The sequence below is a fragment of the Abramis brama genome (genome assembly GCF_963993115.1).
Source record: "Abramis brama genome assembly, chromosome: 4".
Classification (NCBI taxonomy): domain Eukaryota; kingdom Metazoa; phylum Chordata; class Actinopteri; order Cypriniformes; family Leuciscidae; genus Abramis; species Abramis brama.
The window spans coordinates 28,501,155-28,573,243 of NC_139966.1; the positions used below are offsets into that span (position 1 = coordinate 28,501,155).

The window sequence follows — 72,089 nt, forward strand, 5'->3', positions numbered from 1 at the left end:
CACAGTGTGACAGATCGTCCCCCAGGTAGTGACTGCCATCTGGGACTGCCTTGTAGAGGACTACCTGGCTGTGCCCACCACAGATGACTGGAGGTCCATTGCAGAGGAATTCCAGGAGCGGTGGAACTTCCCTCTGGGCGTTGGAGCGGTGGATGGGAAGCATGTGGTGATCAAAGCACCCCCCAACTCAGGATCCCAGTTCCACAATTACAAGGGAACCTTCTCCATCATTCTCCTTGCAGTTGTGGATGTGAAGTATAGCTTCCGGGTGATCGATGTTGGGGGGTACGGCAAGACCAGCGACAGTGGGATTCTGTCGAACTCCGCCTTTGGACAGGCTCTCCGGACTGGCACACTTCATCTGCCTCCTGACCACCCTCTACCTGGTGCTGAAGACAGAGGACCCCAGCCCCATGTCTTCGTGGCTGATGAGGAAACAACTAAGTAACACAATTAGTTACTTTTTAAGGGAGTAACATAATATTGTAAAGCATTACTTTTCAAAGTAACTTTCCCCAACACTGGTTTTATCACATGTGAAAGGTTTAAAAGCATTTAACGTTATTTTAGTCAAAAGATGATGTGAAAAAACAGATACTGTGTTAAATATTTTTAGTGCATTAAACTGAAAAAATATATATTTTATGGCTTTAGACAGCACTAATACATAATCACTAATCCTTAAGATAAGGGACAAAACGTGGTTTAGAATTTAGTTATTTAATATTACATATACTTATTATTATAAGCTGATATATTTGTTGACAAAGGTCTCAACTAATTAACCATGTAACAGGTTTTTCTGAAAATGTTTTCTTTTAAAGATTTACATTTATTAACTCTATAACTTTGTCAACTTCGTCAGACGCATTAAAAAGCATGCTATTATAATTTGATTTATCCAACAACAGCTTAAAGTCTACTATTATAATAAATGTATTACTGGTGTTTAGTAAAGGAGCTAAGTGAAAAAATACACTCTCTATATGTTTTTTTCCTGAGTTAGGGTTATGAAGAACAATCCAGTTCCTAAATTCCTTAAAGGTGCAATAGGTGATCTGGGAAATGCTAACTTTAGCCTGCAAGCATTAAAGCATACGATCCTACCCTCCCATCAAAACGCCATCCAAAGCCACGTCTCCTCCAAAACACATGAACGCGCACAGACCAGAAGCGAGATGACCAGAGACAACGTTATTGCATCGTCATTCACCGGTGAGAAAACTTTACAGTAGTGAGTAACTGTACTACAATAACGGACACAAACAACTTTTTAAAAACGGAATTAGATTAGTAAGTTAGCAAGTTTTCGGTTCTGTAGCTACCAAAACATGCATTATTTTAGGTCATCTTTAATTGATGTCCTTTTATGTGCAATCTTTCATTCATATTGTGGCATTTCATAGTAAACTAATTTTTTTTTTGAGGTGTCAATATACAGAATGGAGAGACGTAACTATACAATTGAAATTGTTCAATATTTGACTATAGAAAAGAGAAAGAAAATAAAAAGCCTAAAGTCAAATTATAATGAATATAAGAATGCAAATAAAATAAGTATTCAAGGTGGACGATCAGATTTGGTTGCAGTGTGAACATAGATACACAGATTTCACAGATACATATTTTAAAGGTTTTCTTTAATGAAACTCATTCCACACTATTGACATTTAAAACAGTTTCTCTCGAGTGAATCCTCATGTGCATATTAAGGTTTACTTTAATACTGAAACTTTTTCCACACTGACCACATACGAATGGCTTCTCTCCTGTGTGACTTCTCATGTGGGTCATAAGGTTTCCTTGTTGCGAGAAACTCTTCCCACACAGTTTGCAGGTGTAGGGCTTCTCTCCAGTGTGAATTCTTATGTGGGAATTAAGCGTTTCTTTACGTTTGAAACCTTGTCCACACTGAGCACATACAAACGGCTTTTCTCCAGTGTGAATTCTCATGTGATTTTCAAGACTATCTTTTCGTAAGAAGCTCTTCTCGCACAGTTTGCAGGTGTAAGGCTTCTCCCCAGTGTGAGCTTTCATGTGGAAATCAAGGGTTTGTTTATGTGTAAAACACTTTTCACACAGCTTGCAGGTGTAAGGCTTCTCTCTAGTGTGAACTCTCGTGTGGACTTTAAGGCCTCGTTTTTCAGTGAAACTTTTTCCACACTGTTTGCACTTGTAAGGCTTCTCTCTAGCGTGAATTCTCATGTGGACTTTAAGGCTTCCTTTTTGAGTGAAACTTTGTCCACATTGTTGGCAGGAGTAAGGCTTCTCTCCAGTGTGAATTCTCATGTGGATGTCAATGTATCCATGTTTACTAAAACTCTTTCCACACTGAGGGCATTTCACATTACTTTTAGCTCCTGTCTTTTGACCTCTTTTTCGTGAGGAACCCTTTTCGATCCCTGAGCAACTAAAAGATTTTTCTCCATTTATGAAATCCCAATGTTTGTCATACTGATCTTTCTCTTCCATTTCATTCAGTACTCCATTCTCTTCTTTCAGCTGCATCAGGTCTAAGGCAAAAAAAAGAGAAATACAAGTTAACCTGAGTTTCATACAGGGTTTCCCAACCATGTTGCTATTAGAAAAATAGTGTACTCTCAACTGTTCAGTTTTGCAGTGAATTCCCCCCTTGTTGTTGCTTAAGTTTTAGTTTAAGGTTACACAACACAAGGAAGCTTTATTTCAAACTTTGAAATAAACTGATAAACAACTAATACAACTGACACCCCCGGCTCTTAGTGCACTGTGTTTCTGTCTGGAGCATCAGTGAATGTTTGAACCTTTTTTTAATATTTGTGTTTGAGTAAATGATAAATCACGCTTGACATTTGTGCTAGCTACTGTATACTGGCCACCATACAGACTTTATCAAAGAATTTGTTAGAACTGGTAGAATTAGTTTGTTAGAATTAGTTAGAACTGGCTCCAGATAAAATCCTAATTGTTGGTGATTTTATTACAGGGTATATACAGGAATCATGAAGTTAAATTTAATACCTTTTAAGAACTTTTTTAAGACCCCTTCCATTCAAGTTTTAACCGGTACATCGGCGACACCTTACATTTACTATATTGATTGTAAGATAGCACAACTAAACAGTCTTAGTTTGTGATAACTCCTTATCAATGCAACATAATTCAGAAAGGTGGGAATGAAGCACAAGAGAATTAACTGAGCGACTAACCAAATGCAAGGTTTATTTGAAAGAGAAACCAGAAAACAGATTAGACCAAAAAACAAAACAATTGAAAAAAACTTATGGAAGTGGGAAAATAAATCTTGAGCTCACACAGTAGCCTATATTCAAAAGATGTATGTGTAAAATCAACTCTTATAACTGTCTGCAAACCATAGCTCTTTTGTGGAACACTTCTCATGACAAACACCTGAGTGGTCAGACAGTTTACCTGTGATTACAGAGTGCTTGATTTGATGCACCAGAGCAAGTCCTTCAAACACAGAGTGGCAGTACTAGGGGTGTGCACGAATATTCGATCTGTAATTATTATTCGAGAAATAAAATACTATTTGAATTTTACTACGTTGCTTTGCTGGCCGTAAATGTTGTGAATCCATGATAAATCCAAGCACTAGCTAAAAGTTATAATTAAATGCACTAGGTGGCGCTGTGGAGCGTGTTGATTGTATTTGATCACAATGTTGTCGTCTGCCTCGCGAAATTTGGAATTACTTGGATGAAACTGATCTTACTAAATGATATTACAAAATGAAATTGCTTTTAATCAAATTAATTAATGATACTGAGTTATCATAATATCACCACCACAATGAGAAATCACATGAAATCCAAACACCGGTCGAATGTGATGACAGCTGTCCATCACTGCATTCACTACAAGTAAGAGCAGCTGTACCCCGAGTAGCCTAAGCCGGGATGATAACTTATCAGATGACAAAATTATTTTGAGACATACGCTTCCTTTAAGTTTCGTTAAGGGAGACTTTGCTTAGCACACCGTTACCTTTGTGTCTCTGCAACATCTGTCAGCGCAGCGCGTTTTCCTCACCCCTCGAGCATGTGGGTATTATTTTTTTCTTAACATGAACGTGAAACAATATAAACACGATAACCATATGCTGACTTGAGTGTATACGTATGTTCTGTACGATAAGTGGTTTAACAACGATGTTGTTTAACAACTGGCTGTAGAGAGACATATGCGCTATCACGCAGCAGTCAGTCAGTGATAACGTAACAGATGACATAAAATCTAGCGGGATTCTATAAATAAACTACACAGAATCCCCCTATTCGCCAACGCAATGATTAAATTCAGGCAAACTTTAGCATACAACCGCTTTGGACAAATATACATAATGAAAAGATGATACACAATTTAATACCTTGGAAAATGGCATTTAGGATGGCATTTTTAATACTTTTTAAGGGCTTTAATTTTCTGTAAATTGATTTATCAACTTGTATTACTTTTTAAGACCCCGCGGACACCCTGTAATATACATGTAGATAACGAAAAAGATGCATTGGAACTGGCATTTAAAGACATTCTGAACTCTATTGGAGTTAGACAACACGTGTCAGGACCTACTCATTGTCGTAATCATACTTTAGATCTAATATTGTCATATGGAATCAACGTTGTTGCCGTTGAAATTCTGCACCAGAGCGATGACATCTCAGATCATTATTTAATCTTGTGTAAACTTCATTTAGCCAAGGTTGCTAAGCCGACTGTGTTACAAGTATGGTAGGACTATACATTCTAACACTAAAGATTGCTTTATAAATAATCTTCCTGATCAGTTTCATCATCTCAGCATCCCAGATAGCTTAGAAGAACTCTATTGCGATAGAAACTTTTGACTCTCTCTTTTCCAGCACTTTAGACACAGTTGTTCCTTTGCGCTTAAAAAAGATAAAAGAGAATAGTCCAACGCCATGGTACAACGAGCACACTCGGGCCCTTAAAGGGATAGTCCACCGTGTTTTCATATTAAACTATGTTTTTCCCTTAACTAAGATGAGTTGATACATACCTCTCTCGTCTCAGTGCGTGCACTCAATCGCTTTGGCGCGCGGTGACACTTTGAAAGCACTTAGCTTAGCCCAGTTCATTCAATATGGGCCAAGCAGAGAAGCTACCAAACACCTCCACGTTTTCCCTATTTAAATACAGTTACTCGCGTAGTGTAACTCGACCTAGGACGGTAACACAAAACAAAACGTTGCGCTTTTCTAAGCGTGTAAAATGGATAACTATATTGTATGGCGGAATACCATGGCAAGTGCTTGTAAGCACTTCGTCTTGGCGCAGTAATATCTTCACTCGTGAAAAATCCTCTCACCGGCCCCCGCTCCCTCTAGTGAAGATATTACTGCGCCGAAGTCGAAGTGCTTACAAGCACAAGCAATATAGTTATCCATTTTACACGCTTAGAAAAGCGCAACGTTTTGTTTTGTGTTACTGTCCTAGGTCGAGTTACACTACGCGAGTAACTGTATTTAAATAGGGAAAACGTGGAGGTGTTTGGTAGCTTCTCTGCTTGGCCCATATTGAATGAATGGGCTAAGCTAAGTGCTTTCAAAGTGTCACCGCGCGCCAAAGCGATTGAGTGCACGCACTGAGACGAGAGAGGTATGTATCAACTCGTCTTAGTTAAGGGAAAAACATAGTTTAATATGAAAACACGGTGGAGTATCCCTTTAAGAGAGCAGCCAGAAAAATGGAGCGTTGGTGGAAGAAAACAAAACTAGAGGTATTTTGCATTTCGTGGAGAGAATGCACGATTGCGTACAGAGAGGCCTTAAAAAGCTACTAGATCTGCTTATTTCAACCCTTATAACTATGCAACCGTCTATTACAGTATCACATCAGACAGTGCATTGTCTCCCTGAGGAAAAATTCGATTCATTCATTGCTATAGACCTTATGCCCCAGAGAAACAAGCGCACAGACAAGAATAGTGTCTTTGGACTTCCGTTTTTTGCGGAGCTAGACTCTCAGTACAGTGGGGGCGGAGCTTCATCATGGGGCCCTCTGCTACCAAGTCATTTTAAAATTAAAACCGTTAAAAAAAATGTTAAATATCTGATGAATGCATATGTAATAATGTGTCACTTGTTGAGCCAAGTAAGCTTATATGTTAAATAAAACAAAGAAAAGCCACATTTTTTGACAAGTTTGTATTGACGAACAAAGAAAACAGTTTGCCAGTCAAGTAAACATGTTTAAGCACCACGGACAGCGACATCTGATTGACAGCGATGGTGCTGAAGAGGCCGAGTGCGCTCAATCAGTGCCACATTATATAATTGACATGGCACTGTTATATATATATATTGAACACAAAGTTTGTTTACAACTCCATAGGTAGGCTACAGGTGCTACATTAAAACTTAACTGGGATGAAAACTTTGAGAAAAACAACTGATTAATAACATTCTGACTGAGTGACTTATTCATAACTAAAATATAAATTTTTAAAGACGATTTTTTTCTTACCATTTTGTTGTCTGCTTAACGATCCTCCAGAACAAATAAATCTAACAAAACTATATACATATCATGGTCCCTTATTAAATCTTCATCCTCCTCTCCTTCATGGCGGCAAATCAACCAACCACTTTGTCCTTGTCAATATGTATATCCCGCTCCACACACAGCAAGGTGAGATTTGACAGTCTGGCCTCATCCATGCACGAACGCAAGCATGTCTTAATGAGCCGCAGACGGCTGAAACTTCGTTCGGCACTGGCGATGGGAAGGATTTTATAAATCCTGTGGAGAATGGTCAGGTGTGGGTAGGCTCTATCCATGTCGTTGGCAATGAGGAATGGCAGGACGGCGTCTGTGGTGAGATCCATCTTTAACTCAGAATACAATGCACGAAAAGAGTGAAACTCCTCCACTGCGTCTTCTGGCTTGGAGTCTTCTGAGTAGAACCGGGCCAGCTCAAGCATTTTCTCCTCAGCATCAGGGTGCTCAAACCGCTTTGGGCAGAGTACTGCGAACAGTTTGGCCATTTTTATGAAGTCTGAAAATCGACTTTCAAACTGCCCCACAAAAACATTGAGAATGTAAAAATAAATATCCGCTTTGAAGCGGCGTCTGCTGTCCTCGATCTGGTCATCCTCTGCGTCCTCGTCAAACTGCCTTTTTCTTTTGCAAACCCTCTGCTCCGCAAACTCGGTGGCTGCGTCGCTTTCTCTGGCCATATTTCTTGCTGTGTTTTCCATACTGTCAAAGGCCTCCTCTGTGCGTAACTCCCTGATCTGAGCCACAGTACCGTCAACAAGATCCACAGCAGTGTTGACATCCAGTGATTCTTTTTGGAGGTAATTCGACAGGATGTATGTCCTCTTCAACAAATCGTTCCAAAACACCAACATGAAAATTAATTAAAATGTGCTGAGTTTTGACAGCAGGCCGTCAGCTTCAGAGGCCGCCTTGGGTGTGCTGTTGTGGTGGTGTTGGATACAGTTCAGAGCTTTGAGAATAGCTGGGAGGCTTTGTATAACCGCATCTGTGGCCTGCTTCCTGGAGGCCCACCTTGTGTCAGAAAGGCCTTTCAACGCAAGAATGGTTCTTTCCAGTTGCATGTTTTCCTGCTCCTCCTCCAGTATTTTAAATCTCGGAAGGCTAGAAGTTAAAAAGCAGTACAAGGTCTCAAGTAGGGGTGGGACGATACAGGTACCTCACGATTCAATTCTGTGGCGATATGTGGTCCACGATATGATAATATCACGATTCGCGATATCTACGATATTCAATATATTGGAAGAAATTTCATCAACGATATATCACGATATATGTGACTGAAAAGAAAAAGAAGGAATAAGGAAATAAGGAAATTTTATGCATTTATTAATGCCAACATTTCCAACATTGTGCAAAGAAATATGCATTTGCATAATAACTCACTGCCTCCTGGTCTTAAATGTAAACACTGTACATCTAGACAGATAAAAGTGCATGAACATTACAAAACAACATGAACATTATATCACCTGAGAGTAGTTCACCGTGATAGCGAACGAGGTGCATTTGCAGATTCGTAGTGTTGCTGTTATATTTTATCTTTGCAAAGCAGTACTTGCAGATTGCATAGTCTTTATCCAGTGCCTTTCCGTCGACTGTCTCGTAAAACCCGAAGTGTCTCCACACTTTAGAGTGGAAACTAGCGGGTGGGTCTTTGATTCGTTTTTTATTGTTTTCCGCCATTCTTCTCGCTTCTCTTTTTTTCTGCAATTCTCTGTTGTTGTTAGTTAACTTGTGTTCTTCACCGGTCGCTGTTTGCGCCACTTTACCCCTATTTACTCGAACAGCGCCCCCCGCAAACAGAATGGTAGATATTGGGTAGTGACAGTGACACTGACAACGGGTAAATTAATCATTTTGTGTTGTAATAAAATATCGATATTGGGCGTTAGTGTATCGATTATTTATTGCGACAGAGAGCACAACAATATATTGCAAAATCGATTTTTTTTTCCACCCCTAGTCTCAAGTGTACCGAAAAAAACTTTTGCGCTACACAAACAACACGCAGCATCCATAAGAATCAGACTGAGGTTGTGTGTGCAGCAGTGGACATAAAATGCCTTGTCTGAGAAATTTTGCTTGACCCTGGCTTGCAGCCCCGTTAACTGCCCTGACATGGTTCTGGCACCGTCATGTGCTTGTCCCCTCAGATCATTTACATTAAGACCAAGGTCCTTTGTCAGCGAATTATGCAGAAGATCATAAAATGACGGCGGACTGCCATCGGTTAACTCCTCAAATTTAATAAAGCGCTCAATGCTGCTGCCTGTTTTGGTGACATATCTGAGTGAAAGAGAAAACTGATCCATTCTCGTTATGTCTATGGTGGAATCTACGATAACTGAGAAAAACTTCGCTGACTTTATCTCATCGATTATTGTGCTCAGTGTCTCTTTGGAAAGAGCTGCAATGAGCTCGTTTTGGGACTGGTGACTGAGGTATGTCACTCTGCTGACCGGGTTATTCATGTGCTGCTCGAGGATGGTCGTAGTGAGCCAGCAACTTCAGGAGCTCTAAGAAATTCCCCTCGTTAGAGTCAGGGGCTCCCGGCCCAGCATGTTCTCTGTGGCCACGAAAAGCCAGCCCCTGTCTGGCTAAAAAGAGTGTGGTGTCCACCAGCCTGTGTAGGATCCTTCTGTTCTTCTCTACCTGCTCTCTCTCGGCTTTCAGAAGCTCCGCAATGACAGTGCTGTCCTGACTCAAACGAAACTTTGTCATTAGATAAGCCTTCTCTGCCTCCTGGTGAGCGCCGGACCTTTCATGCATCTCAACCCACTCTGTCCCTTTTTTAAATGAAGAAAACCCCATACATGGGTCAGCCCAGGCTTTCCCAGCACTGTCATTGGACTTTTTACCAAAAAGACAGCAACAAAAACAGAACAGTCAGTTTGCCCTGGGTGAGTACACCAACCACTGATGCTCCACTGGGTTACCTGAGCCTCCCATCTGGCGCATATACCAAGCCGGACTGAAGCGTCGCTTATCCTGGTCATGTGGGAACTCTTTGTAGCCGTCCCTCAAACCAGGCTGGCAAGGACCATGTCCAATCACCACACGGATCAATTCAGTGGTGAGAGGCCGGTGACGAAAAAGGTACGGGTCAGTGGGATAATCCTCTTCTTCAGACAGGACATTGGCTAGGCGGTGCGCCTCTGAAGGACCCATGCTGGCGCTGCTGCTGGGGCCAGAGGCATCCGTGACCGACGAGATATCCTCCACTTCAGATTGCCGGTGACAATCGTCCCCCTCCGCCTCCGGTGCGCTTTGCTGGGCTTGACCGCTGTTAGCCTCATCGTTAGCCGGTGTCAGACTAGTAGGGCTAGCACTAGCAGTAACGTTAACTATCGATAACTGAGTAACGTTAACGGTATTATTATCATTTTGGCAGTGTTGAGTTGTGGATGATGATGATCAGTACGATGTGAGAGGAGCACACGATGCTACCACACTCATCTCATTCTTTTCTTTTTAATGCGCCCGATTTATATTTTCTCTCCATTTTCCTAACTATTCTCTACATTATACATTCGCACCTCACGCCACCCACTGTACGCCCTGGATAAATATTGTCTAATTTTTGGAAAAAACGAACGGACTGTCAGGACCACATCTACAACACGGTCCTCCGACATAACTTGGACATCACTGAGCTGTCAGAAACAGTCCCAGAGGTTGGTGGAACATTGCGGGCTGTTAAGAAAGTAGTCCGCTTCGTAAAACAAAGCGGTCTGGCAAGCCAGTTATCCAAGACCGTTCTGCAGATGGGAGAAACACGTTACAGCACTGTATTTCTCACACTCAAGTCTATCAAGGTCGTGTATGCTGAACTACATGAAAAGCTGGAGAGTCATGGAGAGGCCCAAAGAATGGCTGATGTGTCCCCAGATGTTCTGGATTTTTCGGTCGGTTTTCTCCACCCCTTCTACGAAGCCCAGCGGGAGTTGGAAGGTGATCAATATCCAACTTTGAACCTTGTTGTGTTGTGGCACGAGAAGCTGAAGCGTCATTGCCAGCCAGTAAGCACTGACATGCCTTATCAAGCCACCATTCTCGCGCACGCCACTTGGAATGGATTGGTAGGATGGTCCAGATTCAGTCACTCCATAAGCTGGCAATATTTCTGTGGCCAAAATACAACCAGTTGCGGATGTTTTGTGAAACTGAGAGAAATGCCATCCTGCAAGATGCAAAGAGTTGGACCGCATATACCTCAACCTTAACCCCAGCAAGGAATATGACGATCGAGATTTGCTGGGTTGGTGGAGTCAACATGCGAAGACCATTCCTTTGTTGTCAAGACTCGCCCGTCATGTGTTGAGCATACCTGCAAGCAGGAGTAGCAACGAACGCGTTTTCAGCACAGCAGGGAGGACGCTGGAGGAGAGGAGGACATCTCTGAAGCCTTCAACAGTGGATGCTGTTCTTTTTCTTCACAGCACTCGTGAATAAACTGAATGATGACCACCGTACGTGTAGCCTACACACACAGTTCATCGGATTTTTATTTATTTAATTAATATTATTTAATATTAACCAGTTGGCGAAGAGTTATTTTTGGACATTGTTTTGAACATTGTTCTTCAGTTCAGTTACTTAAAAGCAAAGAAAGGTAGGCCGTTTATTTACTTTTTTTTGCGGTTTGATCCAGTAGCTGTCACGTTTTGATGTGTTGAGTTCTGTTCTGTGATCTTGTTTCCCCCTGTCTTTGTGATTTTGGTTTAGTCCTGTTAGTTTTTCCCTGTCTGTTTGATTAGAAATGCCCATCACCTGTGTTCTGTTAATTATCTCATTAGTCCCAGTTCTTTTAAGCCCTGTGTTTTCCCTCAGTGTTGGTTGGTCGTCGTCATTTCATGGTTGTGTGTTTTGAAGTCCTGGAGTTTCTTTTCCCTTGTTCCTGTATGTTCATTGAAGTTAAGTTTGTAAATAAATTACCTAAACCGCAGTTCCTGTGTCTTCGTCCTCGGCTCCCTACACAAACCTGACAGTAGCACTATATTCTCCCTTCGTGCTTATGCTTCTCTGTAATGGACAGTAGGGGTGGGCAGATCGATCCTGAAGTATCGATACTATCGCTGCTCAGCACCGAGCCCTCTCTGAGACCCGGGACTTTCCCCAAGTATTTTTTTTGGGGGGGGCCATAGGCCTCGTATAACATCCAAAGGGGTGGGGGGGTGGGCATCCTGGACTCCAGGACGGTCCAGGCAGAGCAGGCTGGTCAGGGGACCAGGGCGGAACAGGCTGTGGGTGTGGCCACGATGGAGCAGGCTGTGGGTGTGGCCAGTATCGAAAAGGATCGATCCTCACATAAAAATATCGATCCAAATGTGTGTTTTTTTACCAGTAATTTTTTATTAATTTAGCACGCAATTCAGTGCGTAAAATAAGCTTCTAAGTGGAAAAATAAGTGAATGTTAGCGGATAATTGTGTAGGATAGAACTTTTTCTCCTAGTCATCTGGATACAAGACGAAACCAATCAATCACAGAGAGCGTTCGATGCTGGTGCTTCGCTGAGCTCACAGGCCCAGTGCGTTGGGAAACGAAGCCTTGCTTAGATGACAGAGAAACAATCGGGAGTTATTTCGCAATAAACAAAGCAAAAATTTACATAACGGTTCAAAATGTTGACGTCAGTAAGATTTTTTTTAATGAAATTAATATTTTTATTCAACAAGGATCGATGCATTGATCAAAAGTGACAGTCAAGGGTTTTACACTGTTAAAAAAAAATCTACTTCATATAAATGCTGTTCTCTCAACTCTGTTCATCAAATAATTCTGCATAAAATGTATCATGGTTTCCACAAAAATATGAAACTGTTTTCAACATTAATAATAATAAGAAATGTTTCCTGAGCAGCAAATCAGCATTTTAAAATGAATTATCATCATGACTGGAGTAATGATGCCGAAAATTGAGCTTTGATCACATGAATAAATTACAGTTTACTATGACATGGAAAACCTATAATGTTAAATTGTAATATTACAGTTTTTACTGTATTTTTGATCAAATAAGTGCAGAAGAGAATTAAAAATCTTACAGACCCCAAACTTTTGAACAGTAGGCTATAGGGGTGCACGATTCAGAAAATTTCACGATTCGATTCGATACCGATTTTTAGTCTCAAGATTCGATTCAAAATCGATTCTCGATTCAAAAAACGATTCACAGTATGTAAATGTAGTTGACTTTTTCCTGTGTGATTGCAGTAGACATACAATTTAAAAGAAAAGAAATAAATTAAATGAAGTTTGATATTACTTTGTCTTCATAAAAACTTTTGCAACTAAACAGTGCAAAGTGCCAAGCTTTGGCCAGCTTTCAAATACATTTAATTCAAGTTTAAATTAAAATTTAAATACATTTTTTTTTCACATTTAGCTTTAAAGTGCTGTAGTCAGATCAAACAAACAATACTGCTAAATGTAGTTTAAGGAGTAGGCTATTGACGGCAAAATAGGCTACAGAATATTTCGTTCTGTATTGACAGGTGCAATTGTTGAAAATCGATTAAAAAAAATACAATAAGCCTACATTATATCTGCATTTATGTCAAAACCTAGACTTTCAAACATCAAAATGTCATTTATTAATATGAATATTCATGTCAAAATTACATATAAACATTCTATTTTGCCTGGAAACGCTTCCAACACGCTTGCGTGTCGCGAGAAAAATAGGCGTCGGTTCTATTCCTAGCATGCACGCATTTCCCGCACGACTCGGGCCACACCTGAGACGCGCGTGTCACGCAGGCTGTGTGCAAGCTCTAAGGCCGGTGACACACTGGCTGCGTGGCGTTTCTGTTGCGTGTCAGCTGCGTGGCGTTTTCCATGTCTTTGCACACCAGAAGCGTGTCTGACGCGGCGCTGCTGCTGCTAGGTGACATATGATAAGCCTCAATCGCCACCACACAGCCAGCCAGCCTTCCTTCTGCTCCGCTTCTGCTGCAATTCTTCTTTTGGCTATGACAAGAGTGTGCAGGCGTAAGTGTGAATTCGATGCAGCGCCATCTATGGGAATGGCAAGCTAAACTCATTTCAGGACAATACTAAAAAATATATATGTAAAAAAAAAAAAAAAAAAATCGATTTTTGGAATTCTATGAATCGATTTTGAATCGGTAAAGTTTGAATCGCGATTCATATGTGAATCGATTTTTTTGCCCACCCCTAGTAGGCTAGTACTAGTAGGCTAGTATTATAATTAGGGTAGTTTTGTAAAAGTCACTGACAGGCGAGTTGAGAGCACAGATCACAAAATATTTAGTAGTCATGAAAACGTATTCAGATTTAGCATATTAATGATGCATTCACCTCATAAATCATGACACACTGCTCTAGCACAGGAAAGTGCATACAAGTTCAAGTGCATGCTTTTAAAATGAAAAAGTATTGGTATCGGTATCGATATCGGCGATACTGGCCCTGTATTTACTTGGTATCGGATCGATACCGAAATTTGCAGTATCGCCCACCACTAATGGACAGTCTGTCCAATATTTGTGGGTATGATTGGGCATGATGTTTCAGGCCTATAATAAAAGTTTACCTCTTAGTAGTGTGTGTTTGCGTGTAGCAGAGACAGCGCACATCAGTGAGCGCGCGTCAGAAAGAGCTTAAAGTGATATTTATGTTGGTCTCGGGTCGGGTCGGGTCCGGGCCAAAAAAATTGCAGGCGTTGTCGGGCTGGGGTCGGGTAGGGCTTTAACACCACGGGCGAGGGCCGGGTTAGGGCTGGAGTTTTTGGCCCGTGCAGGGCTCTAACATGGATACGGAGAAGCGACTAAAAATTATGCAGGCCATGCGTCTGTGCACATATATATTCAAATGCGCATTCCTATAGACTAAACACATAATATACATGTGTTTTCAAGGATTCACATTTTTGAAGGTTACACAGAGATAATAACGTTTTTCAAAAAAAATTCAGAACTTGCACCTTGGAACCAAAGTTTGCATTCTCGAGCAAATACTGTTGTCGTGCAGATGAACGGCCAGAACGCATTGAAAGTTTTCTGTTTTCAGTTAAAACTGTGTCTGTAAGTGGCCCCTAAGTTAATAACTAATGATCTTTGCAAGGGAAGTAAATCAATCAAAAACTTACTTCAGCTGGACAATAACTTTATTCTAGAGCTTCTGTACCAAAACATCTGTTACTTTCAGATCTCTGTTATTTCCTATTATCACTGTAAAGCTGATTTGAAACAATATTGTTAAAAGCGCTAGGCTATATAAATTAAGGTGATTTAACTCAATCAGTGTCTTTCATTTGAACTGTTTGTGTCACTAACAAATATTTAAACTGTTTTAAGACATCTATTGTTAGTTTGTTACAAAATAACTAGCTGCTATAATTGCTCATTAAAAAAAACAAATGTAAAAAAACACTAAAAAATATAATTCATTGCATTTCTTTCTAAATAAACATTTACAGCTGACTCTCCCATTGCCATCCAAATATTTCCTATCAAGTGTTATTATGTTAATATTAAATATTGATGTTTCCAGGTGTTTTCATTAAAACTGGCTGGAAAAAGTTTTTTTTTGTTTTTTTTTTAAACAAAAAAACACTAGTTTTCCTTGTTTCAGTTCAGAAGTAGATATTGGGTTTAATGTTACACACACTCATTTGACATTCTTCAAAAATATCATTCATTTCTGTTGAGCTGGACACTTTAATGAGGATCAAATGACTGAGTTCAACTTTAAGAATGAAACCAACCTGTTTGTTCTTCAGTTTCTTCTTGTTTCACTCTGAATGTTTCTTCAATCTTCATTTCTTCACTCTCCTCTTTAATAAACGCCATCTTCATAATATAGTAAGTCACTATTTACAATAGTGTCTCAGTTTTTCTGTGTGTTTGGACAATAGAATGAGAATAATTATCAGAAATAACAATAAATCCAAAACTAAATCCCTGTGTGTGTCTCAATCAGATCTAGTTCAGTGCATTCAGTTCGGTTCTCCTTGCATCTGCACTGTTTTGACCAGCGAATCACTGAATCATTTTGCTAAACATTTGATTCGATTGACTCGGGGTTTCAAACGTTCCCTTTCTCCATCGCCAGTGACCGAAATCGTTTTTACTATAAATCGATTGACGATATAGCGAGCGAATTGAGACGCACCTTTTCTGTTACTCATGTGTGGACCAGTATTAATGTAGATAAATCATTAAAATGTTACTTTCAATAACAATTAATAATTTGTACATAGCCTGCTATGAAAAAATATAAATTTGTCTGGGCGGCTTGCATCGATTTGAATACATTAAAACGTATAAAAATTACAAACCTTCCTTCAGCCGAATCACAACAGAGGCAGGAGCGCGGCGCAGTCTTATGACGTCATATCGCTAAACTAAAATAAAAGTCCTGTAGTCCTAAAGCGTGTATGGTGAATTCTTGGTGAAATATCCATTTAAAATGATTGTTGTCCATTATGTGATGGAGAAATTAAAAACTACTAATAAACGAGAATGAGACTACATCTTGGGAGCAGAAAGCATTTATATACCAATATTAAAATGCAAAAACTTATTAAAAATAGTGTAGGAGTTCATAGAGAATGTTATACAAGTGAAAAAATTGAAGTGTAAATAAGAGTTGGTGTGTTTCTAATATAAAAATAGGCATATAAAGTACAGTAGAGTCTAAATTACCTGAAAATAGGTAGTACATTTCAACAACAAAAAAATTATCTTCAAAGAATCAGTAGGAATATAAATGTATGATCAATGTAATTCAATACGAAAAATAAATATATTAATAGAGTTAAAAATTGAGTATTTCACAGATCTTTAATGAGATCGATAGTAACTCAAGTCTCAGATGTCAAGAGTCAAATTAGTTGCTGCCAACCCTGCTGAAAAATCCAGCTAAAACCAGCCTAATAGTAATCAACTATTACGTAGTGAAACTCCTGTTGTGGATGCGCTCCTCCCATGACAACACGCTGAAACACAGCAACTAAACCCAAAGAATTCACAACGTTTTTAATGCAATAGTCTGCTCATTATAATGTTATGTATATATGACAGTCCCAATCATAGTTATTAATGTTCTGCATTGAAGCTAATGATCATCACATATTGTGCCTTTAATTCGAAATCAAAGCTACAGCTAACACTGTCTGTAAAAGACAGACTTACAATCAGTTAAATGTACTGTTATGTTAATGAAATGTATATTTAAAAAAATCAATTTTAGAAAACATGGGTGGTGATGATGTAAAAAGATCCAGCACATTTAGATGGTATAACCTTTTGAACTGACTCCCACACAGCCTCATTTTTGATTCACTTGGAATTAACCCTTTATAGGGCACTCATTGAAATATTTGGAAATTCTAAATTTTAACCTCAGAGAGCTAATGGGGGATGTTACAGGACATTAACATTTTTTTTTTCATCTTTGCATTGCAAATCAAGGTCAATGAAGTTACCATATGAGCACTTGCCTGTCTAGGGTAAAAGAAATTACCGAGAGTGAATTTTAAAAAATATGAGAAAAACACATACAAACTGCAAGGAACATTTATTTATTATAGGTACAACCTGCAAGGAACATTTATTTATTATAGGCACAACCTGCAAGGAACATTTATTTAGAGACATCTCTGTCTTGAGGTACTGATACTGGCATGACTGTCATACAAGAAAAACACATATTCAACAAATACACATACACATAACATTCGGTTAAGAACCGTTTCTGGAACCGATAACAAGACCACTTGTTACAACAGTAACAGTCAAAATATTGGCAAATAAGAAGTAAATAAATAATAAAATTGGCAAAGAAATTGTAAATAAATAATAATATGTAAAACAACCTTTATAATTGATCAATGAAAAATAAATAAATCATAAATACTTGATGAATACAAAATAATTCTAAACAACAAATAAAATATCAGCAGCCACGAGGATCATGGTTAAAAATAAAACACATTTTGTTTTGTTTTTTAAAAAGTGCATGTATAAAAACTATAAGAACATGTTTTTCTCCTGAGGAACAGATACTGGCCACTATCATAGACCATTTAGGAACATTGCATAATGAACTCATTTCTTCTCGCGCTTGGATGACATCAGGTTTGTCAGATCTAAAAAAAAAAAAAAATGCAGCTCTTATGTGGTAGCCAAAGTACTTAAAGTAACATCACAACATTTATAGCTACCAACTGGAATATATTCTGTATAAGTTTCTTTCTTCTGTAGAACATAAAATAATATATTTTGAAGAGTGTTCATACAATTGAAGCTCATTTATGTTTTGTCTTGAAGATCCTCATAGGAAACAATGTTTCCCACATAGGAAACAACCGAACTAAATGAGGCAGGTGTGAAAGCACCCATAGAGTTAGCCAGCCTGACCAGCTAAGACCAACAATGATCAGCTAAGACCAGCCTGACCAGCTAAAAAAGTGTTCAAAACCCCTCTAAAACCAGCTATGACCAGGCTAGGAGACCAGCCAAAACCTGCCTGACCATCTTAGGCTGGTTAAAGCTGGATTTTTCAGCAGGGTATCCTAGGGTTTCTAAGAATATCACAATATCCATTTAACATTGTGGGATATGGCTTGGAATGGCAATTTTTGTCTAAACAAATCACATCTCTGATAATTTAATCTTAAAAATTGAAAAAATATAATCTTATAAAAGTAGAACTCACGGCTGAGCTGCTATATAAGATGACATCAGATCATACAGGTGAACATAATAAAGTGGCCTGTGTACAAATTGTGAGGAATCAGTTTGGACCAAAAGTTAGTAATCAAGCACTATTTTAAAACATTTACGGAGAAAACTGCAATGCAAATGAGCTCTTTGGAATTATGTAATTGGCTGGCGATTTCATTGTTGTCCTATTTGTGTGTGGAAAGGATTCAGATGGCTGTGCTGCCCAGAGGGACCTTGAACAAGTTGTCTTTGGCATTTACATTATTAATGTAGAGGGAGGTGATGCCAACCACCACTCCAGCTGATGTTGGAATAGTGATTGAGGGTGTTGAAGTGCTTCACGACATGGGAGACATCGCTTCTGCATGTGCACTCTTAATGGGTGTCATATACGCAATGAACCTCAGTTATCCTCAGGAACTGAAAGCGTTCTTTGAGGTGCTTCAGAAAATCTTCCTCCAGCAGGCTTGTGCACAATTCAGAATTGAATTGAGAATGACTCATTAATTCCAATTCAATTCTTGAATTTGAATTGAATTTGAATTGATGTCAAAAACAGGATCTAGAATTACAACTCGAATTTGAATTAAAGGAAGCAGAATTGCAATTCAATAAAAATTCAAAGAAATTCTATATTTTAAGTTAAGTGTTTAACAATTAAGCTTTACAGTATATGTCAGATATGATTGCATTATAAATGATATTAGTTTGAACTACTTGTACAGATTACATTAAAAGGATATGTTTGTTGAATGTTAAAAGCTCTAGTCACAGAACAAATAATTAAGTTTGATTTATTGTAATTGTAATTTTGTGGAACATGATGGAACATGACTCCATTTCCCAGAATGCTTTACTTTAACCAAGTATTTAACCCTTGTGTTATGTTGGAATTCTGTGCACTCCCCTTATGGTTCGGGTCAAATTGAATTGGATTCAATACAATTCCTCAAAAATCACACTATGATCACACTATGAACAAAGATTCAGGTACAAACTGTAAACTTTTAATATCAACATTTGTCAAAAATTCCAAAAAATAATATATCTGAAGATATGATTTAATGAAAATGTTTTTTAACCATTTTTTAAAACTGTTTTGTTTTGACAAAATTTGAATATACATTATATTTTTATATATTTGAATATACATTTTTTTTTTATTATAATTTTTTTGCTTAGAACATCATAACTGAACAATTAATCAATTAATCTGAGCTCATTCTTCCTGCTGTCTATGTCGAAGTCTCAAGATATTTCAGATATCTTGAATATATAAATGAGAGCTATTCAAATGATTTGCTATATCCAAAGGTTTAGTGATTATTTCTGGTGCTGTTTTCAAGTACATATTAGAACACTTTGGTTTTTTACACATTATTTCATTTATAACTTTCCACAATTGCTTGCTATTATTTGATGAATTACTAATTTTTTGGCTAAAATATATTTTCTTTTTTAATCAACTTTGTCACTTTATTTCTCAACTTACAATAATACCTTTCATCCATATCACTTTTAGATTTTAGAGTTTCAGCTTTGGCATTATCCCTTTCCCTCATTATAGATTTTAGCTCGGCATCTAACCAAGGAGCATTATTGCCTTTTATCGACCTTTTTCTAATTGGTGCATGTTTGTCAACTATTTTCACAAACCTATCCATAAAAATACGTAAAGAAGCATTAACATCCTCCTCGTCACAAACCGCCGACCAAGTGGACCTTTCAACATCTTCCACAAACGCATTAGGATCGAACGTTTTATAAGACCTTCGATAGAAAATCCTTGCACCAAATTTAGGCAATTTAGTTTTCTTTGTTGTGATGATTAAATTATGATCACTGCATCCTATTCCAACTGAGATGACATGTGAACACAACTCATACACATTTGTAAAAATGTGGTCAATGCATGTTGATTTAAATTTACCATTCAAAGAAATTCTCGTGGGTTGTGTAACAATCTGCTTAAGGTTAGAAGCATTAGTTATAGTAATCATCTTTCTGCGTAAATAACACTTCTTTGAAAACCAATCAATGTTGAAATCCCCCAAAAGAAAGATATCTTTGGTTTGAGCAGATGCCTTCTATGCAAGAAACATCTCATGGATGCACTGGGACACATCTTCAGTGATGTATCCTGGGATCATTGGGTGTTTCGGGTCTCGCAACATCATACACCCTCGCCCAGGCGACCCAGCCGGGGTTGATCAAGCCCCGACTTGCGTCCCAGTAGCAACCCACGGATCAGCCCTCTTAATCCAAAGCCACCTTGTAGCTTGTAGCTGTCTTCCAAGGTCAACCTGCAGCTGCCAGTCAGAGGCTTTGTGGAGGAGGCCTGTTGTTAATTGTGGACGTGCCAGGGGTTTCTCTCCAGCTTTGATGAAGAGGACTACCTTCTTTGGAGCATGATGGTGTTTGCTGGTGCTAATGGCTGAGGCTACACTCTCAGCAATTGCCTTAAGCACCTGGTCGTGGCGCCAGCGATATCGACCATCTGCCAGAGCCTTTGGGCAGCTGCTGAGGAGATGTTCTAGGGAGCCTCTTCCAGAGCAAAGAAGGCAGAAAGGTGTTTCACTCTTCCCCCAGACATGGAGGTTCGCTGGGCTTGGCAGGGCATCGTAGACAGCTTGTACCAGGAAACGGACCCGATGGAAATCTGCCTGCAAGATGTTTGCCCAGGTAATCCTGCGCTGCAGTGTACTCTCCCACCTTGTCCATGCTCCCTGCTGCCGGAGTCCCACAACCCTGCTCACTCGCTCTTCCTCTACGCATGCTCGGACCTCTTCCTGGAGTAGATGGTGTCTTTCCTTGCCACGGGCCTGGCTGACCAAAATGTTATCACATATCTTTTCCAAATAATCTACATTTGAACTGGGAGGTCGGTAACAGCAGCCCACTAAAATGGGTTTGTTAAACTGAATATTTAATTGTAGCCATATCATTTCAATATCACTGCCCATCAAATCTTCCCTTGGAGTGACTGCAATATTTTAGCTAATATAGAATGCAACACCCCCACCATTTTGATTTCTATCTTTTCTAAATAGTCTATACCCCTCAACAGCTAGCTGTGAATTATCAAAACTGCGGTCTAAGTGTGTTTCTGATAAGGCCAATACATGAATCCCATTGGAACAGATGTTTATATTTTCATGAACCTTATTTCTGAGACTACAAATGTTCAAATGAGCTAAAACTAAACCTTTCTTAGGCAAGTTTGAAAGTAAATTTGTCATATTAATAAGATTAAAACATCAAAACAAAAACATAAGGATAAAAATCTAAATAAAGGTCAAGAGCAGTTATTCAGATGCTTGCTTTTGTCCATTTGCCAGCCAAATTATAAGCTTATCATACCTTAAGCTGGCTCTTTCACCTTTCTCTCTTGCCTCTTTCAGTTTTGGCAGCAGTTCACGTCTCCTCTGCTGCACCAAATCAGAAAAGTCTTCATTGATATAAATGTTTGTACCCTTTAATTTCTTGGTGGAGGAAAGGATGCGCTGTCGGTCTTTAAATCTAAGAAGCTTCACAACAATTTTTCTTGGCTTTCTTCCCTCATGGAATTGGCCAATCCGGTGGACCCTTTCCATTGTAGAACTATCCAGACCCAAATTATTAGACAGCATTTGTTGAATCTTCATTTCTAATCCACTGATTGTTTCGCCTTTTTCCTCTGCGATCCCATCAATTAGTAGATTAGATCTCCTTAACTGATTTTCAGTGTGATCCAGCTTCTCAAACAGATCCTCCAATTCCTGCTTTGATTTTGAAATGCTGCTCTCAAATGATCTAATTTTTATGTCAATGTCGTTCTTATTAGCTTTCATCTCATCCATGATGCCTTGTGTGAACTGCAGACTAGTTTTTAGTTCTTGTACATCTCTAATCACACCATCCAACCTTTTCGCATTTCCATCCATAATGATTTGAATGAAGCTCTTGAAGTTTTCCTGTTGTTGTTGTAACATTTCCTTGTAAAATTCTCTCTGCTGATCCAGAGAGCCTATGATGGTCAAATTGACCTGCGAACATCACAAACGTAATAGTAATTTTGTTTGTATATGTCAACAAAAAAAACCACCAGCATGTTGAAACTTTGCATGCATGTTCATGATGATAAATGCGAAAAAGTCACAAAATATCAAGAAAAAAAACATAGGTTAACCAGTATTTCCAGCAACTATAAAATCTAAACGGGTCAAATTGACCCGCAACATAACACAAGGGTTGCTAAACAATTTGAGGTGGACATTTGTTTGAAAGCACAATTTGATGGGCAACACTGGACTTTTTGGGCCAGTTTCCCGTACGGGGATTAAGCCTAGTTGTAGACTAAATGTAATTTTAAACCTGGATTTATTGAAGTAGCTTTCTCACACATAGATTACAATAGTCTCAGACTTGCACTAGTCTAGACTTAAACAATCGGATTTCTAGAAGTAGGATTAGACCTAATTCAGATCTAAATGAAGTCTTAAATTAAACCTGGTCAGAAGCAGGTTTAACCTCATGTAGCAGGGTGAAGTGTATCCGTGTTGATTATTGGCCAGTGTCATGTGAAAACATTGAACCTATCAGCAGTCTGGTGTCATGGTATAAAATGGGGAGGTTTTTGTCACTTGGGATGCGTTGACACCCGTACCGCCCCTTTACGGAGGCCGCCATTTATGAATGGGAGAGTAGGAAGTGCTGTCTCGGCTCTGTGCGGCTGTGCACAGGCTGCCCCGGGCTTTGAGGTTGGTAACCTACGTCTGTTTTGAGGATTTTTATCAATGGAACGTGTATTTACTATTTTGAGTCTGTGTAGTTCATTGACGAGCAACCGGCGGCATGTTGAGGCCAGCGAACACGCATAGTGCTGCGCTGAGAACGTTTCCGGTATGTATGAGAGCCATTCGAGCCATTCGCGACCCATCTCTTTTATTGTTTTATTAGTAATTTTTGTTTCATGTTCGACAGATTTGAGTGACGAGAGCAAGGGTTTCACCTCTATATTGCGGGACGAGATGCGCGTCTGTTGACGTAACGCACTGCTGCCTTGCCTGGGCTTATTCCGGTCGACTTTTGTTATAGTAAACTTTGTGTGTGTTTACAACTTTGGGCGCAGAGAATTGCTCGCCGAGGAGTGAGAGCAACGTGAGAAGCGTGGCTGTTTTCTGGCCGGCTCGCTCATCACATGTGCGGGCGATTGTGACCCTGTCTGTTGGTTTTATGTTCTTTGGTTTAATGCTTTTGGTTTGTGTTGTGAATTGTAATCGTTGTTGTTATTCTTTGTTTTATTTTCGTGCCTGTTTTCGTGTGCACGGGATGTGATGTTATTTATTTTGTAGGTTTAAAATTTAATTTGAGTACAAGACGAGATTGACTTGAATATTGTCTTTGTGTATTCTTATTATATTTTTGTTTGTTTGTGAACTGACTGTTTCTTCTGGGACGGAGTGAGGGAGAAAGTGTACAGAGGAGGGGTTTAGCTGCTGTTTAACGGGGTTCACGTTGTGCCGTGCTTATTTGAGTGACCTCACCTGTGTGTGTGTGTGTGTGTATTAAGTGTGGTGTGTGGATTGAGGGTCACAGCAGTCCATCTCTCTCCCTTAAGCTTTCTTGTGAATTTGTATTTTATTTATTTTCTTTATATAGAAGCTTTGTAAAGTTTCTTTTCTTTCTTTTTGACATGTGAATATTGATCCTTTGATGTTAATATATTGATGGTTTTAAATTTTGTATATGAATAAAACTGCCTCATCATTGATATTCCCTGGCCTATGTCTCTCTGCTCACCCATTTCTTTTGGTAACGAACCTGTGCGCTCCCTGATTTGGGGCTGATAGTTCCCGGTATATACCGGGTGGCGTAGTCGAACGTTATATACTTGTTTCATACAGTTCCCTCAAGTACCTGACGCCACTGGTTACACTCAGATTAAAAACTTCTTGCCTCAAGGCTCACGTCCACAGTAGCAGAAAATGGATTACCTCGACTATTTCAACGACAATCAGAGACCACCACCAAGACCAGAAAGAAGGTTGCTGAAAGATAGGAGCAACCCACTAAATGATTTTGATGATTTACATTTTCTTGACCGTTTCCATATGTCAAAGGAAAATGCAACAGAAATAATTGGTTTGCTGCAGCCCAAGCTTTCAGGTAACTTAGTCAGGGGCACCCCTATTTCTCCTTCCTTACAAATATTAATTACCTTAAGGTTTTTGGCATGTGGAACCTTCCATCGTGAAACTGGGGATTTGTGTGGTGTAGGTGAATACAGTGTGCAAAATAGTACACAAAGTCCGCAGTCCTATATGTGAACTGAAAAAGGATTTCATCAAATTCCCAAATGCTGCTGAACAGGCCACCTACAAGGTAGATTTCTATGAATATGGGAACTTCCCTGGAGTCATTGGTTGTATCGATGGCTGCCACATTCCCATCAAGTGTCCCTCTACAGCAGATGCTGAGGAATTCAGAATTTGTAAAAACTGGTTTTCAATAAATGTGCAATGAGTGTGCACTCCCACTATGCAGTTCTCCAATATTGTTGCACGATGGAAAAGTTCAACTCATGACTCAAGGATTTTCCACAACTCCTCTTTGTACGGTCAGTTTGAAACAAGACAACACTCTGGAATTCTACTTGGTGACAGTGGGTATGCACAGACAAACTTCTTGTTCACCCCTTATCTCCATCCAGTCAGACCAGAGCAACAGCGCTATAACCAAGCTCACATGCTCACCAGAGGGCTAATAGAGCGCATGTTTGGTGTATGGAAGAATTGTTTCCAGTGTCTCCGAAATACACTGCGGTTTGAACCTAGGAGGTGCTGCATTGTTATTATTGCAACAGCAGTGCTTCATAATTTTCTTAAACAGTGTGGCTGCCCAGACCCTGATATTGAAGATGATGATGACCAACATGTCCCTATCGCTGAGCTAGCCAATGACAGAAATGGACTTGCTTACAGAGATGCTTTTGCTTTGCAGCACTTCTCATAAATGAGCCTTGAGTGATACATAAATGATTGGCATAGACAGGTAAAAAAAAATCAGGAAATTATTTATTTAACTGAGATTTTGTTCCAAAGACAATTGACACTGCTGAGACATTGACATGTCTCTCTCTTTCATAGACAACTCAAGATGAAGAATTTTCATTTTGACTTCATGTTCTTCTTTTAAATATTGTAATTTACGTTCATGGAACTCTATGGTAAGTTTCTCATGAATGGTCATCCTTTTCCCTCTTGACCTGCTGCCTGGATTAGAGACTGCTGGATGCTGACTAATGCTACTGCAGGAGACTGGATGCTGCTGCATGTTGGTGCTGGCTGCTGCTGGATTCATTTGAGCATCTTGACTGTTCCCTGCGCCCCCCCCCCAAGTCCTGTGTCAAGATCAGGTCATCTTTGGATAAAAAAAAAAAAAATGTAGTATTACATTTGACTTCAACAATAAAGGTCATTACATAATTTTTGTTACAAGACATGACTTGCATTTAATTATGTTGGATGGGATAGCACATGTTACTGTAAATGAGAAGGGGTTGCTGACTTTCAATAATCCCAGCCAACAAGTCCCCCAACTCCTCTGTGTCTGGTGGAACTGGGAGTCCCCCACCTGTCTTGAAACGCTCTTGACGCGTAGCAGCAGTTGTTTTTTTCAGGTTTATTTTTATGTTTTTCCACAGGACCTTTACAAGATAATATATACTCTGAAGTAGGAGTTCTATATAATATTGTTTTCTTTTTACATTTCATTAATGAAAACATTTATAATTGACTGATTTGTAAGAATGGGGCAACAATAAATCTTACCTGAACTTGTTGGAGTGTCCGTTTGGTTACTTTTTCATTTGAGTTGAATTCATTCAATATGGAAATCCATGCCTTCTTCTTCTTGTTTTCTGTACCTGAATCATGCTGTTTGTTTTCAATTACAGGATAGTTTGATACAATTTGTTTAAAAAGGGTCTTCTCAAATTCACTGAAGTTTTTTTAGCGTTTTCTTCGGCCTTTATCCATTTTTTGGTTAAGTGTAGTGACTCCTGTTCCACACACTCCTTAAGACTAATGAAAACCAGGTTTTTATAGCAACCTCTCCTTAGCCACATGTGCATGCCATTAATCTAATCGGGTTTCCAAAAGATGATCTCACTTGTCCTTGATTACCTTAATCTGAGACTCTGTAGTCTAGAACTAGTTAATCCAAACTTAAGCAACATCTCAGAAAGTCAGTTGTTTAGTGTGGATTAATTTAAGTAGAATTAGCCTAGTCCTGGTTTATTTTAAGCCCTTAATGGGAAACTGGGCCTTTAAGTTAGTGATGGCAAAATGAGGCTTCCTGAACCACTGAGACCTCGCAGGCCATTGCTTCAGCTAAAGGTTCATTACTCGAAGCTTCATTCAGCATTGCTCACTAGTGACACCTAGCTACTGTGCAAAGAAATAGCAGACAAATTAATTCATTCTGAACCAGTGTCGCGCCCTCCCTCCCTCATTTTATAAATTTGTTTTTTTTTTTATAAAAAAAATATATTTTATAAAAATGCTTTTATAAATAAAAATATTTATTTATTTATTTTGTACTCACTGTTGATGTTTGTAACCTTTCATTTGCAATAATAAAAAGACATGATCAGACATTTGTCCATTACTGTGTATAATATAAAATATGTATCTTTCTCTGTCTGAATTTACTTGTCCAGAGTCACACACACAGTTCATTAATTATTCATAAATTGTTTGGATAGGGACAATATGAACAACAACAGTGACACTGTGTTGAGTGCAGTGCTTATGTTAGAGGGAGTGTAATAAAGTACATTTATTAATTTAACAGATTATAGATAACAGATTAAAGTAAACTGCAACAGAATAGTCCGGAAGGAAGGAAAATAAAAATAGATTTGTGTTGTGTTGGGGTTTAGATGATTCACTCTTCTTGGACAAAATCTCTCTAGCCTGGAAAAAGATCCTTTCACAAGGAACAGAGGATGAAGGGGAACGTAAAAATGGCAGTGGTACAAATGAGGACACTGATGTTTCTGTTGAGCCCAGACAGGGGAGGATCTCCTCTTTCTTGCTGGCTCCATTACCAGGAAAAAGGAAGAGTCACAAAAAGCAAACAAATCCAAAAGGGCAATCCAAATCAAAAAGCAGTCCAGTCCAGATCCAAAAATCCAGAGCAATCCAAATAATCTATCTAATTAATATAACAACTATAATATAGGCCTACTATAATAATAATATACTATAACTATTCTAACCTGATAATGTAATAATATACAGCCCTCACATATGACACAATAACGACAATGACAATGATAGTTTTCTAACTCTCTGACTCTCTGACACTACTACAACTGCTTCTACTACTGCTGACAACACCCACAAGGAGGCGCGAGTTTCGAACCGGCTTTAATCCGGAAGCGACACTCAGACCGAACCGATGACGTAGCCACACAAACCGAGGCCCCGTTTGTCATTAGTCACGTGATTTTCACGTTAACAACACAAGCCTTGAATCGCGGCTTCATCTGGCACGCCCACTTTTTCTCGACACACGCTCCGACGCCTCGGTTCAAATGTCACATCACTACTTTAAGTTTCAGAAGTCCCTTACAACTTCACTCTGCACCTGTTGAGAGAATCTTTAGTGTTGCAGGAAAGATATTCAGACCAGAACGGTGCAGACTCAATGAAAAAACATTTTGAGGAGCTATTGAGAATTAGATGCAACAGTGTTGCTCAGTAATTTTTTGGATTGGAATAAATGATAACTGCATTTACAACAACTTTGTGTTTGTGTGATTACTTTGAAATGAAAATGACATTGGAACAAAACTAATTAAACAACACTGAGGGGGTAATTTATTTTCAAGAATTTGATCTATATCTATTTTAGAACAAAATGTATGCAGGGTTGAGGAGTAAATAGTTACGTCAAATGAAATATCTGTTATTAAATTACAAAATTAATGTAATTGTATTTAGTTGTATTACTGAGGTAAAATGTTTAATTCAATTAGTTACTAATCAACTTAAAACGAAATTGCTTTGCATTGATAAAGTTATCCAAATAAAGTAATCCAAACCACATCTATAATGAGTAACTAAAAACAGTAAGCAATAACATTTCCAAAGTAACCTTCCTAACAATGAATGGATTCGAGACTCAACCCATTCTTTCTGTTGTGTGACTGTGTGGAATTGCTTTGAATTGCCATGAATTTAATTCCACTTCCTGTCATTCCAATTCAAATTCAATTCAACGTCCAGTGGGGCGGAGTAAATTCAATTCAAATTCCAATTCATGAATTGAATGGAGGCCAATTCTGAAATTCTGAATTTTGCACAAGCCTGTCCTCCAGCTGGATGCTACCAGACTCTTAACCAAGGTACAGATGCTTCAAAAACTATAAGAGTGAACCAACATTGAGCGTTCGGCGTTTAACATGAAGGCCTGCTTTGCACTTGAAACCATTTAATTGAAAAACACTTAAGTTTATATACTTTTTTTTTGTGACACACCACTGTTCTGGGTGACATGTTTCTTTGTCATGTAAAGTGTGTCCAGAGGTTTTTTTCTATTATTTTTTTTTTTTTTTCTAAAGCATTAATGCTGAGGGAGGTGTTACCGCCACCACCACTGATGTTGGAATAGTGATGTGTTGAAGTGCTTCACGACTTGGGAGTTTATATACCTTTTTTCTTTTTTTTGTGTGTGACATGCTGACCACTGTTCTGGTGACATGTTTCTTTGTCATGCAGCGTGTACAGATGCTTAAAAACAAACTGAGTGAAGTTTGTGGAGCTTAACATAAAGGCCTGCTTTGCACTTGAAACCATTTAATTGAAAAATACTTTAAAGATTATATAACTTTTTTCATTTTTTTGTGACATGCACCACTGTTCTGGGTGACATGTGTGTTGTGTTTTTTTTTAGTTTTTTTTTTAAAGGTAAAGATAACCCACTTTAAATGCTGCCACTCATGGGTATGTTTAACTGTTTTTTTCTCTTTTGTAAAACAGAATTTTATAAACAGTAGTGTTGTGTTGTTGATAAACTCTTGTGTTGGTGAACAAAGTAACTAACAAATGTTGAGTTGAGTTTACTTAAGTAATATGTGTGGAACCTGTTGACAAACTATAGTTAATTCAACTAGTAAAAATTAAAGTTAGAGAAAGCATTTTATTTTGATTAATTAAGCTTGAATTTAACGTTTTGTTGTTAAATCATTAGTTTAGTTTGAATAGTATTGAATTGCATGTAATATGCAACTTCCAAACAAATTTTGTTAGTTCATATAACATTACTGACTTTAGTTAGTTAAACTCAAATGTCTCTTGTTCAGCAAAAATCATTGATAATAGTTGGCTCGAGTCAAAAATATTATTTCTCCCTAAAACAACCCCATTACGTTAGATAACCTTGAAATATTTGTTTTCAACTTTCATAATTAAATTTTATGGAACCTGTTGATAAGGAAAAATTAAAGTCAAGCTTTCATTTTTTTGAGTGTATGAAATACTGTTCGTGGATATCTGTTTAAACATAGATGTTTATGTGGTAACAATGTTTCATAGTGAGGAGCGGCTTGATCGCTTCAGTGAATGCTCTCTGCAATTGCTGTTGTAATGATCCTGGTCTTTTGTTTTGTCTTGTTAAAGGACTTTTATGTTGAAATGTATTCTGATTTTCCATTGTGTCTGTTCCTTTCCTGTGTTTGATTTCCATTCTTCTGTGTTGTCATATTAAGCCTGGTTCACATGGGACGATTTAAAAATTGTCGGCCGATTTTCCAAACCTGAGAGACCCCACACACGGGGATAAAAAAATCACGGGTCTAACAGTTTTGTTCGTACAGTGTGTGGTGCGCAGCCACACGGCAAAATCAACACATCACACACGAACCGATTTGACTCCCGAGCATTCCCAGGTCAGGCGGGAAATCTCGCAAAATCCCTCGAGATCAAACGTGACTTCAGAGTAAACAATCATGGTGGACGAAGAGGATGCAGTGGCGATAGTTTGTAGTTTGTTTTTAACCAAAAAAAAAAACATTATCAAAATAAAAGGCGATGATCTCCGACGTCCACCGGACTTTCTGGTGCGCCATGCCGCCGGCTGTTTTGATTTTGTTTCCCGGTGCTTCCTCGCCGCCTCGTCACCTCGCTTTCTGATTGGCTACACGCCACAGTCCACAGCCTGCATGCTCGTTTGTCCCCGGGGGACACCACACACAAGAAGAAATCGGCCCAAATAAATCCAACATGTTGGATATCCCCGATTTGAGATTGGAGCAGTCCCGACGTCCTTCCGAGCAGACGAGAGCAGTCTTAACACACCACACACGGCAGGAATATCTGATCAGATTATTTTACGATAATCGGAGCATGCTTAAGATTGTCGGAAGGGGTGAATCGGGGCTAAAATCGGCCTAATTAACCTGCCGTGTGAACCAGGCTTAAGTCACCATGGTCACCTTCATTAGTTCCAGCTGTTGTTAGTTATCCACTCATTGCTTTGTGTATTTATGTTCTTCAGTTAGGTTTTATGAGTTGTTGTTGGTGTAGCGTGTGGTTTACCTGGAGTTTTTCTTGTATGTTCCTGGTTTCCCTTACGTGTATATACTGGATTATTGCCTTGATCTCTGGTCTGGATTATTTATGTTTTGCCTTTTATAATTAAATCTGTGTGAGCATTTGGACTCGCCTTATCCCATGCATGCTGTGTATTTGAATCAAAATGCTCCAAACATTAGGATACATGGTTTTACTCCAATCTCATTTCATAACGCATTAGAACATTTTTGAATTTTTTTTTCTAGTGTAGTGTACTTTAGCGTTCCTTTCTAATGATTTATAGTTATAGACTGCCTGCATTTCACAGGAGTAAACATTCACACGAGTCTCTGTAAAATAGAAATGATAGGTATGTTGAACAGGAACTGTTTTATAAATGGCACAAAGGTGTGTAACTGTTCAATTCTGTCTTTAGATCAGTGTGTTCAGTAATGTGCTTTTTTTTTGTCCTTTGTTACGTATATTTGGATTGTTGTGTTGTAAATCCAAACAATCAAAAAGCCATTCTTTTAATCTCCTCAACAAGAAAATGTTACAAGTAACAGAAATAAGCACAAATGTCAGAAAACACCTCAGACCCCAAAGGGTTAAGGGGATTTCAGTGGGAGATATTTGTGCAGTGCAAGCTGAGCTTCCCCTCATACATTTAGCAGATTTGACCATCTGGATATCAGTGCGCCTTCTATGGCTCTGATGGCTCTTCGGAGACTTGAAAGGTTATCTTTCTTTCTTGCCGGGTCTGTTCGGCGGCTTCGGAAAGCATGCGTTACGGGAGTTGGCTATATTTATTCCCATAGTGAGATACAGAGCGATTGATTAAAAGAGAATGTTAGTTTACTCATGTAACCCTGGGTTCTCTGAGAACAGAGTGGGGTATCTCACTAAGCTTCCCTACTTGCATAACACAGGGGAAGAGAGTGCTTCAAAGTCCCCGTGAACCGGAAGTTGCAAATGACTTTTCTCCAGTGTTGTGACGTATTTCCAAGTGAAACAGAATATTGAATAGAATATGGAATATTGAATCATGTTGTGATTTGTATAGGTACAGTGTGTACAAATAACAAGGTCACATGAGACACAGCCATCTTCTAACTGTATACATACTGGGAACTATATTCTCAGAAGGCGAAGCACTGCTACATGGGCGGAGTGATTTGTTTCAACACAAATGTTAGCATTATTTTGTCACTTATTGGGATTAGTATGCTAGCTGGAGCCGTTTACCTCCAGTCTTTGTGCTAAGCTAGGCTAGCGGTGGGTGCGTCAGTTACGGCACGCACAGAGATGAAAAGGGTACGTATGGACTTATCAAACTCTAGGGGATACGGTGAATAAGCTAAAGTCCCAATAAGTCGGCGTGTTCCTTTAAAATGCCGTTTTGTGGATCACAGCTGTATGGGGAGGGGATGGGCTCCTTGTCATGAGCTGTGACTGGTCCGTGCCCCCTCAAGTAAAGTCATGCATTAACAAGCAATGAGATGATGTTAGTGTATGGTTAATAATGAGTTAAGTATGATGTGCCCTTCAAAATAATGACACAATAATGCACTTACAAATCATTAACTAAAATATGAATAAACATACACTAAGACTGCCATCCTTATTCCTTTACACCACCGGTACAAAAACCAAAGATGCAAATTATTTGTAGTTATTTTATTTTTATTTATACAATTAAACATATATGGACTCAAATAAAGCCCAAACATACCTGTAAAGACACAAGGCATTTTTAAATGTAAAATAGGGCATGTCCATAAGCTAATGCTAGTAGAAGCATATACATTTAAACAATCATGAAAAATCCCAATACAAAATACATACAAACATGTCTTTAATTATTAATACGGTTTACCAAAGCAGTCTTTAATTAGATTAAAATGCCAGCATTACTGTAGCAACACAACTACCGCACTGATTGAGAGTCACTAATGAGTGTCCCACCAGAAACAAATTCTACATACTGTAGTCCTGGAGAGAAAAGTAGTTATGAAATAAAATAGTTAATAAAAATCAGAAAATGGTTGAAATCCTTATGACTCCAGTCATAGTAAGACTTGTAAAGCACATTATGTTCAGAAATTGTCCGTTTTATCAAGGTTAATGTGTTCCTCTACTGGACGTTTTTTGTTTCTTGTATCAGCATCAGGACCTGACACTTCCAAAAACAGCTCTTCATCAGGAGGTGGTGCAGGATTAGTCTCTGCAAAACAGAAAATACTCAGTTATTTATAGACAGACAGATAAGCAGACAGACATATAGATAGATAGATAGATTTATTGTACCTTCAGGTTCAAGGATCTGACATTCATGGGGACTTTCTCCTGGGCTAATGAAGCCATTGCAGGACACTATTTTAGCATAGCTCCAGACAGATTCCTTAGGAATACGTGGTAAACTGGGATCTGATCGATTTACATAGAAAAGGCCAAATCTTTCTTCAAAACCCGCCGCCCATTCCACATTGTCCATTAGTGACCAGGCAGTGTAGCCACGGATGTCCACACCATCCAGCAAACACGCTGAAAACAAACAATAATATTAATAATGCATGGAAAAGCATCACAGAAATCTTTTGTTTAATGCTGTCCTTTTCGATCTGATTACCTTTCAGGGCCTGATTGATATAGGTATTATAGTAGTGGATACGGGGGACATCATTCAGATCTATTGGCCCTCTTTCTGATACACCATTCTCTGTTACGTAAACAGGAGGGTTTCCATACTCATCTTTAATGAACTTCAGAATTTTTCGGAATCCCGCAGGATTTACTTTCAACCAGAAGGATCCAGATTCCAGCCATGTACGATCTGATACAACTCCTACACCCCTGGAATAAATGGCAACATAATTTAACATTTTATTGCAGTATGTAACTATATTATTGCCAAACTCTTACAAAAAGTTGTGTCAATACTTTATCTGCATACACACATTGTATTGCATATCTGCTCACTTATAATATATAATATCTGCTGCAATATATATTATAAAGGAAATCTCAACTGCGTTATAGTATCTTTACAAAAAGTAAAATATATTATCACACAGCGATAATCTTCTAAATGTGTCTAAGGCATAAATATATTTTATTCATGAACACTATAATTTTCTGTAAAGCTGCTTTGAAACAATGTGTACTGTAAAAAGTGCTATACAAATAAATCTGACTTGACATAATAAACATTGATGTAGGTTTTAAACAAATTGGACCTGACACAGAATGACTTTGCCGAATATAAAACTAAAAGGCTACCTGTCTGCATCATAGTCCTCGTAGTCTTTGTAGTCCAAGTAATGGGTTAAGACAGAAGTGTAGTGGTTGAATCCCAAATAATCATGAGTACCATTAATCCTCGCTACTTCAGCAGGGGTAAATTCTGGAAGCCTGATAGATGTGAAATGCAAATGTGAAAGCTTTTATAAGCATTGAAACTTTTTAATACAAAGCTTTAAATTCCTCACAAAGAAGATAACATATGAATTACCTTGATTGAGGTCGGCCAGCCGCTAAACTTCTCTCTCGAATTCTGTCTTTCATTATATCACTGTAATCTCCATTGAACACAGGATGAGCAAACCAACCCAGCATAAACTGTTTCAAGAAGAGGAGTGGCTTATTGTGGATTTATGCACATGGTTACACACTGTTCGTATGGATGAATCACAAATCTGTACCTGAAGATAACGCACGGCAGCATCCACGTCTGCCTGTTTGTATGGGTTTCTTGGTTCAGCCCAGTCAGAGTTTAGAGTGATGCCGATAAGGCCACCATATTTTGCACGATACTTGTCATTATACAGATGCCAGGCCTCAGCATGAGCCTTGAGGAGGTTGTGTGCCGCAACATATGGTGCAGTGGCCGGTCTGGAATTTATACCTGGACACAGATAGACCATCATCAATAACCTTATTTTGCATTATTAGCTGTGAACACAGAAATTGGTGGGCTTGATTACATTTAAAAAAAATTTAAAGTATAATTTTAATGGCGAATGTTACCTGGTGCCATAGTTCCATAGCCATATCCTGCCAAAGCAACAAGCAGGGGTTCATTTAAAGTGATCCAGAACTTTACTCTGTCCCCCAGACTGTTAAACACAACATCAGCATAGTCTCTGAACCTATCGACAATAGTTTCATTCTCCCAGCCACCAACATCCTGGAGTGCTTGTGGGAGATCCCAGTGGTACAAGGTCACCTGCCAGATCAAAATGATTAATAGATTTTGTAAAATTATTTAGGCTACCAGAGTGCATTTCTAGCATGCAAATTATTTAAAAAATAGTCTACCTGTGGCTGGATATTAGCTGCCAAAAGTGCATCCACAAGCCTATTATAGTAGTTGAGTCCAGCTTCATTAATTTTCCTGTTTGTTCCATCTGGCATAATTCTGGGCCATGCAACAGACATCCGGTAGTGGCCGACCCTCAGTTTTTTTACATTATCGACATCATCAGCGATCCTGTTGTAGCTGTCACAGGCAATGTCACCATTGTCGTCATTAGCTATTCTTGAGGGAGTGTGTGTATATTTGTCCCAAATACTGAGACCTTTTCCATCTGTTCTCCAGGCTCCCTCTATCTGTGGTGTTAAAGCATAACATGAAACATATATAATTTTGAGCAAATATATGATTTAAAAATATATATAAAATATGATTAAAAATTTAATTTGTTAAAATGGATTGTACCTGATATGCAGCTGTTGCTGTGCTCCACATAAATCCCTCTGGAAAATGTCCATATAACATTTCTTCCTCCGCTGTCAGTGGAAAGCCATTATTTCTTATTATATCATAAAGGAGGTGAGCTGAGCGCTTTGGAGTTCTTGGCCGATTTGAAAGTAAAAAGTTAACATGGTGAAGTCCATAGCTTACATAGTAGCCATTTAGCCACTCAAAGGAGTCCATCAGAGAGCTAGCAATATAACCCTTAATACGAACTCCATCCAGGTTGTGTGCTAAAAAGACAATACATGTAAATGTGTCAAATGCACAATTTAACACCATTACAAACATTAAGCCATTTTCACTAATACATTTTGTACAATTTGTGTATTCATGAGCAAATAATTTCATGCAAAATTTACACAGGATTCATAGGTGCAAATACACCATTTTTTTTTTTTTGTTACTCTGTTGCTGCATCTGGACTGTTCTAAATGAGGGAGTGCATTCACACAGCTAGCAGTATGAATAAATTACGCCTAAACCATGTCCCAAAAAAAGCTTTTCATAATCATATTATCATATATATATAAATATATATATATATATATATATATATATATATATATTTATATACACATAAACATATATATATATATATATATATATATATATATATAAAATAATCATATTATCATATACTTTATATATATATATATATATATATATATATAAATATGTAATGTATTTCATGATTTCTGCATAAAAACCTTTATCAGCAGACAAATACGTGTGTATGCACTGTCATGAATGAGACCCATAGTTAACATACCTTTAAGAGCCTCATCAACGTAGGTCTTTAGAAAGAATATGCGATCAGTGTCATCAACCGTCATGGCAGGGACTGTAGCCACACCATTTTCTGTTATATAAATCTCAGGGTCTCCATACTCTTCCTTTAACCAGTTAAGAAGTCTCCTGAGTCCCCAAGAAACAGCCTTCTGGTCATTAACGGCAGTATTTTCAGAGCCATCTGGAAAGTTCTTCTCAACGTCCTGGTCAGTCTGATAAGACTCAACATCAAGTATGCTGGTCACATGGCGCACGACTTTGGTTGTGTATGTGTTAATGCAGAATACATCAGCTGTTCCTTGGATAAAGGCCTTTTCTTCGTCAGTAAAAGAAGGCAGGCGGGATTCTGTCAAGCCTTGAAGTTCACTCTTGTTGCCAACCTGCCACTTCATGGCATCAGGGTAGTCACCATTTTTAAATATGGGATGTGCAAACCAGCCTAGTTGGAACTGAAGGGCTCGATCAGCTGCCACCACCTCTCGAGGGATGTTGACGTCCAGGGGCTCTGCCCATTCAGCGTTTAGACTAATGGATACCAGACCTCCTTGCGATGCCCTGTATTTCTCATCATAGGTGTGATAAGCTTGTGCATGAGCTTTCAGGAGGTTGTGTGCAACCCTGTATGGAGCATCTCCAGGTTGGTTTACGTTAGGTGGAATCAGACCTAGTCCATATCCGGACCATGCAATTGTCTGGGGTTCATTAAATGTGATCCAAAACTTCACCCTGTCTCCAAATGTTGCATAACAGAAGTCACAATATTCATTGAATATGTTAATTAATTCGGGGTTGTCCCAACCGTTGATGTTCTGTAAAGCCTGTGGCAGGTCCCAATGGTAGAGAGTCACCATGGGTGTGATATTGTTTGCCAAGAGACCATCAATGAGCCTGTTGTAGTAGTCCACACCCTTCTGGTTAAGAGAAGATTTTTTCCCACTGGGAAAAATTCGAGACCATGACAAGGAGAATCTATAAGTCTTCAGTTTTAGGGCTCTCAACATGTATAGATCCTCATCTATTTTATTGTAGCTGTCACATGCAACATCACCATTGTCATTGTTTGGGATCATACCAGGTTTTTGAGTGAAAGTATCCCAAACACTTGGTCCTTTTCCATCTGCATTCCAGCCACCTTCAACCTGATATGCTGAAGAAGAGACACCCCACTGGAATCCCTCTGGAAATGTTCCATAGTGATAAAGCTGTCTCTCAAACTTGGTCTGAGGGGAGAACTTTTCCCAAACAGCCTTGGATTTTGAAGGAACTTCAGATGGTGGCAGACTAGGAAGTTTTGTGCTCTCAATTTTATTTCCATAGATTTGCATCTTAGAGCTTGCTGGAGTCTCAGCAAATCCATTATGCTCAATCACCTTTGAATAGTAATATGCTGATGCTTTGGGGATTCTTGGCCTGTCAGGATCTTCAAAGTTCACATAGTGCAATCCAAATCGTTGACTGTAGCCTTGAGGACCCTCAAAACCATCCATCAGAGACTGGACTGTAAACCTCTGGATGACAACACCATCCAAATGCACAGCTGTAGTAGAAAGTAGTAGTTAGTAGATAGTGATCTTGTATTACTATATATAGTCTGGATGTTAAAGTTTGGCAAGGGTTTTGTTACATTGGTAGAAGATTGTTTTACGGTCAGTCAGTGTCAAATCTGATTTTGTTGGTGACCTAAAACTAAGGTCTGTAAAATTATTGCAGAATCTAACATTTTCATATATTTTCAGCTCCCTGAAGGATTCATTATTCCCAAGCCAATAAACACCATGTTTAGTGTATTATATTTCAATAATTATGATTTTTGGATAGACAAACCTGATTCCTTCAAGTTTACACCGTTAAAAGTCTTCTCAGGATGCAAATATTTTCATACATGGCCCATAAAGTTGTAAAAAGTAAAAAATGTGTAGATATGGGTGACATTGGAGCCTTAATTACATCCATGAAAAGACAAGAACATGTTTTAAGCTTAATAGCTCAAATGTGATGTTTAAGTCCCTGTTATGATCGAAAGGACAGTACAATATTTTATAATTTATCAGTATTGACTAACTAGGAGAATCTTGAAAGTGGCTTAAAAGTAGGTCTACACGAGCAATGTTTCTATGCAAAAAGACATTTGTCCCAGGCTATCTTGATAAGAAAATATGCCCAACAAACTTTTTGAGATATCAGATACACGGCTTCCCTATAAGGAATTTTTTGGCCTCACAATAATAAATACTTCAAATATAAAAAATTTAGAATCTCCAAGAAATACCTTACAGATCTTAGATTTAGGTCACCAACTCTCTGATTTCCCACAGACTGACCTGTTATCACTAAAAAGATTAATATAATCATAGTTTTAAACACTGACCAGTTCCCTTAAAATACTTACCTTTCATTGCTTCATTAATGTAAGCTTTGAGATGGTCGACACGCTGAATGTCATTGAGCAGATCACCATAGTACTCAGTTGGTATTCCGTTTCCTGTGATATAGATGGGCACCTTTGTGATGGATGTGTACTCTAAATAGATGTAGTTCAATAACCGCCGAAGCCCCCATGGAACAGACTGGATCTGGTCAGAAGCTGTGGAGGGCCATGTGGGGTCCGCATAAGCCTCGAAGTCCCCAACATTATTGGGTCCAGCGTCACATCTACCCAAGCTCTCACTAATCAGTCGGGAAGTGTAGTGATTAAGTCCGAAGAAATCAGCTGTGCCTCGGATTCTTTGTTTCTCTGCCTCAGTGAAGACGGGGAGTATTGCCAGCTCTTTACCACACTCACCTTTCTTTTTCTCTATTTGTTGCTTCAGCACGGCTGGATAGTCACCATCTACAAATATGGGGTGAGCAAACCAGCCCAGCTGGAAGTTCAAATAACGCTCAGCTGCTGCAACATCCTGATCACTTATGGGATTCCTTGGCTCTGCCCAATCGGAGTTAAGAGCAATGCCCACTTTTCCACTGTACAGTTTCCTGTAATTATCATTATAAATATGCCAAGCTTCAGCATGAGATTTCAGAACATTGTGCGTCACCTGTGAAAACAAGTAAAGCATTGTCAATATATACTTTATAAAATCATAAAATAGATGGTACTTTTTCTGATTGACAAACACACCTTGTAAGAGGCTATTATTGGGTTTTTCATACTTGGGGGATGTTCCCCTGTTCCATACCCCAAGTTGCTCACTACCCAGGGGCTGCCGAATGTGATCCATGTTTTGACTCTGTCTCCATAATGAGAGAAGCAAAAGTCAGAAAATTCTTTGAAAGCTTCCACAATAGAGTCATTAAGCCAGCCTCCCGAGTCCTGCAGAGCTTGGGGAAGGTCCCAATGATGCAGGGTAACAGTAGGCTCGATGCCGGATTGTAGAAGTGTGTTAATCATCTTGTCATAATAAGCAGCCCCCTCGTCAACCAAACTTTCTCTGTGTCCAGTGGGGAAAATGCGAGCCCAGGAAATTGAGAACTGATAATTAGGTGCCATCATTCCCCTAAGCAGATACGCATCATAGTCTACCTTATGATAACTATCACAGGCCAAATCAGTGGTCTGATTGTCAAAGACATGGCCCTCATGGCTAAAACGATCCCATATGGTCTCACCCTTCCCATGTTCAGCCCATCCACCCTCCACTTTGAAACTCTCACTGGAGACGGACCATTCAAAATCAACCGGGAACGAGCCACTCAGAAACTCATCACGCTCAGCTTCGCTTTGACTTCTGAATTTCTCCCAGACCTTCTGGTATGAGATTGCAGAAGCTGATTTCTGATGGACAGGAATCCTGAACTTCTGTTGCTTTGCATTACTGGAGCTCAAAATAACAGTCAACAAACCTAAAGAAAGAAATCCCTCTAGGACCTTCATCTTGTCAGTTGCAAGTGGGGAAGAGTGGGAAGAGCTCTTTATAACCACCACGGCTGTTATGTCAGTTATACAATCAGTTATACAAGAGTGTCAGTTATACAATCAGTTATAGAGTTATACAAGAGTGTCACTTATACAATCATATCAGTTATACAATTGTGGAGTTTAACTTTAATCCAATTAGTGATACAGTTTATGGCAATCATTAAGGGTGTGTTCACACGTGTAGTTCGGTTTGCTTGTTTCGATTGGTCCGGACCAAAAAAATAAATAATAGTGTAGTCTTGGTCCTCTTAGTGGTCACACTGTTGTTTTAACACAGAACCTAAAGATCCCGAACCTAAAGGCATAGTGATATGTTCACAACCTGATTGGTAGGCTTTTATTACGTATATTTTGTGTCGGAACTTACCAAACATCCAAAGCAATGCTGTGTGCTGGGATAAATGCGCTCATTGTGTCACAAACATTTGATCTGCCGGGAACTTATCAAAATATCTGCTGTGAGGAGATGCATTTCTGATACCTGTACCGAACTGTGATGGGTAACTATGACGAGGAAAAAACAGGAGTGCTTGAACATTCTGTCCTTTTTAGGGTTGCATCTTGTGGCATCATGTCCTGTTTTTGGTTCGTTTACATATCTTTGATCTGTGTCGCGTTCATATTTCATTCAAACTGCACCAGAGTTCGTTTGGAAAGAGAACTGAGACCCATCTTTTCAGCGATCTCGGTCTGCTTGTTTGGTGACACCGGGGTTCAGATGGCAGCGTTCACGATTATTCAAATGAACCGCACTAACAGAGCAATCGCACCAGGGTCGTTTTAATTTAACCAAACATGCCAAGTGTTTTTTTTTTTTTAAATAATGGGTTCAAAAGACCAAGTCTCCAAAAACTTTTTTTTTTTTTGTCCTCACTTAGACATACACTTCATTAATCTTTAAAGAAACCCATCCTTTCTATTTGTCCAAAACTTGTTTTCAAATTTCTTGTGAAGTAATTGTGACATCCATAAGTTATGCCTATCAAACACACAAAGATCACCACAGAAGATACAAATATATTATAAAGATATTCAATTTTAAAAGATAAAGTGTGTGAAAAGATATTCAATTTTATCCAACAAACCTTATCTTGCAAAATCGATATTCAAGTACCTAGTTCTAGAGTGACATATAGATGTTCACAGGTGGCTAGTGGATGGATTAATGGGACACACTGTGGCAGATTTATAATAAAATTATATAATGCATTGCATAATAATAAAAAGTATATTAGTAGTACATTTCTTTCCAAAAATGATTCTCAGATAATGGATAAGGTTTGTATGAAATTTATGAAATTTACAACACACAGTAGCAACCAGGTTCATTTAAATTATTTAACACATACAAACATTAAAATGATTACAAATTTTGATAAATTCGATTCGATAACAAAATCTTTGACTATTTCAATAATATTTTTGTTGTTGCACTGCGAAAATCTATTACTATGTATAATCATCATAAAAAATTTTTTGGTAAAGTGTTAACATAAAACATAAATGAGAGGGACAGAGATGTACTATTTAAAAATCCAGATTGTGTTACTTTGAAACCTAAATTTTCGTTGTTGTAACCTAAATAGTTTTAATTTTTCTGTATTCCTTGTTTGAATTTTTTTTTTTTTTTTCTGGACTCCAGCTTAATGTTTAAATTAAATACCAGTTAATCAAAAAGCATGTGTAATTATTCAGAACTTCTGTGTTGTATGTTTTAATTTTTTATTTAAAAATGTATGATTTAAAGGTGCCTTGTGTAAAAATAAATAAATTCATACTCCACATTCCATACCAGATGGGGGCAGTATACCTCCAGAAAGTGAGTTGGTCTACTCTAGAGTATGAATATCTTAAAGCTACTCCCCTTCACCTTTACCAGTGAATATGTTCATATTCGTTTTGTTCATATTACATTTTTATTGTTAGTTTGAATTACATTAATTTGACAGACAGCATTCGCTGATGTTGACCAAGCTAGCGCCAACATAACCAGAGCTTCCAACTCTCACGCATTCACCGTGAGACACACGCAAACACTTTTCACACGCTCTCACACCACACATCAATTTTCTCACGCACAGAAAAATCGCGAAGCAAAGAGGACACGGAGACCGACAGACTAGACAGAGCAGGTTAGTTATGATATAAAAAAAATCTCAGCTCTCAGATTCTGTCAATTTTATTACGCAATTCAAACAATAAATACCGTTTTGGCGCTTGTAAATGTTACACGACAGATCCCTAGCGCATGTGAACCGATCATCTCTACTAGCTAATAGTAAAAAAATCACGAACACTGAAAGATACAGTAACGTTAGGCTACAACTTACCAAAATGTATTCCTCATACATAATAAACCAATAGACCAATCAGTGTTTTTTATCAGCGTGAAGAGGTCAATAACACAGCTGGACAACAATTATGTCAGATTTACCTCAGGAAAGCCATTTAATATACATAATATAGGTCACGTAGTTGGCAAGAAAAAAAGAGCAATAGAGATTGTGCTATGTGTACTATATTACAATACTGTATTTTATGAACGTTATATACGTTTATCGAACAGCCTTCGATACATTTCTATGTTATAACTTCCCGAAAATCTACACAAACATATAAAACAAACTTCTAACGAAATACTAACAGCATCTTACTTACCAATCCAAAAGAAATGTTGCAAGTTTGAAGTCAAACCTCATTTTTTTCATGTCCATTAGTTGTCTCCAGCGATGGAAAGCAGTGCCAATGTTTACTCTGGTTCTGTTCCTTTTTTATCAGATTTTATTTGAATGTAGTAGTGGGGCTGTAGGCTACTTTCCACACGATTGACATCAGGTTCAAGTACGCCCACAAGCCGTGCGAGTTATTCGTGTATTGCATGTTTGGCTGGTGGTTATGTTGCCGGCATACCGCCTCCCATGGCCGAAACTGGTATTACGACACCTGTCGGGCCGTGGCTAGTAATGCTAATGCTAATTCAGGTTGATATCTCTGCAGCACTATAACTTGACATTTTTTTAATGACATCATCGCCCTTATTTCTTCTCATTCTTTTGATGCGTGTAGCTCATTTTTTGGATATTTTTACCTCAATTTTTACATAAGGCACCTTTAATACAAATTACAGGGGTTATCAAATTAATGCATAAAACACTTCTATGATTCCATCTGCATTTTCCACATCTCCAAATCAAAGGGCCCTATGATTTATTAGTAAATTCAAATGTTTAACAAGCATTATCAATATACTTATTTCCAATGTGTAAAGATGTTGAGCTCTAATAAATATGAAAGTACAATATTGAACATACTAATACAAACATCATATATAAATATGTACAGTTTAAGTTAAGTTGGTTATCAAAAATACAAGGCAATGATTAATAGAGCCATCATTTTCAGATAGCCTAGGTGTTTTCAAGCTGCATACATTCATAACATTATGTGCAAATTGATTGTACATATCTGAAAAATAATGCACATGGCGGTAATTTAAATTGTATCAAACTAACTTTTTTTCCAAACATGAACACAGTTATACAGCATCTAACTTTTAAGCGAAAGTTCAGAAAATTAGCATTGCATAAGTGCGTTTAAGTGCGTCATTGATTTTATGAATACTTGTCATTTATTACAGGTCATTCACATGTTAAGGTTTCCTTGATAAAGTCTCCAGTTACTGACATAACCTCGGTTCCCTGAAATGAGGGAACAAGATGTTGTGTTATCGATGATGCTATTCTCCTAGAATAGTGAAGCCTTATTGTTTTTTAACTTTAAAAGTTGTCGCCTTTAATGGCGTTTTTTTTTTTTTTTTTAATTAACTGAAATTTCAGTAACAATACTGAAATTAACACTGATAACTGCTTACCTTTTGTTCTTGACTTGGTTAAATATTCACATTCTTCATGGTATCGTTTGCAGGGAAAAGAAGCTTTTATCCCATTGCATGATCATTTGATGTTTTCACTGAAGTTTTGTAGAGTTCTGTTCACAATGTTGATCTGGTTACCATGAAAACAGTGTCATGTGCTGCTGCTTCAGCCATCATATGGTAGAAATTGTCCAAATAAAAATGGGTTCAACAAGCTGACAGAAGTCGATCCATTCATCAGCAACCGGAGACATCCCAATTCAGAGGCTGCATCCTTCGAAGGCCGCATTCCCGGGCAATGAAGATAGAACACAGATAGATCTTTCGTGGCCTGAGCCAGTGAGGACTGGATTTCTTTTTAGATAAATTGCCAAAAACATTTTTTTTATTTTTTTTTATTAAAAGTTATGTTCAACTTCTTCTCAATTACTGTTATATATTTCAATAATTTAACGGTCTTCTTCAATATCTGTCCAGTGAGCAGTTCTGCATTCGTGTATCCAGCTAATCATACCTTTTGTCTGAGTGGCCCAATAGTACAGCTGAAGCAGTAGAATTCCTTGGCCTCGCATGGTGAGCAGAGCAGCAATCTTCCCGCAATCTTGCAGAATCCTTATGCCGAGTTCACACTGCACGATTTTCAAAGTAGTCAGGTCACTGTTATTTTCACACTGCACGACTATCTGGAGTAACATTCAGTAACTGCTGTGTGCACACTGCACGATGGATTGGCGACAGGGGGTTTCACACTGCATGACTTTACAAAAGAAAGAATCGTAGACAGCTTCTGTCTGGTTCGCAAACTACGTTTCACAACCAAACACGTGCGAGAAGTGATAAGGAAATAACGCAAGATCACCCGTGCGTGAGACCGGAGTTCTCGCTCGAGACTGAAATTGTTATATAAAATGATAGCCTGCAAGAAGCTTGCGATCTAAAATTGTGGCTGCGCTGATTTGCAGCGAAAAGGAGAAAAACAATTATGCTGGAGGAAATGGTTGGAGAGACGAGGGGATAAATAATTTTGCAATGTGCTGCTGGTCAAGCAAATGTTTGTGCTTTGTTTCTATTTGATATAATTGTAAATATATCTATTAAAATACTGATATTCTGGTCTATAACTCGTCCCCAAACTCCCTGCTGTCCTGTTTCTTGCTCTCATCGCCAATGTAGTTTTCAGTCAGAACACATTCACACAGCAGGATTTTGAATCGCGGACAGGTCCAGATATTTAGCATGCCAAATATCTCACAGGCGTCGGCGACTTTGATAATTCACACTGTGTGATTGTCACTCGCGTGTACGAGATCTGATTTGCCTATGATTTCAGGCATTTGTCGGCGATCTTCTACGTATATTTTTACAAGCAGCACATTTGAAACAGGCATAAAAATGGCATTACCTTTGCATCCATCCCTCTTACTTTTCACAAAGGTATAGGATTTAACAAGAAAATCTCTAACACTTTTTGCTCTGTAGTGTGAAAAAAAGCAGGGTCAGCAAAAAGACTTGCTAACACATGATAGCTAACTAACTAAATCAACATTCTATCATCTCAAAAATATTGCAAGAATTAGATGCTTTGTTTCCAGACAAGACTTAGAGAAACTTGTGCATGCTTTCATCACCAGCAGGGTGGATTATTGTAATGGACTCCTCACTGGCCTTCCCAAACAGACCATAAGACAGTTGCAGCTCATACAGAATGCTGCTGCCAGGATTTTGTGCTAGTGTTGTTTTTGGCGGCCTGTTTTAATTTTAGTTTTAGTCTAGTCTTTGTGTCAAGCTGTCATTTTAGTTTTTATAAGTTTTAGTCACGTTCATACTCTTTTTAGTCTAGTCAAGACTAAAAGTCTGAGCATTTTAGTCAGAATTATCCATGACTATTTTCGTCTAGTTTTAGTCGATGAAAACTGATGACATTTAGTAGTTTTAGTCAATGAAAATTGTATTTTAGTCTCTTTTTAGTAATGCAATTCTATTTAACCCAGTCAATATAGTGTACCACTATGGAAAAATAGCGAACAGACTTAACTTTGTTTGTTGTTGTTTATGCTAACTCAGTGTTTCCCAACCTTTTTTCAGTCAAGGCACCCTTTGAAAATTTAAAACAATGTGTGGCACCTTACACTAGTGTTGTCACGATACTACTTTGATACTATACCTTGAAATGTATACATTTTCAATACCACAGGGAAGAACTGCCTTATAGGCCTATTGTCATATAGATATTTTTAATATTATCAATTTTTTTTTTGCCCATCCATTTAAAGTCTAGGAAATCATTAATTTCTTCTGAAGAAATCACTTTACATGATGACATGTTTAATTAAGGCTTTTATTCATATATAAACATTGCTCAATTACCATTGCAAATCTCACCTAAATGTTTGCTCACTCAGTGTATTTGTTTTTATATTGGGATAATTTTGTTATAATTGCACAAGATAGCTTGTTTTTAATATAGCCTATTTTATGTAATAATTTCACAGTTAATCTCCAAATTAATGTAGAAACAACATAAAGACAGTATATTTCAAATAATTGTTTAATGGCATCTTTTTATGAATGAAGTGTTATTTGATTCTGATGTCACTGCTGCACATGTGGATCCCACACGTGTCCCATTTTCTCACAACTCTTCATTTAACTCTTCAAAAGTTCATTTAAGACTTTATTTAACTAATTTAAGACTGCTCTTATAAGGATACTCAAAGCGAAAGCGCGAAAGAGAAGTCGATTCTGGCGCGCATCGTTCTGTGCGTCGCGTGTGTCAGCATCACAGACAGCGCATTCTCTTTTGTATTTTCTCGCTTGCATGGTTTAAAAGCATTTGCATGAAGAAGAACGTGATTATATAATGTAATGCTAGCCAAAGGATGACAGAAAAAAATGGATTCTGCTTTAATTGCGTTAAAAAATTTTAACGCGCCAAACTGAAAAACATTAATCGCACGTGTTACCGTTGACAACAGCACGGACATAACCGATGTGTTTATGTGAATACACGGTGAGACGGACGTTGTGACAATGTTTTCGTGTGTATTTGACCGTAAGCACAACAACGAAAAATAGGCAGCTTTATGTGGACGCACTGGGAATGAGGCACGGGAATAAAATCACGCGCAAGCGCAACCTCAACCTCCGCAATTCAACGAAAACTTATGATTTGCATTTTTATTATACATTTGTACGCATTATTTGTTGTTATTAGAGACTTCCGACGATCCGAGATTGATGGTAAAAAAAAATTTCTTTACACATTTTAGCAATTTTTAAATATTTGATGGAGTTTTTACACGGCTCTCGCCAGAAGGCACCCCGGAACTCACTGCAGCTGCATCTTCTAAATAATGCCGCGAGTGGGGCATGAGGAAATGACGTCGCCTGCGTCTGCGCAGTGCGACCTGATGCAGCCCCTGAAGTGAGCCACGAGAAACAGAAATACTGCAAAATAATAATAGCGCGAATAAACGAGACGAAATGTTATGACGTCTCGGTCAATGAAAATGAAGAGACATTTTAGCATAGTTTTTATTTTGTAAACCACATTTAGTCTCGTTTTTATTCGTCAACAATATTGCATTATACATTTAATTATAGTTATCATCACATGACCAGCATTTATGTTGCGTCTCGTCTCGTTTTCGTCACGTGATAAAGGTTCGTTGACGACGATATTTAGTCATCATTTTCGTTGACGAAAGCAACACTATTCTGAGCAGAACCAGAAAATATGAACACATCACACCAGTCCTCTTTACACTGGCTTCGAGTTACATTTAGGATTGATTTTAAAATAGTATTACTGGTATATAAATCACTCAATGGCCTAGGACCTCAATACATTGCAGATATGCTCACTGAATATAAACCCAACAGATCACTCAGATCATTAGGATCACATCAGCTAGAAATACCAAGGGTTCACTCAAAGCATGGTGAGTTACTTTTTAGCTATATACATAATCGAGACCTAGTCGAAAAAGATCAGGTTTGTAGAAGTTAGGGGTAATTTATGTGCGAAGTTGTGGTCACTACTTGGTCACTACTAGCAGCCATATCTCCCTGTAGCCCAAGACTGGTTGCCCACTGAAGCTAAGCAGGGTTGAGCCTGGTTAGTACCTGGATGGGAGACCTCCTGAGAAAACCAGGTTGCTGCTGGAAGAGGTGTTAGTGAGGCCAGCAGGGGGTGCTCACCCTGTGGTCTGTGTGGGTCCTAACGCCCCAGTGTAGTGACGGGGACACTATACTGTCAAAGAGCACCGTCCTTCGGATGAGACGTTAAACCGAGGTCCTGACTCTCTGTGGTCATTAAAAATCCCATGGCATTTCTCGTAAAGAGTAGGGGTGTAACCCCGGTGTCATGGCCACACACCATTGGCCCTTACCAATCATGGCCTCCTAATAATCCCCTTACATTGAATTGGCTCTATCACTCTCTCTCCTCTCTCCACCTATATCCGGTGTGTGGTGAGCGCACTGGCGCCGTTGTACTGTGGCTGCCGTCGCATCATCCAAGTGGATGCTGCACACTGGTGGTGGTTGAGGAGAGATCCCCTGACATGATTGTAAAGCGCTTTGGGTGTACAGTAGTACATATGAAAGCGCTATATAAATGCCCGATTCTATTCTATTCTATTCTACTTAGACATCTTCGTCCTATGACTTAATTTTTATAAACATTTCTATGACAAACCTATCACAACATCTAAAAAGACTGTCATTTAAATGTAAATTTACATAAACATCCAGTAAAAGTAATAGACTTATGCAGTTAAATAACCCAGGTATCCATCAAGGCCACACTGTTACCTTCACACTCACTATCACAACTCATTTACAATTCACTGCGGCTGATTAAAAAACATGTTTTCATAATTTAATAATAAAAGACTGTATCCAGTGATAACAAAGTGCAATTTGTAATAAAAGCAGATAGCAGCAAGACAAGAGAGTTTCTGATAGTGGCAAACGTAGGAGCAAAGCTTGCATGAAACCACTTTATGCAACACAACCCAGTCTTTAATAAACTTTAATAAAAACAGAGGCATGGAGGTACTAGTAACACATGAAGAGAAAGGTAAAGTTAAAAGCTTCCACCAGTCTCTGTTGATCTTGATCAGAAAATAATCAGAAATATCTAATATAGAGATACTTACTTTTACTTATTACAGAAACCTTGAAATTTCAGCAGAAAAAAACTCTGTTAGACAATATCAGGGCCGACACGTGGCATAGGAGACATAGGCGGATGCCTAGGGTGCAAAGTGACAGTGGGCGCCGCACATGAAATTAGGAAATGAAAATATCCAGGTAACATAAAATATATTCCAGACTTTTCAAGGGCCCTCTCTCCCTTTGGGGCCCTGGTAATCACTACTGGTTTTACCCCCAGTCCGACGCCCCTGGACAGGCATAAAAAATGTCATTACCTTTGCATCCATCCCTCTTACTTTTCACAAAGGTATGGGATTTAACAAGAAAATCTCTAACACTTTTTGCTCTGTAGTGTGAAAAAAAGAGCAGGGTCAGCAAAAAGACTTGCGCACACACAATAGCTGTTTACGAATAACTAAATCAGCATTCTATCATCTCAAAAATATTCCAAGAATTAGATGCTATGTTTCCAGTCAAGACTTAGAGAAACTTGTGCATGCTTTCATCACCAGCAGGGTGGATTATTGTAATGGACTCCTCACTGGCCTTCCCAAACAGACCATAAGACAGTTGCAGCTCATACAGAATGCTGAGCAGAACCAGAAAATATTAACACATCACACCAGTCCTCAGGTCTTTACACTGGCTCTCAGTTACATCTAGGATTGATTTTAAAGTATTATTACTGGTATATAAATCATTAAATGGCCTAGGACCTCAATACATTGCAGATATGCTCACTGAATATAAACCCAACAGATCACTCAGATCATTAGGATCATATCAGCTAGAAATACCAAGGGTTTACTCTAAGCATGGCGAGTCCGCTTTTAGAAGAGCTTCCAGAAGAGATCAGATGTGCTCCTACAGTAGTCACATTCAAATCCAGACTCATCTGTTTAGCTGTGCATTTACTGAATGAGCACTGTGCCACTGTTCGTCCGACTGTTTGTACTGTTGTATTTTATTTTTTATTCTAAACTGTTTTAATTATTCTTAAAAATGTATTCTATGTAAAGCACTTTGAATTACCATTGTGTATGAAATGTGCTATATAAATAAACTTGCCTTGCCTTGCCTAGTTAAAATATTCCAATGCTTTCTACTTATATCCTGACATGCAGACATCCGATTATTCTTCATCCTCCCACGATTTTCTATATCGACCGTCTTCATTTCCAGCTGTGCAATCCGTTTAACTTTGAACGGAATGCTGAGCGAAGTGCTTTTAGCTCAGTTAGCACCTTGGTTATCTCCGCCATGCTGTTAGCATCCACGCTCTCTGCAAACGGTACTGCATTATTTACCTGAGAGGGGCTTAGACATAATCGAGACCTAGTCGAAAGATCAGGTTTGTAGAAGTTAGGGGTAATTTATGTGTAAAGTTGTAGACACTACTTAGACATATTCGTCCTATGACTTAATTTTTATAAACATTTCTATGACAAACCTATCACAACATCTAAAAAGATTGTCATTTAAATGTAAATTTACATAAACATCCAGTAAAAGAAATAGACTTATGCAGTTAAATAACCCAGGTATCCATCAAGGCCACACTGTTACCTTCACACTCACTATCACAACTCATTTACAATTCACTGCGGCTGATTAAAAAACATGTTTTCATAATTTAATAATAAAAGACTGTATATCCAGTGATAACGAAGTGTAATTTCGAAGCAGCAAGACAAGAGAGTTTCTGATAGTGGCAAACGTCGAGTCACTCTATGGATAAAACTGTGTATGTCTGTACAGGGAGCAAAGCTGCATGAAAGCACTTTACACACACAACCCAGTCGGAAAAAAAACCTTTCACATTAACAGTCGGTTAATTTTAATAAAAACAGAGGCATGGAGGTACTAGTAACATATGAAGAGAAAGGTAAAGTTAAAAGCTTCCAGCAGTCTCTGTTGATCTTGATCAGAAAATAATCAGAAATATCTAATATATGGAGATACTTACTTTTACTTATTACAGAAACCTTGAAATTTCAGCAGAAAAAAACTGTTAGACAATATCAGGGCCGACACGTGGCATAGGAGACATAGGCGGATGACTAGGGTGCAAAGTGACAGTGGGCGCCGCACAAGAGGCAGGACCGGTTCTACGGTGGTGCTAGATGGTGCTAAGCACCCTCAAACAAAAGCAAGAGCACCCTCAGGTTAATACTATGATAATATCCTATTGGAAAAACTGATTTACAAACGCTATTTGTGTTTGCGTTCTGGAGAGCGTCAAACGGTTTGCACATTTAAGTCAATCACAGACATCTGTTGATTTCTTGAACACGGTGGCCAATCAAAGGTGCAAGTTAGTCAGAATCCACTCACCGCTCAAAACGCTGAGTTTTTGTCCAGTGCTGTGTTCTGCATGCTCGCGAATCCTCTCATCATAACAAAGTGTAGTCACGATGTAAATAAAAGATTAATTATGCAGTGTGGATAGCTTCATTGATTAAAACTTTGTGAGATCGTGATGAATTGAGTCTGAGATAAGTGACAGCTTTTAGTGATTTCAAATAGAGTGCACTTTACGTGTGTTTATCCCAATTAACATAGATTCAGCCTACTCTAGATTACAATATGTTTATGATAAAGTTGACAATTCTATGTTGGACTAATTAAAACCTACCATCATCATGATGTGATTATTATACAAAACCATAACATGTTATTTATGCTAGACCAGTTTATGCAGTTACCAAAGGTATTATTTTTACCATTAGCATTCGCCACGTGTTTGCTTTGGAAAAGTGAAATCATAAATGAACGACTCTTCATAGCACACATTGATGTTTGTGTTCAACTCTGAAATAGCTTTTTTAGAACTTCTTTACTGGCAACACTTGCTTGTTTTAAACTGCAAGTAAAGTGCAGAGTATTTTCTTTCAAATAAATTTATGTCTAAATAAAATAAAAATAAAATTCAGTTATATTGCTCCTTGCTTTACTTGACCTAAACCTCCTAAGTGTCTTCTTCTAAAAGAAACCATGGCTAGGACTGTAGTCTAAAGCATTCATAAATTGCAATCATTTAAGTTTAAGAGTCTAGTTTATTGCACTTTTTTGGCGATTTATATTTTTTTTAATTCGTGTGTGATTCTTTTTAACCAGATTATCACCATTTATTTACTTCATACTTAACGTTGAGCACTGTTAATATTAAGAAAATTTACAGCCATGACACAAAAACATGCAGTTATGACCAAAATTTTAGAGACTAGTGAAAATTCACAATTCTCTATTCCAATTTTAATAGCCTGCATTTTGTAAAGACAAGTAAACAGTCAGTAATAAAATAAAAACAAGCAAATTACAAGCAAAAGCACCAATAAATACAACAAAGATACAAATGAAATAAACAGTGCGCTTTAGTTATTCAGTTTAATAAAGTTGGCTAATCAAATAAATAATACTGCATAGTATTCATATTCTTTTTAAAGTTCAAGAGCGGTGGTTGTTTTTTCTTTTTCTTCCTTCGTCCTTTGTTGTTTGGTTAACATTAAAACCGGGGGTTGGCTTGTGGGGGCGCTATCTAAAATCTCGCCTAGGGCAGCAACCGAGCCTGGGCCAGCCATGGACAATACTTTATATATTGATCTGAAAAGAGAACTAAAAGTGATGATTATTACATACAAGTAAAGTCATAAGCCTACAATAAATGTATGACAAAACAGGATTATTATTCTTTTTCAGTCTTATAAAACAATAAGATGAATATATTTTAATACATTTGTATTGATGATAGAATTGTTCCCTTATACATCATTAATGTTTTGAACACTTGGTTCAAGTGGCTGGTTTGTTTGTTCTGTCTATATCTGTAAATGTGGTCTTTGAAAAAAAGAAAAGAAAAAAAAATCAGTTGTTAATGAACTTCAAACTTTATTGATCATAACATCAGTGTGTGCTGCATTATCTAACTAAGCAAAGATAACAAATATGTCTTTTTTCTCCTCTTTTATTATATCTGTTATGTAGTTGTGTTGGCAAGGCTTCAATAAAACTCCCCGCAGGGGTCAACTAAAGTTGCCTGTAATAAATAAATAAGTGATCTGTAAAATAAATGATTATTTAAAAGCTCTTATGCAATGCTGATTTGCTAAACTTTCCCTTACAAGTTAGATGTTGAATAATTGTGTTCATGTTGAGAAAACGACAGCGTTCATTTGATTTAAATTACTGCACTGTACTTAAATGTAAAATAATGTGATTTCCTAAGCCAATGCCCCACCTTCCAGAAATTCAGTAAAAAGGAGATGATAAAAAAGAAAAACTGTTGCTGGAAATGTGGACCGTCACAATATCTGCAAACTCCTGAAAGAGTATTGTCTCATCTATTATCTTATTGTTGTGGTCTTTGCGTGAATGAGGGGTAATTTGACTGTATCCTTATGTACTAGACGGTTTAATAGAGATATTACAAATAGGTTGTTGCCTTTTCTTCAAGCCACAATAAATAAATCACCATTTTCACCTCTGTTTAATAAACTGCGCAGTTTGCTCCTTGTTCTCTAAAGGTGATGATACACGGGGCAACTTTTTTGAGCAATGTTGCCGAGCGATGTTCCTTGGGCACTTTCCCATTGAGAATGGGCAACAAATTTTTATCTGGATACTTTAGATCGGTCGTGAGGCCTGTGTCTCACCTGGTTGCCCGTTGACCGCAACATTGCTCAAAAAGTTGCCCGTGTGTCATCACCTTAAGGGCTATGACATACCAAGCCGACGGTCGGCCGTCAGTGCAAAACACTTCTCTCTTGACATACAGACAGTTTGGATTTGTGGATGCTCTGTCAACTGCAAAGGAACTTTGCAAGGCCTTAAACATAGAGCCTGCGCTTAAAGAGAAAAGCCCAGATAAGCCCTTATCTGCAGATAAGCCCATCAGTGATGTTCTCCAAAAGCTTGAGGTAATATGTTTTCAACAGTATTGTGAACTCTGCTTTGCATCAAACTATAATTTTGCTTAGGTCACTTATTTGGCCAGCAGCGGTCCTGCAGAAGGCTGTTCGAATCTTATGTCATCTTTCTTGTGCAGTCCAATTCACAAACATTTTCATAACAACATGAGCCACCTGGAATGAAAATATTGATCAGCGTGATTGATATTCAAGATGTTAAGCAAGCACTGCTTTGTTTACAGTTTGTATATCTGCAGCCCTAGTTTCGGATTCCCTTTTTGAGTGATGAATATAGACTATTTAAGTTAAAGGGTAACTAAACCCTAAAACAACTTTTTTTAGATAATGATTTGTAAGACGGGGGTTTTATTAGTGCTGTTCATTGATTCGGGTAAATTTTTTGACAATTGGTTATAAAGTGTTTTAATTCTACAATATATGGTGTAAAAACGTCTGAGTGCTGCCCTCTTCAGGTTGAACGGTGGCTACTGCAGTTGAATTTTCCTATTGGACGTTGTGGTACTGCGTGAGGTAAGCAGGCACCAGCTCACCACGCCCTTGGTACGAGCTCACCACGCCCTTGGTACGAGCTCACCACGCCCTTGGCAGCCCCTAGTATAAAAACATCTTGTTTCGTCTGAACCACTGTAGCGAGTCAGGAGTTGGAATTGCGAGTATTGAAAACGATCAGGATAGCGTATATTAGCATCTAGTTAGCATAGCATTTATATAGTTATTTAGCTTCTCCAAACAGCTCGCGCTGAAAAGCAACGCAGTGCCAAACGCTGCTCTTCCTGCATGGACTCACTGCAGCGGCGTCTTGATGTGAGTGAGCATATATTTTTAGTCATAATTTAGGTTCCTTCCTATTAGGCTAAAGTTAATCCTCCGGGGTCGACAAACGCGCCGGCGTGTTTTGTTGGATTTTTTCACATAGCAGCAAAATGCACTTACAATACTCTGTCATTTATGGTCATACAGACTTAAGAAATATGAAAAAATAAACTGTTAAATGTCTATTTTATGTGTCCACTTACAATCGAAACAAAACATTGTGCTTTTGTAAAATAAAGAAAATAAACAGGGTGTGCTCTCTGCCTCTGCGTCTCCGTGAACTTTTTTTCTGGAACACGTCTATAAACTTAAACAAAACTCAGCGAATACTATTCACCCAGGCATGAGCTATATATCTTTATAAACATTTAATTCTCTGCTATTAAATTATCTAATTCAAAATGAAAACAAATATTCTCTGTTCATGTTATCTGTATGAAAATATAGAGATGTCACTCGTTCTCATATGGCAACTCACCTGCGCCTACAGAGAGCGCGCGCTATTGAAACGAGTCTCAGGTGCACATCCCCCCTCTCCTCTCCGTGCCCTGTGTGATTGTCTGATCGCTGCAGATGTCACAAGTTCAGGCGTATGCCCTCCAGAGTTCATCATGCCCTTAATGTTTATAGCGAGCACTGTGAACCTGGGGCCTGGTCTTAATCAGGTTGGATCGGTTTTGTTTCGTCAACTCTAAACCCAGAGATTGTTCAACTAGCATTGTGTAAAGGTAATCAACAATTACCATTGATTCAATGAAAAAAAAAATACTTGAGTTATAGCTATAAAATAAAGTATCAGCAGTGTCTTTTAGAAACATTTTAGATATACAAATATTTTTGCCAAATAAAATAAATGATTGTTTATTTTAAATAAATATTTTAAATAATTAATAAAAATTGGTAATTTTCCAAATGTTTCATATCTGCACAAAGTAATCAACAATTTATTAAATAAGATTAAATGAATGCGAAATTATTTAATGTTATTTTCATGATTATTTTGATTTCTACTTGTCTCTGTTGTATATTACTCATATAATTAATCTGTCAATTAAAATTTGAACCCTTTTTAAGATTTATTTTATTTTTTACATTAGGCTGAGTATGTTTAGGGCAGAGCCATAGAGATATAGAGTTGCGACAACTCCATTCACTCCAATGTTTTTGTTGAACTTTTTACAGCAATGGCGGCTCATGGAGCCTCTCAATAGTTCCCGGAAGTAGCAGCAAATACATGCAGTGCCGTAGAGATGCAGCAGAACAGACTGTTTGCGACACACTTTAAAAAGGTTAGACATTTAAAGAATAAGATTGTATATTATCAGTACATCTGAATAAAAATAACTTGTACATTAAAGCCTCCTAGTAGATTATTACTCATTAAATTAGTAGACTTAAGGGATGTTATCAGATAACTAGGATTGGCTACTGGATAAATTTAGTAACGTACACCCTATTAATTGTAAAATCTGTCCTCTTAAAGGGTTAGTTCACCCAAAAATTTAAATTCTGTCATTACTTACTCACCCTCATGTCGTTCCAAACCCGTAAGACCTTCATTCATCTTCGGAACACAAAAAATATATATTTTTGATGAAATCTGACAACTTTCTGTCCCTCCATTGACAGCAACATTGACAGGCCCAGAGAGGTAGTAAAAACATTGTTAAAATAGTCCATGTAACTATAGTGGTTCAACCTTAATATTATGAAGCGACGAGAATACTTTTTGTGTGCTAAACCCCTCAAAATAACGACATTATTCAACAATCTCTTCTATTCCACGTCATTCTACTACGCTGTCGACGTAGTGTAAACAGTGCAGCGCTTCTGGGTTCTATGTCAGAATGTCGGCTCATTATTGGCCGACGCCGCTGGTCATGTGTGTGATGACCCAGGGGCTAGCCAATAATAGGAGCTGACATATTTTAATACTGTATTATATACTTAAGCTTGTTAGTGTATATCAGTAACATACTGTATATGCACTGGATTAGTGATGCCACAGGACTGTTCTGTGATGGAGCATCAGTGATGATGCAGGTCAGGAGTGTTGAGGGGACCATGGTGAGACTGAAATCAAAAGGTATGTTTTAAATAAGCCAGCAATAAAGTATTGTGCTAAATGTGTATTGTACTGCTGTTTTATATATGGAATCATACTAAAATAAATGCTGTTAGGTGGAGGAGTAGAGATGTTTGCTGGGTGCTGGTAGGTGGAGGAGTAGTGATGTTGGCTGGGTTTTAGTAGGTGGAGGAGTAGTGATGTTGGCTGGGTTTTGGTAGGTGGAGGAGTAGTGATGTTGGCTGGGTGCTGGTAGGTGGAGGAGTAGTGATGTTGGCTGCATGCTGGTAGGTGGAGTAGTGATGTTGGATGCATGCTGGTAGGTGGAGGAGTAGTGATGTTGGCTGCATGCTGGTAGGTGGAGGAGTATTGATGTTGGCTGGGTGCTGGTAGGTGGAGGAGTAGTGATGTTGGCTGGGTTTTAGTAGGTGGAGGAGTAGTGATGTTGGCTGGGTTTTGGTAGGTGGAGGAGTAGTGATGTTGGCTGCATGCTGGTAGGTGGAGGAGTAGTGATGTTGGCTGGGTTTTAGTAGGTGGAGGAGTAGTAATGTTGGCTGGGTGCTGATAGGTGGAGGAGTAGTGATGTTGGCTGGGTGCTGGTAGGTTGGATAAGTAGTGATGTTGGCTGGGTTTTGGTAGGTGGAGGAGTAGTGATGTTGGCTGGGTGCTGGTAGGTGGAGGAGCAGTAGTGTTGGCTGGGTGCTGACAGGTGGAGGAGCAATGATGTTGACTGGGTGCTGGTGCTGGTAGGTGGAGGATTAGTGATGTTGGCTGGGGGCCAGAGCACTTATTGGAGCAACGGTTAGTCCCAGTGTTTCCATGGCAACAACTAATGTGTTTGATAGCACCTTTGGAGCTGCTTGCTGGTTGTTGGATGTTTAAGCTTGGCTTTTGTTGGTTCTTTTCCTCTTTTTAGATTGGCTCTTGCTTCCAAGATGTCCATCGTTTAAGTGTTGTTGTTTTTCTATCATTTTGTATTTTTTTCACCTCAATCCTCAACCTCAGCCTTATACATCTTTTGATGATTTTTTTCTTGTACTCTACAGCATGATGGAAGCCTGCTGGAGAGTGACTGAGCTTCTTTCTCCGAGACATCCACTGCGTTGGGGAGCTCCATGAGGGAGGAACCAGTCTTGGTCCTAAATAGTTTCTCAATTTGTTGAGTTAAGTCATAGGCTTCTTAGGGGGGATGACAAAGAGCAGCTGCCTTGAATTCTTTTAAGTTCACTAAAAGGATTGTCATCAGTGTGCTGTGCTGCGGTTTTGCATTTTCCACAAATGCTGGCAAATCTGATTAATTTGTGGACAATGTAGCCTGCAAGATGGAAGAGATTAAGGATATTGTGAGGTCAGGTGCTGTTCAGCTGTTCCACTTTGACTGATGGAGTGATATTTTGTTCCACTGTGTCCAGGAAGTCTGCCAAAAAGCTACTGTCGTCTTTCTGGTAGCTCCCTGACCTGATGGTGGTGAGGAACTGCCCTACAGATATAATTATCAGTGCATGATGGAATTCCACTGGAGTTGGAATGATTTTTAGACCTCACACAGCTGAATGTATTTTCAAGGGAGTCTTGTGTAAACCTTGAGGTCAACACAAACCTGTGTCCTCGTGTCAGCATCTCATCCTGTATGCCCAAAATTGATTTTGTTGTCTTCCAACCTCCCTGATGACCAATCTTTATCCCATGGAACAGATGGATGATATCCTGTAGGAAGATGATGGCCTTTTCATACTCCTCCATCTTGACCCTGCTCAGGGCTGTAATTGGATGGCGAGATGACATGAGATCAAACCAAAGATCAACTTTCTCCAGAAACCACGCTGTAGTCATATAGGAGAGAGGGTTGTTTTCTTGCTGCACCATATTTTTCAGTCCAGCACTTGTTGCCTTACTAATACATTAAGAGCAGGACCAACCTTAATTTTTTCAAAGTGGCTTGGCTCAATGGCTGTAGCTGACAGATGGGGAGCTATTTTTAATGCCATCCCTTCTTGAAAGGACAATAAGTCCTTAATAGGGACCATAGAATACCTCTGTCAACACAAATTTTCAAATTTAACACATTCCATCCTTCTTTGTAAGGTTTTGATTGCTGGCAAAGGAATCTGCAATTCCTGTAGGGTCTTGTAACCAGTTGGACCGGCTGAAAAGCAAATTTTTAATGCCTTCTTAAATGTGTCATTGCTCCATTTCATCCCTTTTGTGGTTCGTCTTCCTAATGCCTTAATTTGGTATAAAAAAAATAAAAAAAATCTTAAATTTTTCCCCCCTAATTTTCATTGTTTTCTTGTGAGCTGCATTTTCATTCTTTCTTTTTCTTAGTGCTGCCTTTGCATTTTTGGATATTTTTTCTTGTCTATTAATTCTTTTAATAGACCCAGGTGACTGTCTGCTGGCTGACTGGGTAGTGTCACCTGTCCCTGTCTCTCCTCACTAGCCATGTCCTCTCTTTCTTCACTGTCACTTTCCCTTCTCAGACTGTCCTCATCCCTTTTTCATCAACCTTTGAAACTGATAGAGGCAGAATACATGGTATTGCTAATTTTAAATACTGGAAATAATATCACATTACTTCAAAATTAGAAATATTACTTCAATTAGAACGAGTTCGTACTTATTATATATGTGTCACCTGTAACACTATAGCTGTGATCAGCAGCTTTACAGGTCTAGGGGTGTATCGTGGTGCAGGGGCCCTCCTCTTTTTGACCACAGGACGATGCACAAAGATGGTGGGAATAGCATCTGGTCTCAGCCTACTCTTGGAATTTTTGGTCATGACAAATTGGCTTGCCTCAAAATGTACCTGCAGAGTGATTTGAGTTTAGTTTACACACAACTCATGTTTGTCTACCCACATACTGTACACATATCACGTGGTTAAAGGTACAGTAATACATGAATATTAGTCACGTGACCTCTCACGTCATCCGCTCTTTTTCCAGTTGACTGCCACCATCTTGAGTACCTACCGAGTACTGTCTATGGTACTGACAACCATTAGCTAGCTAGCTAGCTTGCTACGATTTACAGCTTCGTACGGATACAGTAAATGGCTACGAAAGACAACATTTCGCACCTCGACTGCCATGAAAAGAAACGCTACTTTCAAAAAATATCATCGTTAGGGTGTGATCCCTACACAATACCTGATGCGTACTTCCAGCCTCTGTCCGCTGCTACCGAACTACTAATCCTGGCATTCAATGATATATACATAATTAGTCGTTTAATGAGGCCTATTATGTGTTGATCCAACAATTTTAAGCGTGTTTTAATGGTCCAGGGGCAGAACTTTTGCCAAACGTGTCAGAGGTTCTGGGTTCTAATCCGCAGTCATATAGTTTGGTTTTTTTTTTTTCAAAAAAAATGTTTTCTCCGATTATGTTTATCGGTGGTTGTATATCAGGCAGGGACACGTTTGTGTGCATTTTGTTTTGTAATTTCACCGGAACGAATAGAGAGTCTCTCCACAACGGATTGAAGCGCGCGTCCGAGTGAAGATTGTGCGCGAGCTATTATAGTCTACTCTTGTGCCTCTAGATTTGTTTAAAGTCTATTTAATGTTTAACAAGCAGGACAAAAAAGTGGGAATGATAACCTTTCATTATTTTGCTGATTATTTTGCTGTTTCAATTGGCAATTTATCCGCGAATGACATGAGTGCTGAACAAGTGGTTTTAAGGAAATTTTTATAGCTTTAAAAAATATGTATTTCTTCTAACTTGTGTATGACTATATTTAGTTAAACAATTACATTTGTACTGTTTTGTATAAATAAATTTGTAATAGTTTATAGAATACAATATTACACTGATAAAAACAATATATAAATATAGCAGGCTATATAATATTTATTTATTTTTCAATTAAGTTGTACTTACCAATTGTTTTTCTTGCATTGTTGAGTTTGATGGGAGTCTTGTTCTTCTCAGCTGTAACAATGCTATTGTATTTTTTGTAAAAAATACAGCTTGGTGATATTCTTGTCTTGACGTTTGGACAGTAGCGTTGAAATAGCGCGTATTTCTTCTGGAGGTTTTTATAGGAGAGACTGCATGAAAGTACCCCACTATCGGGTCATTCTCGCTGACGTTGTCTGTCTTCTTTTACATTTTTCCGGTAAAGGTGTTTTACATAAAATTCTGCAGAAGTTTTCTTTTACTTCTATTTGGCGGGCTGTCTTGAGCGCATCTGAAGCTATATTTGAAAATAGCTGTTTTTATATTCGTATTTTTCAAATTGAGATGAGCGTATTCAACTGCTTGTTTCTGATTGGTTGAAATCCAGTTAGTAGTTTTTGTACACAAAAGGAAGCCTATCACATTAAGACTACATGACATCATCTGATGTTCAGCTATAGGTAACACTGATGACTCGCTGCAATGAGACCGTAACCTCACCATGAGTCTCAGCTCCTTGGGTTTTGCAAGGCTTTGCTTGTTCTTTATTTCTAGTAAACACTAAATCTGACATAAAATTTCTGAGGGCACTTTTTTATATAAATATATGGTTTGCACAGATAAATCATGATCATTTACAATAAACACTGCAATAATCTATAAAAAAAATGTAATTGTCCATTTTGATCTCATGGGGACTTTAAACCCTCTACAAGGTTAGATCTTTTACAAATATTCAGTTATTGATCATGGTAATGTTGACAGAAGGCAATTGCAATTACAAACAAATTTGACTTTGTGTCAACAACACCTAAACTAATTAAACCTAAACACCTAGACTCATTTACAAAGTCAAGGAAAATAAAAATTAATTTTGCACTATTAATAAAACACATTGAAACATGCAACCTATTGATTATTTGATATTTCTCTGGTCATAATAAAGGTTTCATTTAATTGACTAACCCTGTTTAATGTATAATAATTGCAGTTTTTGCTATGGCACTTAAAAAAAAAAAAAAAGAATCAAAACAACATTTAAAAAAAAGTTTTGTTCCTAAAAAAGACATTTTGGACCCCTGGTATAAATGATTTCTGCACATGACTGTTTTGTCTTCAAGACTAAATCTCACATATTAGATGTGCTATGTCTAATGACTCTTGGTAGTTATTTTCAGCACACCATTGGACAACATTTTAATATGCCTGTCACAAAAATTCAAATATGAAAACAGCTGACATGTTTCATTATTTGTGTGTGTATGTGTTTATTTGAGTAAATTGTATTCAGTTGTGTGATTTTTAGACAGCAGAGTGTGAACAGGACTTTTATTTTGATATGGTGGTGTGACGTCATAAGGTGTCGCCGCGCTCCCACATCTGTTGTGATTCGGCTGATGAAAGGTTTGTTTAAGCATTTTAAGTGTTTCAAACGATACAAACTGTTTAAATGCATAGTTTTTTTTACTTGAGATGTAAAATTAGTGAATTTTTATTGCACATAACATATTCATATGCGAGTTTTCCGAGTCAAATAAATGAATTGCTTCACAAAATGATTCAGTGATTCAAATCGCTCGAATCCCCGCGCGCTGACGTCACCTGCTGGTCAAAACAGTGTAAATGCAACTAAAACAACAAACGTGTAACGACAACTTTAACAAATGTTTTCAATAAAGTGCACTATATGTAATTTACTTAATCAATATAATCACAGCTAAATGCGATTGTGTCTTTGTAATTTATGTTTATGAATTTGTAGTGGTAGTTTAGAGTGTTTTTGACTAACCACTATTAACCATCACTCTGATTACCAGTGAGTTTACCAGTTTGGATTTATTTTTATTTCTGTTAATTATTCTCATCTTAAACAGGACAAACATACAGAAAAACTCCTGGTGAAGCGACTGAGATCCATGTGACACTGTTATAAAAATGGCGTTTATTAAAATGGAGAGTGAAGACATGAAGATTGAAGAAGTATTCAGTGTGAAACAAGAAGACATTAAGATTGAAGAAACATTCAGAGTAAAATATGAAGATACTGAGGAACAAACAGGTTGGTTTCATTCTCAAAACTGAACTCAGTCATTTTTATCCTTATTAAAATATCCAGCTTTACAGGAATGAATAATATATAGCCTATTTTTGAGAATGTCATGTAAGTGTCATTTGTAAACCTGTTTTATTTGACATGGAGTGGGTTGCGTCATGTAACATTAAACACAAACCTGCTGATAAATCCAGAATAAATCCGCATGAATTTCATGTTGATCCAGGCTGGTTTATGCTGGTTAGAACTGGTACAGTGCTGGTCCCAGCATGCAGAATTTATGCTGGTGATTTTTCAGAAAGGAATATCTGCTTCTGAATAGAAAACAGTAAAACCCATTAATTGCGATCACTTAATAATGCATCTAACTAAGTATCTAACAAAATCTACATTTTGCTATATTTTACTGAAAGAATACATCAGTATAGAATACAATGTTATACTTATACAAAATGTAATGTAATGTAAATTTGAATTATTGACAAGTGTAATTAACAAAATTTTATATTGTGTGGAATTTTAAATAGTTCTGAATTTGATTTCTTTTTCATTTTATAGACATGTATTTTCAAACAGCTGTTTTTTTTTTTTTGTTCTGAATTCTTAGACAGCAAATATCCAGTTTAAAAAAAAAAAACAGATTCAAGTTTTCAAGATGAAGAAATTCTGAACTTTAAATTCAGTTTTCTAAAATTCAAAATGTGGAAAATTCAGATCTTACAAAAAGTAGGTCACAGATCATCCTCAGGGAAGAGTAGAGGATCTCAGAAAAGTTTAACGGAGCATTTTGACTGCACTGCAGTAGTTTTCTGGCACAAACGTGGTGGTTCAAGAGAATCAGTGTATCATTGGAGTGTATCATCGTTTTTTGATTTAATATTAAGAGTAGAAAAATGAGAAAACAGCTTGAATTTTAGATTTATATTCTAATAATACTATTCTACTAATAGTCCTCCGCTGCTGCAGTTGCATGGAGCTTGCGAAACTCAACGTGTTTATTGCAACTAGGCTACATTTCATTTTCTCATCAAACAACTAGACTAATGAATGGCTCGACACAACGGAAGAGCCTAGACAGGGCTTTCTTCTGTATAGACCAGCAGTTCTTAATGCCAGGGGGTCCATGAAATAATTTGCTGTAACCTACCGTAGCCTATTTTCCGGACTGTAAAATCACGTTTTTTTATCATGAAACAGTTGTGATTTATTCCAAAGTGACTTAGGCATATATATTTTGGTTAATTTTTGGTGTGTGTCAGAAAGATGTTCAAGGAAACCAAGACGCGCTAAAGCAGCGCATCATGTTGTTTTATTTATTTAAGGCATGACATTTTGTAGTCAATTTGAATGTACACACAAAAATATACATTTTTAATCTTGAAAACTTGAATCTGTATTTTTTAAAACTGGATATTTGCAGTCCAAGAATTCAGAAAAAAAAACAGCTGTTTGAAAATACATGTCTATAAATTCAGCCATAAAAACATTTCAATTCGTTAAATTTCAAATGTTCAATATTCGTTTAAAGAAATCAAATTCAGAACTATTTAAAATTCCACATAATATTACATTTTGTTAGATTAAACTTGTCAATAACTCAAATTTACACAATGCAAATTCAAATCATTTTGTCATATTATAAGCTCCATAAACATTGAGCAATTATTTTTAGAATTAATTTAATGTGAATGTTAAAGTGGACCTATTTTGCAAAAATCACTTTTAAATGGGTTTTGAACATAAATGTGTGTCAACAGTGTAATGAGTCCTTCATGTTTTTATAAATGGTGACATCACATTGCACAGACCCCGCCCACTTCTGATGACAGAATCTGCCCTGTTAGCTTAGGCCTAGATCCTCCCGAGTGAGCTGTACACTGTCCGCCATATTTATCTCCTTATTAGAGCAGCTAGTGGAAACACAACAATGTCTCATCTGTTGTTTGCTGTATCAATGAACTCAATGCGTTTTTCCATTCCACTCCGCTACTTTTCCAGGGTTTTTCGTCTTGCATCTTTTACAGCATCTCACGCAGGAAACTGCGTTCTAAAAATGCAGCGCTCAAGTTAAAAGAAGTTTAACTTTTAAAAAATGCGTCTCGGTGTGTTTTCAATGCTTGTGTCTCGCATTTTACACAAAAATAATGGAAAAGCAGCGTAGTTGAATGCCAAAAATGTGTTCTGTGGAAACGGCCCCATGCGGTTTCTCCCGTTTTGTTGTTGTCAGAGTATCTGAGGCACGAGCTGTAAAGGCACAGCCCTCTTCTGGAAAGGGGTCGGGGAGCACTTTAGACACATTCTGAAGATATAGAAGGTAGAATAGAAGGTCCTTCCTGACTGGAATCTCCCAAGGGAGACTGTCTAAGAGAGCTAAACGAAAAAAGGCCCAAAAACCCCACACACACAAACCCCAGAAGACAAACCACATCCTGGAGTAAGTTTCTAGAACTCCCGGGAGCAGAGCGATCGGGGAAAAGCATACAGGCATATGGAATGGAAGGATGGAAATATGGAAGTATGTATCTTACAGATCGATCAAGACAAACCAGTCCTCTGACATAATTTAAAACACGATATAAGTAATGGTCAGTATCTTGAACCTGTATCTCCTCAGAGACCGATTTAAAGGGATATTTCACCACTGAAAATATGAATGTGTATTTAAATAGGGTCATTTATGTAGTAGAAATGTGAAATTATTTTAGAAGTTGGTGCCTTCTAGACTGAAAAGCCAGAAAATGTATTTTTGACTCATGTGGATGAAAGACAACAACTCCCAGAATGCACTTGCTTCACTGCCCTACAAGGCCACTCCCAAGCCACGCCTACCGGTTACAGTATCAGATGAAATGATACAACTAGGCTACTGAAATTCGCGACAACAATAGGACTTTATCTGTGTCCATAGGTGCACAGCGAGAGCACTGACACCACCAGTCCGCCCCAGCTTGAGTCTGCCCGGGCTCTATCTCCTGGCCGCCAAGCAGGTCTTGCTCCTCTGCTGCAGCAGCTGCTCCGGCCGCCTCTTGTTCCTCCATCATCCGCAACTGTTCCTCGCTGTATTGCGGCTCGTACAGGTAGTCATGAGCATGGGATTTGCGCACCAGATCTTCAAAATCCCCTTCTACCGTATCATCTTCAAAACTACCTTCCGCCATCGTGGTTAGCCTACTACTCAGCTTTCTCCACAGAGCAAAGTCTGTTAGCTTAGCTTAAAAAAAAAGATGGCTGACACTATTTGTACATTCTGTGAGTGAGATCCCACCCCCTATGGGCGGGTTGAAAACATGCGGAACTAGCTATTACTGCTGGCTGAAGTCTCTAGCCTCTGGCCAAAAAAGCCTCTGATGATGCTAAAGAACGATTTTTGCTTCATCTGAGTTTTTTTTCCAGACACACAATATAGAAATCTCTCGTCTCAGGGGGACATGAGGGAGGGAAGCAAGGTCATTCGAAAATACTACCAGGTTTCTACTGATACAAAGCTTAATACTAATCGGTGAAGTATCCCTTTAAGTGACAAAGATCTAAAATGGAAGAAACTCATCCGGAAATTACAAAAAGACTCTTTATCACTCTTAAAACTAGACTTGATCAAGTGGTCTACAACAGATGTCGTAGCCTCTGGGAGAAGGTACAGAATTCCTTGTTGCAAATTAAACGGGTTCAAAAATTAATTTGTGCCGGTATCCATTAGATTGTTGAATCTGGGTCAGTGATGCCTTTTTTATTATTGTGTTCTTTTTTTTAAGATACCTGTGATGGTGAGTATGGATATGTATGCATGGTATTTGTAATACTTGTAGGTGGTACCAGGTGATGTTGGAATGTTGCTTTTGAGTCCACTCCAAATTTCCCTATCAGGAACAATAAAGAATTTTTCATTTCGAGAGAGGGACCTTCATGAGCTGTTTGTGTTCCATATTGTTTTTGTTTGTAAAATGTAAGTGACTGTGAGCAGTGTCTTCTTGCCTGTTGGTCGTCATGTTGCCACAATGTCTTTCCTCAGGTCGATTGATTGTTGAAATCAAAATGTTGAAATCAAAACACGGACAGTGAAGGGAATTAATGCTAGAGCGAGTCCCACTTGCTGTGAAGTTGGAGCTGTCAACTCTCTCATGTCTCAAATGATTCAAAAACTCTTTAAAACTAGGTGGTATGCCTGCGTATACCCTACTACATTACTACCTACACAGGACAAACTGTTTCCATTTAGGTTTAATATGCAGTGCTACTTTGATGTCCTAAATACTGGATGAATCTGTATTAAATGGAATGGTGTCAAAATGTGTTTTTCACTTTGTAGCCTACATTTAAACTGGGGTTAACTTGTATTGGTCTTTTTTCACCTTAGACCTGATGGCGCTGAAAAAGGAGAATCAAGAACTGAATGAAATGGAAGAGAAGCCTCATGGTTTAAGAACTGAAGAAAAATATTTTAGTTGCTTACAGACTAAAAATACTTCCAAACGAAAAAAAGCTCGGAAAACAGGATCTAGAAGTTTCACCTGCTTTCAGTGTGGAAAATGTTTCAGTCATCATGCAAACCTTAATGCCCACTTAAGAACTCACACTGGAGAGAAGCCTTTCACCTGCAAACATTGTGGGAAAAGTTTCACTGTAAAAGGAAACCTTAAAGTTCACATGAGAATTCACACTGGAGAGAAGCCTTACACCTGCCAACAGTGTGGACAGAGTTTCAATCAAAAAGGAAACCTTAATCATCACATGAGAATTCACACTGGGGAGAAGCTACACGCATGTGGACAGTGTGGACAGAGTTTCACTCAAAAAAAAAACCTTAACAGGCACATGAGAATTCACACTGGGGAGAAGCCTTTCACCTGCAAACAGTGTGGAATAAGTTTCACTTGTAAAGGAAGCCTTAACAGGCACATGAGAATTCACACTTGAGAGAAGCTACATGCATGTGAACAGTGTGGAAAGAGTTTCAGATTAACTCTTAATTCCCACGTGAAGATTCAGTGCAGATTGAGTTCTCTAGAGAGATGCCTTTTGAATGCCACCAGTGTGAAAAGAGTTTTCTGTTCAATAAAAACTTTGAGATTCACATGAGGCTTCACACTGGAGAGAAGCCTTTCATGCGTCTTCAGCACGAAAAGTGTTTCACATATCAAAGAGACTTGAAACATAATTTCCAAATTCATTCTGCAAAGAAACGGCAGTGTTCTGAGGGTGGTAATAAGTTTAGAAAAAGGAGCAATAATCATTTGCACATTCACTCTGGTGGAAGGCCATTTAATTGTGTTCAGTTTAATAAAAAATATATTTTGCCATCACACTTACAGATACACCTGAAAAGTCATGCATATGTGAGACCCGAATTCTTGTTCTTTGTGCGAAAAATGTCACCAGAAAATAAGTATGTGTGTAAAACTAAGACTGCGTTCACACCACAGCTGAATGTGAGCCAGATCTGAACACTCCTTATAGTCACACAGCTTGTTTTAAGTTCTGAGCTATAAATCACTGTTATAGTGTGAAAATTAACTTGCACTAGCTAACAGAAGCACACAGTTCAAACAAACTACTTGCACAACCACTGCTCAAGAACCACTGATAGCTGATGACAGCTTATGGTTATTCTGTATTTTGTGCGTTTAGCTTTCAGAGCAAAAGGAGTTACCTCTATCCATTTAGCAGTTTTTCAATCTTATTCTGTCAAATTTAAATATGACCGGTAACATTTTAGAATACGGTCTCATTTGTTAACATTAATGTATTAGCCTAACTAACATGAACTAACAATGAGCAATACATTTGTTAGAGTATTTATTAATCTTTAGGGGCTTTTGCACCGGGTAGTTCTAGGAACTTAGTTGTAGTAGCCACCAGGGTGGTTCCCCAAGAACTAATGGCTCCCTTAGGAATGCTTTTTGGTTTAATTCGCACCGCCATTAGGAACTCTGAAGTGACATAAGCCGCGCTTGTTGTGGCTTTTATTTTGATGGTGCTGAAATTGTAAGTGCTCACATTCTCCTTGTTCATTAGTTTACAATCTGTCTAACTGTTCTGTCTAATATGGTATTAGATAAGAAAGTATTACACATAGAAAGTAGACAGTAATGAAAAGTTAGTAGCGTATGTCGTGTGGTAGATTTCCAGTGTTGCTGAGCAGAAATGCATAATCATGTTTGGCTTGGTCCTCTTAAAGTTGCGTTGGATTTTCTCCTCAGCGTAAAGGTTAAGAGGCCCATTTATCACTGTTTTTCCATGTTCGTAGAGTTAGTTTCTGGAGTAAATATATAGGCTATAATCTGTGCGTTTACACAGCCTTTTTAAAAATGGCAGATGATGGTGTTTCGCTTGTGTTCGGCCAATCAGCGAACACTATTGTCACTGGTAGTTCCTATAGTGCTGGTTTAGACCCTAGTCTTAAGTAGGAGCTCAATTAGTGCCTCCAAAATAGTTCCTGCAGTGCGAACGTGCCGACATCCGGGTACTTTCGCCAATAGTTCTAGGAACTATGAAAAAGTTCCTCAGGTGTGAAAGCCCCTTTTGTTATTGTTAGTTGATATAAATCCAGATGTTCATGTTAGTTCACAGTGCATTACCTAATGTGTAAACATACAACTTTTGATTTTAATAATGTATTGGTAAATGGTAGAAGTATGTATCATTCTTAGGTCATGTTAACTAAAGCTGTTAACTAATGAAACCTTATTGCAAAGTGTTACCATCTTAATTTTTTTGTATTTTAAAAGACTAAAAAATTTAATGAAAATTGCTTCAGGAATATTTCAGGTTGTGCTCTATTTCTTTGTTACTAATAAAATAAGCAGGTTTGAGATTTAATTTGTTTGCTGGGATAACATCAGTCAAATTTTTTAACTGTTACACACAGTAGTGGCCAAAAGATTTGTGCGGTCTTGGAAAATCTTCACCATGTATTCAAATAATTAAACATTTTTTAAAGATTTTGTAAGCATATTGTGTTTTTGGAGTCAGTAGTTTAGATTGTGATAAGACAATGAAACATGCCAAATTGTGGTTACATTATTTTTGTCCAGGCTGTTACAAAGAAATAATGAACACATGCGAAAACAATAGAGAACCAATTAAATATTAAGTGATTATGCTGTAGTCAATCTATGCTTTTGCTGTGAGCTTTTTGTTTTTCAATGTATTTTTTAATGTTTAATGAAGGATATTTACTTGTAAAAACTTGCATTTAAATGTAAAAACAATGAATTTGCCTATAAATAAGGTTAAACGTGGCTATAATACAAACAATCAGCCTCAATAAAAGTCAAAAACATTTTTAAACTAGTAGTGGTTTTAAAACTATTGCAAAAACATTAACAGTATATCAATTTGTTACACAAATGAAGAAACTAAAACAGTCTGCTTTCAACAAGGCATTTTAACAAACAATTAAAACAAGCAAGCAAGAATGAGTTTTTTTCTGCATGACGCAATTTCTGTCGAAGTGAATGTAGGGAGATTGGAATCATGCATTCGTAGTCATGCAATTTTGGTTATGAGTGAAAGAACCTTTGGGCCAGGGGGTGTCAAACTCAGCTCCTGGAGGGCCACTGTCCTGCAGAGTTTAGCTCCAACCCTAATTAAACACACCTGAGCAAGCTAATTAATGTCTTCGGTATTACTAAAGACTTCCAGGCATGTGTTGTGAAGCTCGTTGGAGCTAAACTCTGCAAGACAGTGACCCTCCCAGGAACTGAGATTTCACTAACACTTCAAAATAATTATATTTAAAACAAGACTTCTCAGTAATTCTGAAGATATTACTATAAATTACAGCAACACCTCCAGCTTTGCTTTTCAGACGAGGCTCATGTTTATAACAGTAATTTTGGGAGATGGACTTATTTAAAGTAATGTAATCATCTGGGTTTTAGCCAGGTTTCTGTTTTTTACCCTCAAATGGGTTTATGCTGGGTACACACCAAAAGATAATCAGGCTGATTTTGGGCCGATTTCCCCCCTTTCAAAAATCCTAGCTATGTCCCGATTATCTTGATGTTTCAACAGATTATCTTATCAGATTTTCCCTTGGTGTGAGGTGTGTTAAGAGTGTCCGAACCTGCTCGGAAGAACGTCGGAGCCGCCTCGATCGCGAATCGTAAATATTCAACATGTTTAATATTTATGATCAGAAATCCTGATGTGTGGGGTGAACTCCGAGGACAAACGCGCGCACGCTCTGGAGATTATCACGTGAAACTAAACAATATCCAGTCAGAAAGTGAGATGATGGAAGACGGAAGCATAACAAACGCAGTCATGGCGCAGCACAAAGTGAAATTGATGTGGACAGCAGAAATGGAGGATCAGCTTGTTGATAATTCCAACAAGTATTGTTGTTCCAACAACAAAATCATTCCAAACACTATCATCGCAATTTTTTCCTGCATATCGTTCGGCATGCTTATTCTGAAGTCTCACGAGATTTTGCGAGATTTCCTGTGTTCACAGTCAAGACTCTGGTTGAAAATCTGTTTGTGTGTGGTGTGCTGTCTTTGTCACATCATGGCACACCACACACTATAGGAGCAAAACGGTTAACTCTATGATTTTTTGTCCTCATGTTTGTGGTCTATCACATTTTGAAAATCTTATAAAATCTTTTGGTGTGTACCCAGCATTAGGAGTTTTTTCTATGTCCTAATTCGGGGAACAGACACAGTCTCTATATGATATCTAGGTAAAAGAGTCTCTATGTGATGGGATTTATCTGACCTCAGTGACGTGAGACAGCTAGCAGACGGTCGGTTTAGCCAGTCTGTCTGCTTCCTGACCTGGGCCCCAATTCATGTTTGAGCTCTAAGACTATGTGCCATATTACTAGAGAGAAGAGCAGCACCATCCCAGGAGGGATGAATACCATCTCTTTTCAACAGGTCAGGTCTGCCCCAAAAACTTTTCCAATTGTCTATGAAACCTATATTATTTTGCGGACACCACTTAGACAGCCAGCCATTGAGTGAGGACAGTCTACTAAGGGCCTGTCCCAATACCTCCCCTTCCCCTAGATTTTCTTGTGTAGGGGTAAGGTGTCCCAAAAGTTTAGG

General features: G+C 38.2%; 2 protein-coding genes and 1 pseudogene across 3 annotated transcripts; 1 reads left to right on the forward strand and 2 right to left on the reverse strand.

Moving 5' to 3' along the window:
- Positions 1 to 1,621: 1,621 nt before the first annotated feature.
- On the reverse strand, positions 1,622 to 15,881 carry LOC311080677 (uncharacterized protein). The gene is made up of 3 exons (XM_084110765.1): positions 15,829 to 15,881; positions 15,256 to 15,386; positions 1,622 to 2,513 (listed from the first exon to the last, which is right to left on the reverse strand). Exons 2-3 carry the CDS (start codon positions 15,344 to 15,346, stop codon positions 1,651 to 1,653), a joined length of 954 nt encoding a protein of 317 aa, XP_083966891.1. The 5' UTR covers positions 15,347 to 15,386; positions 15,829 to 15,881; the 3' UTR covers positions 1,622 to 1,650.
- Positions 15,882 to 24,183: 8,302 nt separating this feature from the next.
- Positions 24,184 to 25,210, forward strand: LOC311081419 (putative nuclease HARBI1; annotated as a pseudogene). Its single transcript has one exon. The product of its transcript is annotated as a putative nuclease HARBI1 (transcript).
- Positions 25,211 to 32,873: 7,663 nt separating this feature from the next.
- LOC311081420 (lactase/phlorizin hydrolase-like) lies at positions 32,874 to 40,193 on the reverse strand (the record flags this gene model as incomplete). The annotated part of the gene is made up of 12 exons (XM_084111957.1): positions 32,874 to 33,001; positions 33,085 to 33,321; positions 33,407 to 33,630; positions 34,057 to 34,188; positions 34,289 to 34,395; positions 34,479 to 34,681; positions 34,804 to 35,002; positions 35,095 to 35,385; positions 35,495 to 35,763; positions 36,303 to 37,859; positions 38,712 to 39,357; positions 39,441 to 40,193. The coding sequence occupies 12 exons, from the start codon at positions 40,191 to 40,193 to the stop codon at positions 32,874 to 32,876; spliced, it is 4,746 nt and encodes a 1,581-aa protein (XP_083968083.1).
- Positions 40,194 to 72,089: the final 31,896 nt, after the last annotated feature.

What these genes read in the sequence shown, in the direction of transcription:
- LOC311080677 (XM_084110765.1), bottom strand. Translation starts at nt 15,346, where the DNA reads ATGAAGATGGCGTTTATTAAAGAGGAGAGTGAAGAAATGAAGATTGAA. An exon ending in AGAAACTGAAGAACAAACAG is followed by an intron (nt 2,514 to 15,255) that starts GTTGGTTTCATT and finishes TTTTTGCCTTAG; the next exon opens with ACCTGATGCAGCTGAAAGAA.